The 72,089-nt window shown below is 38.5% G+C and overlaps 1 protein-coding gene across 2 annotated transcripts; it reads left to right on the top strand.

Moving 5' to 3' along the window:
* Window positions 1–12,297: 12,297 nt before the first annotated feature.
* AGPS (alkylglycerone phosphate synthase) lies at window positions 12,298–65,206 on the top strand. 2 transcript variants are annotated; one of them, XM_050340240.1, is made up of 20 exons: window positions 12,298–12,523; window positions 24,539–24,628; window positions 28,451–28,541; window positions 32,829–32,949; window positions 33,037–33,111; window positions 34,742–34,813; window positions 36,634–36,713; window positions 38,902–38,982; window positions 40,049–40,174; window positions 42,223–42,331; window positions 42,765–42,892; window positions 45,493–45,544; window positions 47,808–47,884; window positions 49,926–50,038; window positions 51,623–51,692; window positions 52,622–52,683; window positions 54,461–54,550; window positions 54,979–55,078; window positions 56,765–56,822; window positions 64,184–65,206. In XM_050340240.1, exons 1-20 carry the CDS (start codon window positions 12,330–12,332, stop codon window positions 64,300–64,302), a joined length of 1,908 nt encoding a protein of 635 aa, XP_050196197.1. In that variant the 5' UTR covers window positions 12,298–12,329; the 3' UTR covers window positions 64,303–65,206. The 2 variants fall into 2 exon arrangements, with proteins under 2 accessions (XP_050196197.1, XP_050196196.1); XM_050340239.1 differs by having other exon boundaries at window positions 12,299–12,523; window positions 64,181–65,206.
* Window positions 65,207–72,089: the final 6,883 nt, after the last annotated feature.

Raw genomic sequence — 72,089 nt, 5'->3', positions numbered from 1 at the left:
GAGTCTTGCTCCATTACTTAGTACATTTTGAAGAGTCCTGGGAGCACGTACAGGGTAAGATGGGGTGAGATATGAAGGGTTGACAGGGCAAAGAAATAGAAAATTGGAAATCTTTTCTTTTAAATCCAGTCAAAACATAACTGACTGTCGTGGTTTTGCTCACCAGCCCATCCCTGGGGCTGAGGATGGTTTTGTCCAGGTGATTTCCGGACAAAAAAACCAATCAAAAAGTTCAGTGACGCCTTTGCTAATTACATCTTTAAGAAAACGGAAGAGAAGGTGGTTGCGCAGTTGAAATTAGGAACAGCAGCCATGTAGAAGAGTAGCGGGCCCGAGGAGGGCCAAGGCCCCCTCCTCCCCGGCTTGGGCCGGGGGGGGGCAGGTGCAGTACTGAAGCCTCCCTTCTCTCTTGTGAGAGAGTGAAGGGAAAAAAAAAGTTTAAAAGATGAACTGCTTAGACGAGAAACCGCTGCAGAAGAATTCCAGCCATGAGATAACAGAACTTCCAAGGTCAAAGCTGCAGTCGCAGGAGAGAGAGGAAAAGTTCGAAGGGGGGAGAGCTACTTTTTCTCCTTTTCGCTCTCCCTCCCTTCAGCAGGGTAAAGACTGAAAAATAAAACCCTGCCACTTGTGAAAATTTGTTGGGGTGAAGAGACCCCCCATGCGGCTCACAGAGGAGCTTGTGGATGCACCAGAGATTTGTGACTTTAACAGAGAAAGCCTTATGCTGGAGTAAAAGCGGCTCGGATGAGGCAGAGTCCTGTTAAAGACTTTGTGACCCTCGAAAGGATCGATACTTATGTTGGAGCGAGACGGCTCAGATAAGCTTGGGATCTCAGTGAGAGATCCATGCTGCTGCTGTTGAAGATTTATGACCCTGACGGGTATTAGAACCTACGCTGGAACAGAAAACGGTTCAGGTAGGGATGTTGGGATCCATGTGTGGGATCCGTGCTGCTGGTGCTAGAGAGAACCTACGCTGGAGCAGAAAATGGCTCAGGTGGGATATTGGGATCCGAGTAAGGGATCCAGACTAGACCCATGCCGAGAAGTCAATCAAGGACTGTTCTCCCATGGGGAGGGACCTCCATAGGGAAACAGGGGTGAACTCTTAAACCATTATCCCCTGTAACCCTGTGGAAGAAGATCCATAGTAAGCAAGTGTCCCCTTGCAAGCCTATGGAAGGAAACCCTTCAGGACCTGGGTAACCCTCAGCCTTCGGTTTTAACCCAGGAAGGGGGTAGGCCCAGCCCTGGAGGCCAACACAGAATAAGAGAGAGATAAAGAAGTTCCAACTGCGACGAAAGTGCTGCAGAGTTACTAAAGAGAGAGAGAGAGAGCTGGAATTCCAAGAACAGAAAAAGACTGCTTCTCCTCCTTGAACTGATATAAAGGGAGGTGGGGGGAGAAGTATCTTCTGTAAATACATAGTACCTTTTACTTAAGTAAAGTTATTGTAGATATAATTCTTTAGTTTTAGCTTGTTAATAATAAATACTCATACTTTTTTTAATTCAGTCTCTTTTTGTCTGCATAAACCTTCTCTCAACTAATAGTAATTGTATGTGGGAGTATAAAAATAAATTGAGCCAGGGCAAAACCACGACACTGACTGAAATCTCAAGTAAGATTGACAAGGCATAAGGATTAAGTGTGACTGTTTTAACACAGCCAACAGTGCCATACAAGTCAAGTAAGAGCTATGGAAGGCAGGAACACTTGGCAATTCTGGGATATATGGTATCACCAGGAAAATGAATATGAGGCAAATAATTTTCCCTTTTTAATTTTTAATGTTTTTTAGAAAGTGGTTAGAAGCTGCAATGAAGTATATTTAGACACTATAACAAAAATGTTTAGAAAATACTATGCTGATATATAAATATACACTTTAGTTGACTACAAAATAATTGCTAAAAAGCTTTCTGTAAAAGCCACTAAAGATCCAAACCCAGTGCTTTCTGCTCTGCGAGTTGGAGAATTTGAATGATGTATTGAGCAGTAAATGAGGAATTTAAACAACTTACTGGAGGAATAAGAGAAATGATCTCTAGCCATTTAAGGAAAAATTCAAACACAGGAGAAAAACTCAAATTATGGAATCAAGAACAGGAATTTTAGCTCTGTCTTTCTTACTTTCCTATGTACCAGGAGTCTCACCCTCTCCATTCCAACTGAAAGTTGGTATTTTAATGGGAGTAAGGCAATTTTAATGCCCTTGGCCTGAGCTGCCTTGTACCAAAATGTCCAAGGTAAGTGCCACCCTTGTCACAGCAAGACAATTGTCCTGACAATCCCTCTGCTGAATTTATTATCATGGTTTTATTCTTCCTTCAGTCACAAGGTTGTACTGTTTTCCTTAACTGCCCTCTTAAAACTAATGCATACACTGGCCAGGAGGGAGTGCTCTAGCAGGGGAGCCAACACTATTATCCCACAGTCCTGATGTTCCAGCAAGCTTGGGAATGATTGCCCTGAGGTTTCTCACCAAGCTGCTTTCAGCTCACAAGAGCATGAGGAATCACTCAGTACTTCTTTTTATGCCTAGTCATTAGGTATATTTACAGTAGTACTTTCTCCAACAAAGTCTGGCACTGCTGTCTTTGCCCCCACTTTCTGTTTTACAACTGTTCCTTTGCCTCTAAACTTCCAGTGCTGCAGTGCTGAGGAGCCATGAACACAAGGACAGCTTGTTTTTTCACTTCTCAACACACAAAGAATGTTGTGTTAAAGAGAAAATAAATTCTGGTTTTCTCTCATTTGAAACTGCCTACCTTCCTCAGCGACATCATTGCATGTAATGGAGCAGTAAGCTGGTCCCCTATCAAACAAAGCAAGCAGCAGAGATTAATTATCTCACAAATATTTTGGAGAATCAAGCAGTTCACCCATTTGTGCTGCTCCATTTCCCGTGTTTTCAGCTGAAAGAGCAGGCTGCTGTCTAAATTGATGGCATCCTTTTCAGCTGAGACCAGCTTAATCTATTTTGTGTTCTTCAAAAAAAGAGCTGCCTTTGTTGTCCCTTTTATGTGCCACATTTCTCTATTGAAACAAAGCACTGGTGAACGGCACTGGCCTGACAGTGCCCGAGACTGGAGTCCTCAGGTCTGGCAAGGCAGCAGCAGTAGGAGCATTTAAGGTGTCCTGCTGGTGCAAATTCCACAAGATAAACTGACACCAGTCTTTAGTTGTATATACTTAATTAAACCTGTACAAGAAGAAAATCAAATACGCAGATGAATTCAAATCACATCATCATCAGGAAGGAAACAACATTTTTGAAAGTCAAATTCAACAAATAACCAGTATTTCTGAAAATGAAAGGGAGAGAGACTGCCAGGCTGCCTGGTAGTGACTCCCACCATTCAGTCTGCTCTAGCAGTGCATACTTACTTAAAGGCAAGGTTGCTTTTTAGTGGTTCCTACCCATTACTGTCCACTTTACCCTTCTCTGGGAGGGTCTTTCTCTCCTCACAAAGACAGTTTAGCTGCCTGTGGAGCAGCTGCTGAACTGCTCCAGTTTACAGCCTTGCATATTCAGATAAATTGCCACTCATTTCTCTTAATATACTGTGCTGTAATTTGAAAATTGCTGAAAATTAACCCTTTTTACCAGCATTTCTGGTGCTAAAACTGTGTTTTAAAAACTGCAACACATTTGCATCTGAGCAGAAATATCTCTTTTACTCATACAAATATTCTGTTCAGTTGTCTCTGACTGCCCTAGCCTAAATTAGAGTTGAATCAACATTTGTTTTGTTTCACATAATGACAGAATTAGCTACATTTGTTCAAACTTCCTTGATTTACTACCTGATCTCATTATTCAGACTTCAATATGTCTCCTCCTTCTGTATTTTCTTTCTCAGAAGGGGCAAAACTGAAGAACTTAGATCCAGTTCCAAGGAAAATGAGAACGAGTTATGCCAGCTTCGTGCTTCTGCCCCAAACAAAATGCAAATGGTATAGTACTGGCATAATGATAATTTAGCTGCATGTAAACCGTCAAATCACTCCCTTTCTGCTGTGGCTGGCTACCAGTGCAACACCACACAGTGGATGGTGCTCATCAGCTTGTGGTTAAGTTCCCTGTTCACAGCTCTGAGACTCTGGTTCCTCTTCTGCTAACTGTGATTCCTCCTTCCTGTTTCTCCGTTCCTTGAGGAACAGCAGAGGTACAATAGAAACATGGTACAAGGACACAGAACATCTTATGTTCATGGCATTGGCAGTCTCCTGCTGAAGCTTTCTGTGGCACAAGCTCAAAAAAAACACTGCTGAATGTTCAGTTTGCCTCCACTGTCTTGCCATGTAATTGGGTGCTCAATCCCCCCTTAGCACAGCACAGGAAGAAACCATTAAATGCCTGATATCACTGTGTTTTCTTTGTTTACAGTCTGCCTGATTCTCGTCTAATCTTTTCTAATCATCTTTGAATGTATTCTTGAATGTCTTCATTCTGAAAAATTGTGTAAGTCCACTCTATCTCCTTAGCACATACAAGGATATGTCAGAAAGCACTTCTGATTTGTCAGAGGGAAGGGACACCTTTTGTCAGAGGGAAGGTGGGCCATACTACAAGGAATAATATGGCATTGCAGGAAACTTTGGGAGAACAGACTAAGAAGGGACTGAATATCACTGAGGGCTGAAAAAAGATACAGGGAATTGGGAGAAAGTGGCTGTTTGTGTAAGACTGTATGTAGCTTAGTGCATAAACTGCAAATCTGCTGCAGGATATCAGGACTGATCTTAACCCATTTCCCCATCAGACCTTAAATGATAGTGATAGTCTTCACATTAAGCTGTGTATTGAAAGACTGTGAAACTGAATTATAAAAGGATATGGCTGCCTGCATATATCAGAACAAATTCAGATGTCTCAGAGTAGTTGTAAACTGCCTTCCATTTTCACAAAGCACTGGAAATTCAGATGTTTAATAATGCAATGCATAGTTAAGGTGTGTTTTGTTCATTTTAAAGAGTCACATAGTTATTTGTCCATTCGGGAACAGTTTTTGCATGGTCTATTCAAACACTCTGCCTCCCCCAAACATGGTGTTTACACACTTATATTGTTTAATTTTGTGTCTGATGTTGCATACCTTGGTATTCCCCAGAGCATACTTTGGGGATTGTCTTAAAATGTAATAAACACTAGAAGAAATTGTTCCTTCTCATTAAACTCTGAGGAAGGATTTGCAATAGCTTATTTGTTTGTTAAGCTGCCTTGGCTGCCTCGCTATCTGATCCAGGAAAGGGTTCTTGTGAGTTAGCCACAACACTGAAGTGTTACAATTTTAACTGAAATATGTCAAATGTTTCTGCCAAGTTATCTGATGTCCTTTTCTAGCAGTAAAGAACTCTCTAATGAGATTCAGTCAAGAACTGCACAAATACACTAGGATTTTCATCAACACACTTTTCATATTTTATTTAAGCAAGTAAAAATCCAACTGACTAAAACTGCATTCAAGCACTCTTCACACCCTTGTGTTTCTCCTCCTCTTGAGATGCTATTCTCACCCAGAAGTTGTAGAGCTCTTGTCATACCTATAATCTTCTCAAAAGAATGTACAAGGATTGAGTTTCTAAGTAAAACACATGCAGCATTCTCTTCCACAACACAGTTTATATGTTATATACCCTTAGGAGTAACAATGGTTATTAGAACCAGTATGTCTAGGGACATAAACAAGGAAAATGCAGAATTAAGCAAATGCCATTATTAGGTAATTTCTTCTTCCTCCTCTAAATTCAGAGAAATTGCAGCAGATTGGGAGAATTGTAGTGTAAAAATTTTAGTGCATCAAACTACATGATTAGACTGGATTATTTAACAAAATGCCGTAATATATTCTATTTTCCATTATGGAGAGAGACTTCTTTCAAGGGATTGTAGTGACAGGACAAGGGGTAATGGCTTTGAAATGAAAGAGTTTAGATTAAATACTAGGAAGAAATTCTTTACTGTCGGGTTGGTGAGATACTCGAACAAGCTACCCAGAGAAGCTGCCCCACCCTGGAAGTGTTCAAGGCCAGGCTGGGTGGGGCTTTGAGCAGCCTGGCCTAATGAAAGGTGTCCCTGACCACAGCAGGAGTTTTGGAACTAGATGACCTTTAAGGTCCCTTTCAACCCAACTGTTCTGTGATTCCAAGATCTCCCCAGGGGATTGGATGTACATAGAAATCCCAGCAGGATCCTGAATTGATTTCACATTCCATACACATTAGAGCACAGGGGACAGGAGATTGACAGGATACAGGACTATCAGCACAAATTGTTGAACTTGATTAGTGTTTACTACATCCAGCTTCTTCTACCTCAATTCCCCACTGAACTTTTCTCTACTGTCTGCTGGGTATTAAAGCAATGTATTTTTGGAAAGTATAGAAGGGAATCTTTTCAACCATATGTAACTATCCAAATGAGGAGAGTGTCATAATTATATGAATTAAATATCTCAAAAGGAAACTACCAACTCTATTCATAAATTCATAAAGTCAGCTAAGAAAGGCAATGCTCCTTCTCAAATGGGGATGGATTTTCAGTGTTGCAACACTTCCTGCCAGACTGTTCCACAGGAGGGCATAAAGCTGGAATGAAAACATGGGGTTTCTGAAAGTAAAAAAAGAGAACTGAGAATAGTCACGAGATGAAGTCACTAAGACAAAATGCAGGTATACAGGAGCTGCAACAGCCAGAAAAGTGTAGAGGCAAATAGTTTCTACAGAAGCTCCCTTGTCATGCTGGGCAGATACATATCACTTTAACTGACAGCTCTCTTAAAGAAAGGGAAGGAAATGAAAGACTTGGGGCAGTGTAAAAGAGTGTGCAATCCACACTGGAGCTCCTGTGGGATATGCACCTTGAAACTGTCTGTAAATGTCACATTATGCTTAATTGCACTAACCATGTTGCGAGAAGCCATATGTGGTAACTATGTTTGGTTTCACAGAGTTGCCTCAATAAATAAACATTAAAGTTTTTCTCTTGACAGGCTTTTGACATTAGTTGCAGAAGAGTGGAAACTGGGCAGGGATATACATTTCTATGCAGAGTTTTCTAAGAAGCTTGCTTGTCTTCCCTTCTGTTATCTGGATGCAGCAGGACTGTCATTACAGTAGAATAAAGAAGGTGAAATGAATTCATTGGGAACCTGCAAATATGTACATTGATAAATATATCTTCCACTTCCTACCAGTGACAGGGCATAACTGGTTTTACTATAAGAAGTAATCAGAAGAAACTAACAGAGATGCATCTCATTCTGTTTGCAAAGGCCAACCTTGAACTGACAGATGCACAAACTTATCCATGCATACAGATAACAATTTAATAGGTAGTTTTCTTTCATGCAAAATGTGGTATACAGAAAAGTTGGGTCTGGAGTTACTAGTACATAGATAATAGTAATATATTACTAATAACTCTGCCTTGGGCCACCAGGGGAAGGCTTAGTGAAGTCACAACAGTTTCACAGAGGAGTCTATATACAGTTTAAAATATATTATGGACAAGGATTTAATACTTGATTCTCAGTGATCAGCTCTTGTTTACAGACTCACTTTAAGCTCTAGCTTTTCTAAGCTCTTCAGTTTACCTTATTGACTGAAAGGTGAAATAGTTGATCATCTTTTATGCTTTCTCTCTTTAACAGGAGAGAGCTGACCACCATGTTCAAAAACATCTGCAGTTTATTTACATTTAAAGAGAGAACATGCTGCCCTCTACCTTTTCCATATAAAAAAGGTCAGCTTCTAATTGGGGATCCCTAGAAAGGAGGTTTCAGTCATGATCCATGCTCTGAAGGCTTTTATCATCTTTTTTCCTAGTTTCACTCCTATCCTTGTGTAGTCTTTCAGATCCAGGCTGATCCTTGCCAATGGCTTGAGGTCCTGCAAGCTTCTCCCCAGCTCTAAGCTCTGAGACCTGGGCCTTTCTTCTTCTGTGACATGGCACTGAGGCTGCCTACAAGCTGAGCTCATAGGCTGGTAGTGAATGGATGGATTGATGGATGGATGCAGTGCCTTTGCCCCATGGTCTGATGCTATAAAAATGGCACAATGCCTAAGTAGGCCTTAGAGAAATTGGCTACTTCAGAAAAACATTTTGGCCCACTCAAATACCAACAAAACTCCTCCCAAAGCACGAATTACTTGGCGTTGAATGACATGTTCGTGAATGTGTGTAGGTTCTCTTTTTTTTTTTTTTCCCTCTGGTGAAAAAAATGACTAATCCAAAGGTTATTGAAAGGGCTTATGCCTTTTCCCCCTTTTGTTGCCTGAACAGCTTGTTCTGAGTTCATGATTCAGCTGTGGATGTCCCACACCCATCCTTTACCTAGGGTAGCCAAAACTCCACCTCTTCTGTAGGTGGTGGCTCTTTGTACAGGGGCACAGAGCAAAAAGGCGTGCTAATACATTAGTGTCAATCACATCTGAATAGTAGCTGAACTGGAGAAAGCAAGAACATCTGAAACACCCCTTATTCAAGCTGGTGTTTTCTTCTGTTTAAACCTTGCAACTCAATGAAGAGTTTTGAAAAAAATAGTTTCTACTTTTCCGTTTTTCAAGGAAGCAAAGGATTCTTTATGTTCATTTTCTCAATTGCTAGTAGTATGATAATGTTCTTCTGTTGCCCTCAGAAGCAGTGAGGTGAAGCAAGAATTATAACTCAAAGCTGTGCTACTTTAAAGTGAAAAATAAAAAAGAAAACTCCCTCAACTTTTTTTCTGCTACTTAGTAAAGTAAAAGCACAGGTATTTACCACAGCACTGCAATTCCTGCCAGCTTCCACTGGAACTGGGAACTTCCTCATGTTTCAATAAAATTTCTTTGAAATTTTTCAAAATTCTTTTTACAGTTTAAGCTGAACACAGTACTCTACCTTGTCTTCTTGTTGCATGTACGGTTGCTATTTCAGCAACCTGTAAGTTGCTGTATCCCATCAATTAATTTTACACATCTGATTCCTACATCTCAAGGGCTCTCATGCTACATTAGGTAATTCTCAAAATCTGTTGCAGAACTTCATTCAAGGCAAGATTTATCAGAAGAGTCTTTTCTTTCCACAGCCTGTGTATGGGTTGCCCAAGAGTGTAGTGTTTGTCTTGAGCAGCAAGTTACCTCTGTGGTCTCCCATGGGGGCACTGCATAACAGAGCTCTGAAACACCTTGTTTGAAGACCTCTCAGAAAGTTTAAAGTACTTTGGCCACTTTATTTTGTATTACACTGTAAACTATGTTTCTTAAATATGCCAGTGTTAAGAATTCTGGAAATGCGAGTCTTTGACGACATGAGGAGTGTCACATTGATCCGGCATCTCACTCATGCTTGCAGATGCATTCGGGTATGTGGGAAGGACAGCTCAGGGAATGACGAATGCTGCTGTTTTGGCTCAACAATGCTTAGAATACTTCCAACTACCACACTGTAGATCTGCTGGTATTTTTACTGACATCATTTAATTCTCTTTGGTGTCACAACCGTATTACTTTCAAAATTGTGTTTCCTAAGTTTTCTTCTCAGTACACTTACTTATCAGATAGGCTTTATATGATTACATTAGACACATTTTTTTAAAATATGCCAGTGGTTCACTTCATGAGAGTGAGAAACAGCGACTTCACAATCCAAGAGCTGCTTTTTATGAAGACTGCCATCCTTCCAAGGGACCAGAGCAGAGCACTGGTAGGAACTCAGCGTTCTTACTGTAAGAAAAGACCCCTCTTGCACAAAAATGCCAAACCATACCACCATGTCTCTATCATTCCCAGTTAAATCTCCACCCACATACATACCTAAAAATTAACTGGGAACTTCTTTGAAATTAAGTTGTGAGGTGGTGACAAATATTGCTTATCAGATATTACTTGAATTCAATTTTTCACTGGGAACCTCCATGACTAGGATGAAATAAATGAGCAATGGTCTCGTTATTGTTCCTTACAAGTGACTGTCATACAAAGAAATACTCTAGGAAAATCTGAAGCCCACTGCAGTGGATGTAATACTTCTGTGCCAGCATTCAGCAATGTGGAAAGTTTTAGATAGCTGTGATTTAAAGTCCCCCCAGCTATATGCAAAACTTCAGTAAACAGTGTGAATGGAAACTCAGCCGAGACCTGTGTTTGTTCCCTACGGACTGCCTCCACAGCATCAGACAGCTAAATGTGGATATGCATGAGTTAATCCAGAAAGTTGTATACAAATTATTCACAGGAGGGAAATTTAACTCCATAACCAAACTATCAAAGTGCCAGAACAGCTGTTTATGTTGTAGTAATACCAGAAACCTAACCTAAGGCTGAGTTCCCATTGCAACTAGTGCAATCACTGGCCCCGGAAAATTGCAGGCTATTTTCTAGTCAAAGTACACAGAGGGCATAAAATCAATTAACAACGGTGAGAATAAAAGCAAAACAAATAGTAATAACACCTGGGTGGCTTTTATGTACTGCTTTTTATCAGTAGGCCTTACAGGGGTTGGTCCTACATTGTCACACAGTCCTTAGTGTATTTTCAGACCAGTCTCTCCAGGGAGATACTGTTATCCTTGGTTTATATATGGGGAACTATGACTGCAAGAAGCACCAATATTGCATGCAAGGTAGGGAACCGAACCAGTCTCACTGCTTGTGCACTTCATACTGCTCCCTGGAGAACTTCCTGCTAGTTGCTGAGCAAATGGAAAGGTATCATGTTGAAGTATCATGGGAGAAATAGGTCCCTAAACGAGGTTTGAAAGAGGGTAAGAGAGCTTTATGAATTTTCATGTGATTTTATTTCATATACATAACAAATGCATGAGGAAGGAATGAACAAATAAACAGCAATTACAGACAAAATGTTATTATGAAAGTATCAGTCATCACATAGATACTAGCATTCCATTCAAGACTTCCAAAAAGCTGGTTGGTGCCTGTCAGCTGCAAAAGCTGATCATGAAGGTAGGTCCTGTGTGACAACTGAATAGACTTCACCAGTGGGACCTACTTCATGTCACCGAGAGAAAGGTCGAATTGATCCGAGGTAATCTAGCCTACCTCCTTGCCCTGAGCTGAACTGCTTATAATGATATAGTTTCTGATAGATGCATGTTGTCTGTTCTTAAGGCTGTCTAACTTGCCCTCTACTTAGGCAGACTACAAGTTTTTTATTTTCACTGCCATTAGAAAGCAGTCTAATGCTAATACTGAAGTTACATCTTGCAGTTTGAGCTCATTACTTCTCATCGACCTAGATGGGACACGAAGGGTAGCTTGACTGCTTCCTTTCACTTCATAGCAGTCTTTTGCATATTTGAAGACTGATAACCTATCTTCCTTAGTCTTTTTTAAGGGACTCGGTTTATTCAGCCTTTTTTCATTTCCTGATGGGGAAAAAAAAAAAAACACCCTCTTATAATCTGTTCTCCTTTAAATTTTTCCAGTTCCCACATCTTTTCCTGAGCGGAAATCCAAAGCACTCTGGTGCATGAAGGCAAATTCCTAGTAGCAGACAGCACCAGAGGTTGGCACGAAATCTGCATCTCCCCTGAAATCCCAATTCTTTTCTCTCCTCAAAGTGATGCTACAAGGTGAATCCCAGACGTTCCCACTGGGCCCAAATACGGTCAGGATTGAGTTTTTGTCAGGATTGACCCAATGATGGCTATCCCAGATGCAGAAGGGGTATATTCCCAGCAGTCAGCATTCATTTCGTGGTGTGGGATTATTGGGGGAAGCAGATCACCAGGAGCCTGGAGCCTCTCTTCTAGGACTTCATGGCGTGGGAGGAGCAGGCAGGTTACACAGGCAAAGACACTTGGCTGAGCAGCCCTGCACTCACCAGGGCCTTGTGTCCCTGTCAACAGCTACGATAAAATCTGTAACTCCTGTAGGATTATCTGCCACCTCACCGACCTATATCTTAAGTAACCCACCTATGTTATTGCCATTAATTAGCATTTCATCATTAATTTATGCAATCCCCGTCTCTAAAGGACACCTTCGTGTTCTCTCCAGCGTGCTCAGCGATGTAGCGGGGCTATAATTACACCACGAGACGAGAAAAATCTCTAACAAACGCCTTTTTTTCCTCTCCCTCTCTCTCTCTGGTTTCCTCACGCAAGCCCTGCCCCGCTGAGGCAGGGAGGCTGGCGGCAGGGAGTTAGGGAGGACAGGCGGAGGGAAGGAGTGCGGCGGGCAGCTCGGAGCAGGGCCGGAGCGGGGCCGGCCCGGTGTGGCGGGCGGTGCCCGCGGGCCCCTCGCGGGGAGCGCCGGGCGGCGCCTTCCGCCCGCGCGCCCTCTCACCCGGCGGCGGTCGCGGCTCAACACGGAAGCGATGGCGGCCCCGGCCGGGGAGGCAGCGGGAGGCGGCGGCGGCTCCCCGTCCTCCGCCCGGCGGCGGCTGCGCATCATCTCCGGGCACCTGCGGGGCGCCCCGCGGGCCCCGGGCCGGGGAGCGCTCTCCCCGAGCCCCTGCAAGGCGCAGGGCGGCTCCGCCGGGCCGGCCTCCGGCTCCATCCCGAAGAAGCGGTGGGTGCGGGCGGGGTCCCCGCGCCGCGCCGGGCGGGCTCCCGGAGCCCTCGGCGGTGGGTGCGGGTCGGGGCCGGGGCGGCCCGTGCTGCGGGCGGGGGTCTCGCTCCCTCCCGGGGCCGGGTGCGGGCTGCGGGGCCCGGAGAGGCCCCGCGTGGGCCGTGCGGGGGGAGCGGGGCTCGGACGGGTCGGGGCGGCGGCGGCGGCGGCGGGGATGGACGAGGCTGATCTCAGTCGCGGTGAAGAGTTAACGCTGTTTGCCGCTGTAGGGTGAACTGTGCAGGAACGAAACCGGAGGAAGGTGGTCTTCAGCACCTTACCCCCTTCTGTAGCGAGTGGGTTTGTGTTACAGTGGGAAGTCGTCATGATCACCTTAGTAACTGGAGATGTGATGGAGAAGTTTTGTTTTTATGAAATACTTTAGGGGCTGCTCTAATGAGGAACGCAGCACGTGTGAAGGGCAAGGTCTGTGTATGGGCTCTCAGTCCCTCCCTGTTCTCAGACATGTGAAACCTTCAGCTGATGTGAGTGCTGTCAAAGCATGCTCGTACATTGGGCTCTAGCTAAAGTTTCTTAGATAATGAATAATTTTAAACATATGAACTTCTTTTTCAGAGTTTTGCTATATCGAGTAGTAAGGCATCTCAGGTCATGTGAGACCCAGAAAAGATACATAGCCAAATTCCTTAGTTTGTTCTAGGTCTAATTCTAATCCTCTGCTTCACTGGCTCTTGGATGTATTTACTACTAGAGTTTTTTTAAATGATACAATTATAATACCATGATATAGTTTCATGTAACTTATTATGAGCCCCCTTTTCTGCTGGGATGGATGTGTATTAATTTTGTGACTTTTTTTTTTTTTCCCCCTGTTTCTCAGGTGGGGATTTTCTACATAGGCATTGGCTTGCTATCTTATAAGAGCATTTTCAGGTTTAGGTTGTACACAACCTATTGCTCTCCATTGAGCTGTGGACAGGGGGTTAGTGCATGGGGGTTGTCGAGAGGAAGATTGGGCAAGCAGTTGATTAAGAGAGTTATTCCTCCTTTGAGAAAAACCCATGCTTTGCTCTCAGCCTTGTCAAGAAAAGAGCAAGGAACAGCCCATCTGTGGCCCAGGGCTACAAGCAGAACCTGCCTTCTTTGGGAGGACTGGGATGTCCTGCACATGTAGTCAAATCTGAACAGTTTTGAAAGCTTTTAGTTCTCACTGAGGGGAATTTGATGCTCTTGCAGGAGGTGTGTCAAACAGTGCTGTTCACTGGGACAAATAGGTCATTCCAAAGATGTTGCTTTCCATATTGAGTTTTTCTTTGGTTTGAATTTAGAAAGAAATTACTGTTTCTGAAAAAATATCAGTTTAGCTAGTTTTCAGGGATTTATTTTAAATGGATTATTGTGTAATTTCTATGGCCAGTTATTGCATCCATGAAGAGCAGGAGAAGCAAGCTTTTGTTAATATGTGTGTAACCTGAAGGAAGGGTTCTTTCTTCATGGAAACACAAACTTAGGGAATTTAACACTTGTACATCTACAAGATGTATACCTATTGCTCTAAAACCCCTATAGGATTTTCTATAGGTTCATAATGGATTACTGTTTTTACTCTACTCAGAATAAAAATTATGTTGCTTCAAGGAACTTAGGATCAAAATGGTGCTTTGGATACTGGATACTTTGCTGTGGGGCTGTAAGGGAGATGCTGGAAAGCTTGGTCTGCACAATAGGTACAACTGTCTTGTTGTATTTAGAGCCCAGCCATTTTTAATGTATAGAAACAAGAAAAACTAAAAGGGAGTTTTACCTCTGTCTTAAGGTTCCATCTGAACATCTGAGATGTGGTTGAAATATGCTTAAGATGTTGCATGTGAAAATTCTGATCATTGAATATAGGTGGCATGTGAGGATCTTGGCTGAGTTTGTGTTTGAGGATAGTATTGAGGTTTTGGAGTGATGGGGGATAAAGACAATTCTGTTGCCTACAGTGATTTGGCAAGTGGTGAACACTTGAGTCTTGTTCTAGTGCTTACTAGCTAATTTGGAGTTGGTTTTTGTTTGTGAGACCTAGAAGGCTGATTGAAAAATCTAGTAAAAATAACTGATGTAGAGGTAGTGCATGGCTTTTATCAGCCATGGTAGGACCATCCAAACCCAGAAGCTGTTTTCTTACAATCTTCTGCATGCTGAGTCAGCTTTTCTGATTCTTTTAAACTTTTACTTTGTTTCCCTAGCAAAGCTACAGCCAAAAGTACCTTGAGCAAAATTTTTTTTCATTACACCTGTTGCATCTTTCCTGTAGTGTTTGAAGTAGTGGCAGAGGTACAGACACTACTTTAGCAGATTTAGCTGCACTCTCCTCATGTTGCATTTCTTCTGCAAAGTAGATGGCTTTCTTTGATAAAAGAACCCCTTTGTAGTACTTTAGGTCTGTGATCACACACATTTTTTTCTGTCTGCTTTTCTAATAGTCACTTGACAGTGACCTCTAGTAGCATGGCTTTCTTGTTGATAGTGCAGAGACCAAACTGCTAAGGATCTTATCCAGACTTTATTTGTCACCAGTGATGGGAAGAAGGAAAATATGTGGAATTGACTGAAAGTCTGTGGGTCTCATCAAACTGTTCCTGCTTCCAAATAAAAATGCCTCTGAACTATGCATTTGCAAATTGATGTGTTTAAACATAGAAAGTGTATTATAATCTTTAAAATTATGATTATTGAGATGGGAAAATTCCTCAAAAGACGAGCAAATATCTACTTGTCTGAGTATCCTCTTGAGAGAAACCTTAGATACTATAAGAGTAAAGAGATGTTACTTTTTAGTGGCATTCCTGGCTTGAATTTAATATTTTATTGAGTGATGCAGTGAAACATGGAAATCATAGTTACACGATATGTGTTGAAGCCTTAACAGGATAAGCATGCTGAAACACTTATTAAAAAAATTGAGCTGGAAAATAATTCTTCCTTGAAATTACTTTTTCTGAACTTTCATGTTAGGCTGTTGACTTTTGTTGACTGGTTATTAGTAAGTTCACTTTGCTGGTGTTAAGACTTGGGTTAAAAACTTACTTAATCTTCAAACCGTATGTACATGAAGTGTTCAACTGGTACTGTTTTGGAAACAGGTGCTACAACTCCCTAGAACACAGTTGTATCAGAGTAATTGTTAGATATGCTAGAACGTAACAGTGCCCCAGAAATGGAGTATTCACTGATGTTGATCTTGTCAAAATAACTTCTGTTATAACTTATTCAAGTCAAACTTTAAATGATTTGATTTAGTTGAAATGTTGACTCAGTAGCCTCTAGGCTTAAAATTTTTTTCTGCCCTGGAGCAAAAGAAAGCAGGACAGAATCTCCTGATTATCCTATCTGTTTGTGTAGAAGCTGCTTTCCTGTGGGCTGAAGAGAGGCTTGTGACTATCTTTTAATTAATATGGGCATACTGTTATCCAGGGTAAACTAAGGTGTAGCCAGCTGACTGCTGTATGTCGAGTTCACAGCCAAGTTGTTCAGCATAATGTGTTAACGTTGCCATACCTTCATATAAACTCTTGCAATTCTTACTGTAGTTGCTGCTAATGGTTATGACATTATTAAGCAGTAACATTAATTAACTCCTAAAGAATTGGTATTACTTGGATTTAACAAGTGTCATAAAAGTGCATTCATATCTTACTCCTAAAATTCACACCCATCTTTATAATAAAGACGTAACTCTTTAGACAGCAGTGTTTAAGCAACACTTGATGCTGAACTGTATCCTGATATAGCTGACTTCTGAGCTTAAGGTGGTGAAAGCTTGGGGCAAGGAAGGAAAGGGCTGGTGCCACTACAGAGTCTTAAGAAATCAGAAGAGTAAGAAATCAAGAGCTTGTTGCATTGGGGAAGGTGTGGCAGTTCACAGGAGGTTCTGTGATTGAATCAGAGCATTTAATTGTTAGTTGAGGTTAATGCTTAAAGTAGAGGAACAGATAAAGAAGATTTTCATATGGAGACATTATTCTGATGAAAAAGTGTCATAATCTGATGGCAAATGTGACTTCATATGCAACAGCAATTCCTGTCTGACATCTGGATCCAAGTAGTTGCATGCCAGGCAGATGTAATGTAAGAACTCTGTAAAAATTTAAGTAATGCAATATCTAGGTAAGGTCATTTGATACCAACTAAGGCAAAATGCATATATGCGTAGTTAAATTTGATTAGAAAAAAACCTAGATAAAAGTGTAAAGCATGTTTAATATCTAATGTTCAATATGGATTATTATATGAAAGCAAGTACCAGTTTATGGTGAAACCTGAAAGAATTTTGTAGATCAGCTTCTTGATACCTACTGAAAGCTGAACCGTTATGTACAAGAAATTGAATGTGTATATATAGCTGTTTACTTTAACTTGATGTGTTTATTTAAACTGAATAGAATTAGAATAATCTGTTAATGCAATAGACTAGAGTAATTACTTGGACTAGAAGCTACTTTGAGCTGAAGTAAAGTAAGGAGATCAGTAGTGTAAGAAGTTGCAGCCAGCTAGACTTTCCTGAATTGTTAGTGTACTTCTTTGGGGAAAACAAATAATGTTGAGTATTAAAAATGAATTGTAGGCAGAATGTGATGGACAAGCATAGTGCCTCTGCTTCTCTAGTGTTGTTATATCCAAAACTGGGCTGTTGTGTGCAAGTCTTCAGGATTGAGAGTGAAGACCAAAAAGGTTTTTTTGGCAATTACATATTTGCTACAGAGCATGCTAAAAAGTCCTCTATGGAATAGGTAAAACAATGTTGCCCAGGAACTGAACTTACTTTGCTTTCACAGATTAATGACAGACAATTGATTCCTTCACTAAGTTGTTTCTTTTAAGGTAGCAAAGCAGATATCCTAGTTTTGCAAGCTGTCAGGAAATCCTTCTCAAAAGACTGATCTCTGGTGTTTGAAAAATCTTTAAGTGCTTATTCATTTACTGCCTGGAAGTAGCCATGTGTACACATTTTTGTAGTAGAGCAGTTTCTTCAAAGATAAAAATGAAGCTAGTGTCAACTGAAGTAGTAGGTGGAATGGATAGAACTTGTAGTAAAGTATTCTGTTGCATAAGAATCATCATTTGGCTAAGTGTATGTGGAGAAGCGTGGTTATAATGTCTTGGTTTTCCTCTATCTTTAATTTGCCCTAATTGACTTAAGCTTTTTATGAAAGAACACTAGAGAAACACCAATTTCCTTATTCCTTGGGGCTTTGTTTATTACCATGTGGTGAAATGAAGAGTAATGAAATAGTCAAGGCTAGGAACAAATGTAAGGAAAGTGAATACTTGTTTTGTCAGAGTAATTTAAAGAAAGCACACTGCTTTTGAGTACCTAAGGCCTGAAGTCTTATGCCTAAAATCTTGTTGTCTGCTGCTTACCGTAGATTTAAACTGTAAATATCAATGCGGGTTTGTGTTGTCAAATCAGATGTTCAGCAAACAGAATAGCAACTTAATCAGTGGATGTGCAGCTGCAGTCTTATTTGAAAGTGTGGGCTACAGAACCTGAATGTGTCTAAGGTTATAAAACAGATGTTATTTGACTTCAGACTTGAAAATGATTATATTAAATTTGCTTCAGGGAAGATCCTCCAAGAGGGAAAAAGTATAAGAATGACAAACAGAGTAGATGCCCTCTGCCTGCAGCATGGCATTCTTCTCCAGAGAAATGATGCTTTCACAGAGCAGTTCTTCAAGGAATTCCTGGGGTTGCATTCTCTTTCTTTATTTCAGGCAGCTGATACTAATTTATTATTGGCTTCAGAAACACTCTGTAGTGTTGGTTACTTGGTTGAGAAGTGTGACTGTATAATCCAGAGAGACTGCTCCAGTGGAGAGGGATCTGGTATCACCTATGGAAAGAGTTCTGAATTTCCAGCTCGTGGGCTGAGTTGGTGACCCAAAGTCCAGCTGAGGTGGGCTTTGAGGAGTTGCTCTTAGGGTAATGTCTTGTAACACCTTATCACCATAATATTGCCTCGGTATTACTGCATCCCTGCACTGAGTTTGGTAAGAACTCTAGAACCTGCAGCACTTTGTTACAGCAGGCAAATACTGGTGCTTAAGCCCACGTGGTAGCCCTTAAAACTGCCACTTTAAACTAATGTCCTAGAATCTGCTGGTTCTTATATCATTCAACAGAAGTGCCTGTGAGTATTTTATGTATGTATGATTTTAATGCTGAGCATGCGCTGGTGTTTGAATTGAAAATGTTGGTGGTTATCCTGAGGAGACTGATGTGAGCATCTTGACTTTGCTCTGCCTCAGTTGTATTTATCCAGCTGGGTTGAACTGGGTTGATCTTGCTTCTCTGAAGAAGCATTGGATACCTGTGGGGAGCCCCTGTGCTTGTCCTTCAGTTTCCTGGGGAGAGACAAGAACTTTTTCATCTGGTCACCGTGCCGGTCACTACAATGTGAGATTTGAACAGTGCTGGCAGGTACAGTTTTGTTGAAATAGTGAAGGTCCGAAGGCTTCTTCCTGCCTAGCTGCATGACTGGATGCTTCAGGAGCACTAGCTCAGCTGGTGGGCCAGGGGCAGCCTCCTGCCTCCCTGACTGTAAAAATCCTTATTACACTGAGTCAAACTAATAGTTCAGTGTTGGGCATTGTAATGAAAGTGGAATATTTAAATTCACTTAAACTAGTTATGCTGTGGTAATCTCCTATCATTACTGTTTCCATGGTAACTTTTTTCTTTCAGGTTTTCTTCATCAGGCAATATAATTTCATGTGTGTATAAATAAAAATATATTCACATTAAAAAAGTTAAGGTTTGATTTATATTACTTCATACATTTCAGTAGTGAATTTCTGTCTTTTACAGTAGAAGGCAAGAAATAACTGCTCATTTTTTACTATCTCTGAGTAAAATATTCCATGTTTCTATTAAAAAATGAGAGAGTTAGTGAGCTTGATATTTTGTGGAAGCCATTGTATTGAATAGGAAAGGTGTTGTCTTTAAATAAGACAGTTTGGGTACAATACTGAGTAACATTTAGTTTAAAATAGGAATAATAGAAAATGTTGGTGAGAGTCTTTGCTATATATATTGTTGGAAAGGAATTTGGGAAGAAAAACAGGAGGAAGTGTAAATTATGTCTTGCTGTATACGCAACATGTGTAGCATGAACATGGCACTTGACTGTGCCAAACTGAGCATCATTCTTTTTCCAGGCTGGAACATGAAACTTTCTGACATGTTTTGATGTATTCAGATATTGTTCAGAGTATTCAGAAATTATACAGTGTGTTCAGGGTAGGATTTTTTCATTGATAGTTTAACATTTAGCAGTCAAATTCTTGAATTTTTGAAGAATGAGGATAGAAACTATTACAGCAAGATGTTTCAGATGGTACAAAATATTCATGTGTTAAAGGACACATAATTTGTAAGAGTTTAAGTATAATATAATGGTGGCACATATCAGTTGCAGATCAGCGTGTGTTGAAGTCTCAGAGACAGCACTGGAGACATCGAGTACTTGGTCATGGGGGAAGCTTTTAATGTGTGCTTAAGTCTGCAGATGCTCAGCAATTCTTTCTGCCCTTTATATTTGTCTGGAATATGAATTTAACGATGAGATACTGAGAATGAAAAATTTGGGAAATGTAGAAGGGTACATGGGTTGCTCAGGTGCAGCTTGGGTCATTCTTTAGAGCCGAGGTAAACATGATGCACGATGCTAATCTGGCAGGCAGCTCTGATTGCTGCACTAGGGCATTAGAGGGCAGTGGGAGTGCTGCACTGGAGCTGGGGGTGTGAAAAGTATTTTCTAAAGAATGGCAACTGTATAAATAATGCTGAATAAGGGCAGTATGAAAATGCCAAGGGAGGAATGCTGTTACAATATTTAAAAGACTTTGTTTTCTTGCATGCCTTCTGTTTCTTATTTTGTTGTCAAATTACAGTTTTGATTTCCAAATGTGAGTTAGAAAGACAAGGAAGTGTAGAGCAGGTGAGTGTTACATATTTTCCTTACTTGAAGAAGCTGTTGTAGTGAGACAGACCTAGGGAAGAGCAGCCTACACCCCTGGCTTCATCTTGCAGAGCTGCTTGCACCTCTTCTGAATAATACATCAGCTAATATGTAACACTCTTCCAAAAAGGTCAGTCTTTGAATTAGATGAGTATGACACTGATAGTGCCTCAGTAGTCATGGAGGCTTGCAGATCTTCTCTGTATGTCTTGTGCTTTTCTTTCTGCTGAAGGTAATTCTGTTGAGTCTTGAAGTTCACCAGCTCTTGCCTGTGAAGAGCATACCTTTCAAATAGCATGCAAGAAGATCTGAACAGCTTGGTCTTCCTGCAGTGTGTCAGTTACAAATCAAAGCTGACCGATCAGCCGTTCTTTTAAAATCTGACATTTTTAGGCTTCTTTATTTTACGGAGCCACAGGCGGTATTTCCTCTTCGTGTGTATGCACGAAGTGCTAGAAACTGCAATAAGTAAATCAAACCACAGTTCTTAAACTGACAGTACTCTGGTGTGGTGGAACAGAAGAATAAATGTAAGATGACTCATTCCAGAAATGGCCCTTCCTGTCTCCAGAAAGAAACCTCACACTTGCCCAGTATAGTTTTGAATATAAAAATTAAATGCTTCAGTTTTTTGTTCTGGTGTTTACCTGTCACAAGATATAACACTGCTCATTGTGTGTGGTGGTGTGGAATCGCCTGACTTTGCGTTATGAGGTAGCCAAGACCTTTTAGAGTCAGCTATTCTTGTACAGACATGCAAACTGTTATTTTAGATTTTAATTTAGTTATTCTCATCACACCAATAACAGCTGTGTTATCTGGCAGAGTAAAGCTTTGTGTCATTACTCTCTGTCTAGAATATAACTGCTAAATTTCTCCTGGATTCTGTAAATATTTAGATGTTACCCATTTGTGTATTAGTATTTATGTATAGATGTAAAAACAATTTTATTCAGAAATAGTTCGACCTGAAAATTAACTCTTTGGAGTTAAAACTCAAACTCTGTTCTGTATTTTAATAATAATGGCCAGTCTTCGCGAGCGAAGATCCGGGGAAGGTCTTTACACCTTCCAGCCTGCGCATTGGATTTTTTTTAGGTGAGACACAGTGTGCGCGGAACTGAGCCCACCCTTTAATCCTAAGGTTCATCTGCCGGGGCCAAGCGAGCTTGGACGGTGGCAGCGAGGTCCTTAGGACGTAGGTGGGTTGCCTTTAAGAGCTAACGAGCCCCACCTGCCCGGGAGTGGCCCTGACCGGGAATCGAACCCAGGCCTCTGCGGTGATAGCGCGGCGCCTTTACCACTAGACCAGCAGGGGCTCCAATTCTGTATTTTAAAGCCTAATGAAAGTGCCAGGTCGTTCAACACCAACCTAGGAAATTAGGCCTTTAGAAAAGGCAGACAACCAGGATTGCAGTCAGTTTAGCAGAAAGACCTTGTATCTGGGTCTGTCTTTGGTCCCTTAATTAATAGTACCTCCCCATGAGTTTGTGGGAAGTATCTGTCTCTACTGACATCAGGACTAATGATAGTTTCAAACCTGTGTATTACCAGTTTATCTCACGTTACCAGTTTCTTTAGGGCCTGGCCTTTTTTGTTTCCAGCTTTGCAGCTAGTTTCTCTAGCCTGTTTCAGGCATCATACTTGACATAAATATTTTGTCACTGCTTTGCAAGAGGACTTCCCTTTCTAAATTAGGGGGAAAGCTGTTTGGGCCTTCCTCAAATTCTGCTTATTAATATCAAGTCTGTTCTGACTTTACAGAATTCAACCAACTACAGAGATCAGATATATAGAATTACTACATTTAGTCAGCAGAGGGAGAAATCTTACCTTGAGGAGAATTACAGTGATGGGGATTTGAGTGGAATGTTTAGTTTAAAAAAATAAAATAAATGCCACTTGAGTTGACCAGTTCTGGGTCAGCTTGTTCTCAGCTGGGAACAGCTCCACTGTGTGTGACAGTATCTTTGTAGAACTCAGTATAAATATATGCAATATTTATAAATGTACCTATATAGAAATAAGTATAAAAATAGATAAGTCTGTGTAACATGCTTTAAGAACCCTGTCTGATAATCTGTCATGTCAGCATGACAGCACAAGGCATTCCCAGGCAATGGAACACGAGTGGCTCCTTGCCTTTTCTGGAGTGAACTCTACATGTGTAAAGATCAAGTCTTTTGAGAGATGAGGCAGCCAGAAGGGCTTCTGTATCTGGACAGCTGTCTGCTCAAACAGTTTTGACTTAAATTTTAGAATCAATTCCTCAGTATGGAAGAATAAGACTGGCTATTTCACAAAACCGTGTAAAACTTCAGTACTCAGTAACTGATAAAGTTTGCTTTAAGTGCTAGATTTGTCAAAGGCTTGTTGAAATGTCTGATTCAAACAACTGTAATATGTGACTATGGCTTTTTTTCCATTTGATTAATTAAAACCTTGCATGAAGGCAGTTTGAAGAAAATGGATTTTGTTTAAACCAAGGCTATTTAATTAATACACTGACAGTATGTCAGCAGGGTGTGTTAATATTACCTTTATAATGAAGGCCTTTGATAATCAGTCATCACAGTTATCTTGTGTGTAATGCTGGAGCTGGGAATGACTTGAGGCAGTGCTTTCTCTGAATCACAAGGTCTTTCTGAAATGGTCACCCTGATCATCTTACTCTTATATTATACAAAGAGCAAAAGCTGCATTCGCTGTATACAGGGGAGGGAGGTAAATGATCTGTTGTCAGATTTCTTGAACTGAAGACTTTCTGTTAACTAAAATTCAGTTTTTAGGTTAGTAACTTCATTTGTAATGTAAATAAATAGCAAGCTTTTAAAGCAAAGTTAGATTAATATGTAATTATTCTTAATGTATTTCGTAAGTCTTAAATATGTTTACCTATTTGTGTATTAGTATTCATGTATAGACTTAAGAACGAGCATCTTTAAAACGTTACTGTTGCAAGTTGGAGAACATCACCATATCACCAGTGGTTTATTCCTCTCTCTCTACTAAGAAGAAAAATAAACAAACAAGAATTCAGTCACAACAACCCCATGCAGCACTACAGGCTGGGGCAAAGTGGCTGGAAAGCTGCCCAATGGAGAAGGACCTGGGGGTGCTGGTCAACAGCCAGCTGAACGTGAGCCAGCAGTGTGCCCAAGTGGGCAGGAAGGCCAATGGCATCCTGGCCTATATCAGCAATAGAGTGGCCAGCAGGACCAGGGAAGTGATTGTCCCCCTGTACTCAGCACTAGTGAAGTCACACATCAAGTTCCATGTCCAGTTCTGGGCCCCTCGCTGTGAGAAAGACAGCGAGTGCTGGAGTGTGTCCAGAGAAGGGCAATGGAACTGGTGAAGGGTCTGGAGAGAAAGTCGTATGAGAAGCTGCTGAGGGAACTGGCGGTGTTTAACCTGGAGAAAAGAAGGCTCAGGGGGACCATATCACTTTCTACAGCTACCTGAAAGGAGGTTGTAGCCAGGCAGGGCTCGGCCTCTTATCCCAGACAACTAGTGACAGGACAAGAGGAACGGGCCTCAAGATGTGTAAGAGGAAGTTCAGGTTGGACATCAGGCAGAATTTCTTCACTGAAAGCACAGTCAGACATTGGAACAGGCTGCCCAGGGAGATGGTGGAGTCACCATCCCTGGAAGTGTTCAAGAAATGACTGGATGTGGTATTTAGTGCTGTGGTTTAGTTGACTTGGTGGTGTTTGGTTAGAGGTTGGACTCGATGACCTTAGAGGTCTTTTCCAACCTTTATGATTCTACACAGTGTGCATTCACTTAAGATGGTGGTTGTTTTTATAGATCATCTGGTCTTTCAAGTCACAGGATGCAATCTGAAGAAGTAATGGTTGTGGCTTCAGAATTTTTTCTAGCTCTAAGCTATGCACTTTTGATATGTATGTGATTTTCTGAATTGCTGTCTGATAAGACTTTTTTCGAAAACCATTTTGGATCTACAGTATGCAAATATGCTAATATTCTCACATATTTTTCTCCCTTTAAGGCAAGAACTTTTGAAGTGGAATGGATGGGGATATAATGACTCCAAATTCATCTTCAATAAGAAGGGTCAAGCAGAATTCACAGGAAAAAGGTAAGTTGAAAATTTATGTAACTGAAGTATCTTACTTAGTAGTTTTACTGAAAAGAGTGTAAAAGCTGCACAGTACAGTTAATCCAAAGAAGGCAAAAAAATTTCTTCATCTCATAGAATAGGTTATTAGTTCTGCATTTAACAGGTTTATTGAAGTCTATACAAAGTAGTCTAATGTAGTAAAATAGAACGTGTGGCTTATTGAAAGGTTTATTAAAAGTGTTATAAAGACAAATCAAGTTACAGTATCTGTAACTTGATATACTTGTGCATTAAACTTTTCTTAGAGAATGAAATCAGACTGAGAATCTTAACCATGTTCTGAAGCTTTCTTAGTTTGGGGTTTCTTAACCATTGTGTATGGAGCTACTTCATCCTCTGAACTTAAAAACTGCTCTTCGGTTCAGTGTCCTGTAGTGGTTTCACTTCATTAATTACCCACTGACCCTTTGTACAGCAAGCTTGTTTTCTGGGAAATATGTGTTTTTTTAAAATGATATTAAAATTTAGTCTACTTGGGGATATCTAAATTTTGTTCCAGTGGAATTTAAACCTGTCACTTGATATTTTACTATTTTTTGGTGTTTTTTTCTGCCTTAGTGGAAAGTAATCTTTCAGTCTCTTTCCTGGTTTAAAAAATACATTTTTCATAGGAGTAAAAAAAAAAAAAGAAGGGGGAAGAGAAATAAATTTGAAATAAGTACTCTCCTTCATAAAAATTCCTATCTGGTCTTTGCGTTTGTGTGAATTAGCATGAACTAGCTTGCATCTAAGCTGCAGATAACTAAGTGGGATGTTGAGCACTTCAGTTGTTAATTTCTTGATTTTCAGACCCAAATTAAAATGCAAAGCCTTCTATTAGGCAGTTCACTGTATAATATTTAGGGAGATGCTGCACAGAAAATCAAAGCGCACTACAGAGAATAAACAGAGATAAAGGAGAAAGCATTGAGGCTGCTCGACAGCTGTGTGACTGATGAGTACCAGTCGCTGTTACAGAATGGGAGGAGAATGGTGGAGTTTTTTCCCCTCATCTACATTCTCTCTCTCTCTCTGAGATATAGTACTAGAAATACCTTGTTGGGCCACACCAGTATAGCTTCTATAGAATAGTTTGTGGCAAAAGGAGAGTGTTTGAAGTGAAAATAAGAGAATAGGCATCTGCAAAGGTGTTGTAGATGCTTCCTCCTTTCAGTACCCACTTACAGATCTGTTGTCCATAAATTTGTCGAATAACCTCAAGTCTGCTCGTCCTGTCTTCCTGTACAGCATCTCGTGGCAGCAAGTTCCAGGCTGCAGTTGTAAAGTATTTGTGTTTTGAACCAAGTGTCCTGTATTGTGTTGTGGGAATAGGCGAATGATAGTTCTTCAGCCTATCTACTGGGTTATTGATTATGTAAGACTCAATCATGTCCTCTCTTGCACTTTCTCTCCATGATTAAGGAGTCTCAGGCCCTTTAGTCTCTGCTTGTAAGGCCCCTTGATCTTTACAGTTGCTGTTCTCTGCACCCTCTCTAGATCCATTAGATCTTTTTAGATCTTTCTGGAGATGGGAACAAAAACTGACTGCTGCACTCAAGGATACACCAGTGTTCTACAGAGCAGCAAAAAAAAGATGAACTGTATTCTTTCTTATACCTGCCCAGCTGATGCATAGAACTGTTGACTGCTGTTGTATGTTGTCAATGAAGATGCCATTTTTTCTATACTGACTACCAGTAAGCAAATAATGCCTTTTTTTGTTTGTTTGTTTGTTTTTTGGCTTTTGCAATTACCTTACCTTTCATCTCCTTTTGTCTGCTTAGGTTTTTTAAGGTCCCAAGTTCCTATCAGTGTAGTATCTGTCTCCCCAAAAGAGCTTAACATTATTCACCTAGTTAGAGAGTCCACTGATGAATCCAGATTGCTGATGAAGGCATTAAGTAGAGCTGGTCCCACTACCAGTGTGTGGCAAACTGCACTCCTGAGTCTGTCTTGGCCAGTGATCAATAACCCATGCCCTTTCCTTCTTAGCTTAACCTTATCTTATCCTTCACCTTGGAGAAGAACCTTTTCTTCAGCACTGTAGCAGTGTATTTTCTTAAATAGCTTTTGTGGTGACCACCTGTGGAAGTATAAAGGAATGTGCAATTTCATGTTCATTGTATCCACTTTTTTCACTTTGTTTTTACACCCTGATAGAACTCCAAGCATTAGTGAAATAAGGTTTCCCTTTATGAAAGCCACATTGACTTTCCCTACAGACTGATTTATCATGTGTCAAATGATCCTTTTATTACAGACTCTGCCATCTCACTGGGCATAGAGGATTCTTGCTAATCTGAGCAAGCAAACCTGTTTTGAAGTGTGTCTGTGGCGGGAGGAAGGTCTTTTATGGGGGCTTCTTGCACCATCAACATACCCATACAGAGCTTGCTTCCTGAGCAATCGTGCACTGCACTCTGTTCAGTAAACTCACTAATTCCTTCTGTGCTGTGACTTCTGTCTCTGTCTTGACTTAAAAGTTTCGGGGTTTCTGATAGCTTTAGTTTGTCCTTTGAATAAATGACTAAGGTTACCATTACAAAATAGCTGTAGTGATAGCCTGGCAACTCCAAAAAGTAGGTCTGGAGAAGAAAACACACCAAGCTGACCTGGGTCTCTGCTTTCATTGCAAATTCTTGATGCAAATGTATTAAACTTCCATTGCTTATTGCAGTTCCTTTTCATAGAATTCATGTAACTTTCATGTGGGTATGATGAAACAGTAACAGCTGTCACAGGAGGAATGATTGAACCCTGTCTTCCATGCTGAAAAGTCTAGCTTGAGTTAAGGTTGTGGCCTTTTGTATCTAGGAATAGAGTAGGGGGTTATGTCAGTAGAAGAGCTGGAGGGGTAGTTGAGATGAGGAAACAAAAGGAATTGATCTTTCTGTGTAATAGGTGACTCAGCTGTAGAGTTGGTTGCACCAGCCATGAAGGACAGGGTCATGATTAGATTAACAGTGACTGAATAATCTTAGACGGAAGACCCATTAGGCCTAATGCAGTGACCCAGGTGAAAACTATGGTAAAGATTCTCAGCTGCTGAAAGCTTTTAATCCCAAAGAAAGATCTTTTTTTTTTTTCTCTGAGAATACTGGTGCATACATAAATGTGCACAAAGTGTGTATATGCATAAAATTAATAGCAGTAGTTTCTAGCTGTTTTAATTGTGTACACTTATGTGTTTTCACATGTGGTGCCTATGGCCAACAAGCAGTTCCTCTGTCCCTTGTCTGTACGTCTGCATTTGTCACATGGCTAAGCTCTTGCCAAAGAGTTTGTGCTGGAAATAATTTCACATTGCTTGATGGATTCTGATGCATTTTGGTGATAAAGGAGGACTCTCTAATACTAGTTCTTTTTTTTTTCTTGAAAACATAAGGTGTACAGAAATGGGTTTGTGTGTCTGAGACTGGTGTTGACATTGCAGTGTGTCTGTGCACATGTCCTCTCTCTGTAAATGACATGTAAAATGTGCCACTTCTTTCTACAATACTGAAAGGGAGAGACCTCTCTGAAGAGTGGTGGGGTGGGATATCTGTAAAGCCTTATGCCACAGTTCTGAAAGAAAAGTGATACCTGAGATGCTGACAACCAATTTGATTCTATGTGAAGTACAGAACAGTTAAATACAATAAAATGTGCAGTTGCTTGAAAAGTAAATGTGAAGAAGATTTGCTGGCTTGTAGGTAAAGAATTTGATTTAAAACTTGTTTGTGCATACATAGAATTGAAAGAAGTGTATCTGACATACATTCTTTTAATTTAAAATGACCCTATGTAATATTGACTTTTCAGGTACAGATTAGGTGGTATGGTATTACCAACTTTTAAGGAATGGATAGAAAAAGCCTTTGGAGCAAGTCTGGAGCACAAAACTACCTCTAGAGTAAGTAAATAGCTGAACCAGTTCCTTTGAACATTAGTCTTGGTGATAATCAAGACCACACCGTTAAAGATGATTCAGCTGTTGCACATAATTGATTTAAATATAGTGTATTAATACCTCCAGGTTTTTAAAAGAAATACATGATGTGGAATTACTATGTGGAACCTTTCATGCCTTAGCATGACTTGTGGTTTCAGGATAACTGGTAGTACATTTATTGGAATGAAAGTTTCCAACACGGGAAGTTTTTGTCCTTGTTTGTAACTTGCATTTCCAGACTGTAGAAACTGTTAGCCTAGATGGAGTTGTTTATGCAACATCAATTTTGTTCATGATAACAAAGACAGAAGATACAAAGAGGTTAAATTATGATGTGTTTTCGGTATGTGGGAGGTGTCAAAGTTCTTATTTGACAGTAATTCTTTTTTACATGTCTGGGTGCTGAAAACTGGCTATCAGAACACTCAAGATTGAAGTGAATATTTTCTGAAAAATAACACATTTTGAATGTTCTGGGTTTTGTAAATTATACATATTTTGCTTTTTAGAAAGAGTATCTTACGTTAGTGTCAGGAGACCTGACTCCCTTCGTATTAGAATTCCTTTGAAGCTTCAAGTTCCTAGAAGTTTCAGTTTCCTAGAAACTAGACAATTGCTTAAGCAGTATTGGAAGCAGGCTGTGATCGTTCTGTGACTGTAGCAACTCTGCTTTGGGTAACAGTTGTACCCATTCCTTGAGTGAGTTCGAGATTACCTGCTTCAAAGGAAATGCAGTCTCCTAGGGCCTGAAAATTTGGAATGTTTCTTCAGTCTTCTATTCATCAAGACATTCTTTCATCTTCTGTGACTTACAGGATCTCTGTCTGCCAATGTATTTTGAAAAAATTCACCTTGATGTGTTTTTGTTCACCAGGGTTGGTCTTAACTGGCAGCTACTTTAACTTGCTGGGAACAGAGGTCTTAAGAACTGTTCCCTTTCTATATGTAGAGAAAGTATAGAAAAAAGTAGAGTTGAAGGACAAGTACAGATTTCTGAATAATGCCCTGATTCCATAGTACATCTTGCAAACCAGCTTCATGGGATTTCTATCAGCAATGTTGAATGCATTTTTGTTTTGTTGTACCCCTCTGGTTCTGATGGTCTCGTGATCTGGAAGAGGTTGACTATCTTGACATAGAACAGGACTCTTTGGAGTCTCCAGTATCTATCTGCACTTCTCATAGTTATTCTCAACTACTTCTACAGGTCCCTCATTTTCGTGTCTGTCGTAGCTCCTAGTTTATATTTCAGTTTGTCATGCTGTGTAGGGTGTTTACCTTCTACTATCATCCAAGCATGAAGAAACTGATATAGGAACAGCAGTAGGAAGGGGTTCTTGGTTCATTTGTCTTTCTCTTTCTCTTCCTACCTGTATCCTATAAGATTGGAGGGTTCCCTGTTGCATGTGACTTTTCTGTTTAATTCACAACAGTAAGTGTACCTGCTTCTGTGATGCTCAGGGCTGTTGATGTTTTTTTCTTTTTTCAGACCAGACTTAACACTGACAGAAGTTTAGACCTAGTTTGCATAGGCTTCTTGTCTAGCCTTTCAGTGCACAAATCTTAAAATGTCTCATTCCCATGAAAATAAATAAAGGTATATTTTTGTTTGTCAGTGTGTGTAAGATTTTTGTAAATAAATATTAAAGTTTTAATCTTCAAGATAAAAACTAAAGGATTAAAAAACTTGTGGAAGAGTTAAAAATCAGGATAGTTAAAACTATCTGCGAGGAATTGTTACAGCTTTAAGTAAGTAGTTTATGTCCCACTTAGAGAGAACAAAGATCTTCAAGCAGTTAGTGTTCAGCTTGAAATGACGGGAAATAGTTCTGTCTAAGGAAATCTGTGAAGGAACAGAAGTGTAATATATAAAGTGTAAGCACAGCTAGCAGGGATTTTTCTTAAAAGAAGTGGTTTAAAGGTCTTAATTGGTACCTATTTGTTTGTTTCTCATGTTTCCCAAGTTTCTATTGAAGCTCTGTCCTTTGGGCTAGCAAATAGCATTATGTGAATGTGCATTAATAGCAGAACAGTAAGAGCAGCAATACAAGACCTGACTGTCTTTGTGCTTATTGTGACTGGTTCCTAAAATCATGATCTCTCAATAGCGGTGTGCCTCTCACCTAACAACACTTAATTTCAGCCTCTGTGTTTTTAGGTGACAGTGTGAATATATTGGAGGGAAAAGCCTTTTTCTCATCTGTCTGACAGCTTATTTCAAAAAGTACAACATTAAAACAAGTCAGGATGGCACATATCCTCTTCCAGGAGTCAAATCCTTCTTAGTTTCATTACATCGTGTGTCCCATAGGAAAATTCTAAACCAAACATTTGGCTATCCTTTTGAACCTGTAAATTATATTGGCTATCAGTAATGAACATCTCATGCAGCTGTTTCTTTCTGAATTATTGTTGTGAGTACTCTTAATTTCTACATAACCTTACATAGTTCCTTGTAGTGCACACTGGTAGGCAAGTTCCATCGCCATGGATCTTTTAAGTATCTGAAGACTTTTTCCTGTGGAAGTTTAAATCTTTCCTTCTTCAGCTCTCACAACTTTGAGACTCAACCCATTCAGAATAGACTGCTACTGTTGTGACATATGGGATATTATTAATCTCTGATTTCCTTGCTGTTAGCTTGTTAACTGGTACTATCTTCTAAGATTTTATCTTAAAACACGTACTGGCAAAAAGTATAAGCTTTCCTGGAGGTTATATAGAGCAAAGAGAGGCAAAACTCTGTTCCAGGAAAGAAAAAAATTCTTTGACTGTGGAACATTAGTGCAAAATAGTTTTTGGTGGTAGGGCTCTAAGCAAGCTCTTTGTGGCCTCCCTCAGCAGCGTGTAGTCTTTTCTGGTAACTCTATAACAAAAGTGCGAGCGCATTCCTCTCTTTGGGTTGATGTCAGTTAATTTGCCAGCAAGGTTCTCATGACAGAAATATGAAAGCAATACACTCTTTTAACTAATTTCTCTGCAACTCCTGATTTTTGAATCTGTATTTAAATTAAAAGAGATGTGGTAAAAAACCTTTCATTTCTACTCTTAGACTTGAGGGACTTTGCTGAGAGGAAGTAAGATTCTTGACCAACGTTTTCTTTTGAAATAGGACTTGAAGTGAAAAAGTTATATTTTAGTCATAAGACAAACTTTTTATCTAATTAAAGAACTCCTTAATTGGAGGCCGTTTGTAATAGAAGACATATTCCTTTAGGGAAATTACCCATATTTGCTCCATTTTTAAGGAGAAAAAAAAAATGGGATTTTTTTTTTTTTTGGAACCTTCAAAGCACATAGAAGTGTTACACTTAACATCCGCAAAGACTTTTTGACTTTTTTCTTTTAACCAGATCCTGTAAATTCTCATTCTTTAAGTGTGTTTAAAAAGTTGACACATGAGCTATATTTTTATGTGCCCAATAATCTAAAGTGGACTTGAGAAAAGAGAGTTAAGTGGCAAGATCTGCACTTTGAGAAACCATAAGAGTACTAGACAAGACATCTTTCAGAAGGACCTGGAAGAATGGGTCATTAGAAAACTTTAGGCAGAGGTTCTCCCCCTAGACTTACAGAACCTTGATTCGAGGCCTGTTGGTAAGTCAAAATGTCCCGTGTAGCTTCTTTGGAAGAAAAACTTTTTTCCAAGGTGTTATTGGGACTTCTGCCTGGGGGCTTTCTGGAAACGTCTTCATGTTTGTGACTCAACATGGATTTTATGAACTGTCTTATGGGTGAAGTCTATTTAAAGCATGCCAGTTATGTGATGTCAGTTGTGTCTGATATCAAACTTAGTTGTGCCTTGCACTGGATTTCTGATTAGGCTTTGGTCCAATTCGAATGGGAATTGGGGGAAACTAGGTTAGTGAAAACTGAAAACTCAAGTAAAAGAATTTGCAGAGTTGTAGTGGCTTTAGTATATACATACTATTGAGTATTTTGGGAAGTCTTAAAATAGGTATTTTGTTCAATATGCACTCATAAGCTAGCGTATTTTTCCAAATTTGTCAGGAGGAAGAAAGGTAAGAATGTGCTACTGAAATAAAACTTCTTGTGTGCATATAGTCAGCTGAGTAGTAGTTAGGATAAGTTGGATTGGTGGCTGAAGATCTGGAGGAGAACTGATTTCTTTCTGATCTGGAATAGTTGTGTTTGGGTATCAGTGTTAGCCTGTTTTTATTATTTCTGTTGTATAGAAATGCTGTAAGAGTGAACCTGTCTTTAATGAACTTATTTCTTGTATTATAGGCATCCTTAAACGTTAATGATGTACCTCCATCCATTGTAAATGAAGAATTTCTTCAGGATCTTATAGCCACTAAAATCTCATACTCCCAGGATGCAGAAGATAGGGTATTCAGAGCTCATGGTGAGAGAACTTTGTGTAACTTTGTGTAACTCTGCTGCTTTTGCTGCTTCCTTGTTTGAACTTGTTAACTTATTGTTTGTGTTTCAGGTCACTGCCTACATGAGATATTTGTACTCAGGGAAGGAATGTTTAAGCGAATTCCTGATATAGTTGTATGGCCTGGTAAGCTTTAATTGTCTTATTCTCTCTTCTGATCTGGGAGGCCAATGTTTGCTAAACTCCAGTGCTTTGTAGTCATGGGGAAGCTGTGTCTTGGTTTACTGACTTATCTTTACAGAAACTGAAGGAGTTCTCTCATGAATGGTTATTATGATTATTTAACATCTGAACTGCAGCTTGTCTGTGAAATCCCATCATTTTTGGGGGATGTCAAATTTACTATTAAATATAGCTGAGGCTTCTGTTAGCACATGAATTCATGACTTAAATAACCATAGTGTAATGTGAACCTGTATGTTCACCAAGTCGTTGTCTAAATGGCAATCCAGATTCTGATTTTTAAAGGCACACATGATGGTAGAAGGGTAGTGAAATCTTTGTATTAAAGAACTTTGTTTTATGACATGCTGTACTTCAGTAAAAACTCCTATCAGAACACTTTACAGAGGATCGCTGACTTGAAGAAAGAGCAGTGCAATCTGAGTATAGTCTAGGCCCACTTTAAATACAGTAATAACTAATGCTGTTACAGATAATCTATAGCAGAAAATGTGCTTCTTTCCGGTCTAGTAGAAGGATACAAAAACTTTCTTTGCTTCAGTCATGTGCCTCTGATCACTAAGAACTACTTCATGTGCTGTTCATCAGTAGTGAACCAAAAGGTTATTTGATCTGAGTACCTGTCAATTTCTGTTCAACTGTATCAATTCAGTTCTTTCCTGCCCTTTTATAACTTTGATAGCTGCACTGCATTACCCAAAAAATTTGTATAAGAACTTAATCCTAGGTCAGTTTCACCTCCTTTATTTAGAGGAAAAAATCACATATGGAAAACATTCAAAGAGGCGCTGTAAGATGCAATTCATTACTTGAGAACAGGTACTTATGTGACAGCACTGGTGACTATGAACAGTACTTGCCATAGCTTGTGTTTTGTGTAGCTCCAAAAGCAGCTGAAAAAAAATTATTAACTACTTTATTTTAAACTGCTCTGTATGGCAAGAGCAAAGTAGCTAGAGTTTGAAAACCATTTATTTAGTCCTGCTCATTCTCTGCTATTTGTACAAACTCATGTACAAACTGTATTTGATCTCTTTTTTCATCCTTTAATTAGTCTCTGCACAAGCATTTCTGCTTCCCTCTTTGTCCAGATACAGAATGCATTTTGAAGAACTAAATTTCACCAGTAATATCACTTCTGAAAATGAATGTTAACCAGGAAGAAAAGATGTGGTGTTCAGTTTTTAGAAGAGACTTATTTCTCACTTAAAATAAATTGGACAGCCTATTTTCAATAAAAGCTTTAATCTTGATTTGTTCTCCAAGATACTGAGATAAATTGTTAACTGTTTGGTAGCCCATCTGGCCCTGAGAATTTGTAGGAGGTCTAAATCCATGAGAAGAGCAAAAGACTTAAGACTGGTTAGTTTTTCAAATGTAGAGTTGTTTGAGGTCTAAACTTTACTCTGTAATGCCAGTAGTTCTGAACTCAGCTCTTATCTAACTTTGAAATGCCTTCCCTCCTGCTGTCAGAAAAGGAACTGCTGCTTATTCAGGCTGCGGTACTTTGTAATAAGCAAATAATAGTACTAAGCAGAACTCATGTTTTTGTTAACTGTTTGGACTTTTTTAGTTTGCCATGAAGACGTAGTTAAAATTGTGGAATTAGCCTGCAAACACAATCTCTGCATAATACCGTTTGGTGGTAAGTGTTATGAAATCTCGTATCTGTTTAAGGTCATTAGTGAAAATGCATTCTACTTTAATTTAAATATGTGTTCTTAGTCATATAGAATGCCAATAATTCAATAGTTAGATTTTTTTAGTAGTATTTTAAATGTGGTTTTAATTTTTTTTATGATCCCGAGGTATTAAAAGCAGCTATATTCAATTTAGTGGAAGTCATCAAAAGTATGTCAGTGCCTTGAATATTGAATGTACAAGAGGAATAACTATATGAAGCTGAAATCTACCTCTGTGCCTTGGAAATCTTCTAGGAAATAAGTCAGGAGGTTCAAATATTTGTATTAGATTTACCATGGTTTTGGATGCTTTACTTGTGCTCTATTCCCACAACATGTATAAATTAGTGGGGGGGTTGTTGTACTGTTGAAGTTTCAGGGAGGATTGCATTCAAATACTGTACTGCAAAATAATTCCAATTTCCCTTTAGACATTTTTCAGTTTGAAAGGTAGAGACTCCTGTGGCAAGGGGTTTTCAGGAAGTGTTCAACAGACAGAGTACGGGTAAAGACCTGTACAATCTATGTCTTTCTCAACCTAAAGAATTTCTTGAGGACTTCAGGTTTTTAATTGTGGATGCTTTTTCCTTTAAGCCACCTCAAGTAGAGGTGTGAGCTACCTTATTTTGACATAGAGCTCAGGGAACATGGGATGTCAGCTTTCATGAGCTCATTCTGTGGGAAGGTTTTTGTCAAAAACTCTTAAATCTGTGGTATAAATCTGCGTGTTTTATTTAGTACTTGCTTATGCTGTAGGAGTATAGCCTTTGTAGGAAGGATATTTACTGTTTGAGAAGATGAGCATATCACTTGATGGCAATATCAGATTTGTGGAGCTGGTTCCTCCTTAAAACAGTCTCACCCTTGCCAGATGCATCTGGAGACCTGCAAGACCATTAAAAGGTCTTTACCAGTACCACCTTGGTACTAGTAAACTGCTATAGCTGAAAGCAGTGATATTGACTATTTCTTGTTCAATGACCAGGACACAGAAAGATCTTCAGGTTGTTTTCCAAGTTTGTTTATAGTAAACTACAGTCAGCTCGTGGAGTTATTACAGTAGGGGCTGGTATTTAAGGAAAATGTCACTGAAAACAAAGGTAATGGGGTTTAGTGTTCTTGAGGAGTGTTTTATTAGCTGATACTGTCTCTGTACTTGCCATTGACTGCCCTTCTTGTAGCCTGCTGTAGATGTCTTTAGCATCCTATTTTCTCTTTTCCAATGGCTTTTGCAGTCTTAGAGAAATGAAAGGCTTCTTGGCATCCTGTAGAGACATATTAGAAAACTGGAGAAGTCTGACATTTGATTTCATCCATTTTTTTTATACTTATGCCCTTTCAGTCTATATTTTACTTTTAGATAAGTATTACATTCCTATATTAGGTAGACTTCTTAAGTCAGCTTTGTAGATTGAAGTGTAGTGGCTTCCATAGTGGTATCTAAACGTGATATAGAAACCATAGCTCTCCGTTTCTTCAAGGCTTTGTAAATTTGTATCCCTCTTTGTTTTAAAACTCTGGGCTGGCCTTAACAAAAGTAGCTGAGGTGGTCACAGAATGTTACGGTGTTTACAGAGTGCTGTTAAAGCATTGTCCAGCTCCACTGCTGCCAGTTTGTGAGAAGGGACAGCCCTAAAAGGCTAATCACTAGCCTCAAACAGTTCGTTCATTCAGTGATCTTACTTTATTAAGTTCCACATCAGAAAGGAGGGAGACAGACATGGTATTGGAAGAAAAGCTACCTGAGAATTTTATGATCACAATATCATTCCCATATTTGCAGGAGGGACAAGTGTCTCTAGTGCCCTTGAATGTCCTGAAGATGAAAAAAGAACAATTGTCTCACTGGATACATCGCAAATGGTATGTTCCTCTTAATGTTTTGTTTAAATTTTTTTAAATTATCCTCCAGTTACATCTTACAGTTACACCGGTGATCACAGGACATTTCTTTCTTTGCCAGAATAAAGTAGGGATGGAAATATTAATCTGTACCATGCATGATTAAATTGATACTCCTTCAGTTTAAGTGATATTTCTCTGATGTTAACCCTGTACTACTTCATATGACCTGTATGTATTTAATAAGAAAAAAGTCACTGCTAAGCCTTCTTATAGCAACTTTAAGTGAAAATCAGGGAAGCCACTCATCTTCTATACTGGAACTTGCATCTGATGTTAAATGAAAAGCTAAGAGGAAGTTGCTATTGCAAATTTCACTAGTTTTTGCAGACTTTAAATTACTTAAAGCAAAGATTAGGAAGGTGACCTAGTATCTATAAATCACCTTGAAGGATAAACTTTCAAGAAAAAAAGTCTATTTTTTCTGGTGTAGATAACATCTTGAGAATGTGAAGTTCATAGCTTTATGGCAGTCTAGAAATGAAGTTCTGTGAAATTTATTGCTAGTTTTCATCTTTCCATTATGAAGGAGCTTTATACTTTTAAAATGATAGCTTTATGGCTACATAGTAATGAGATGCTTCAGGAAGAGCTCTGTATCTTTGATGTAAGGCTCTACTGCCTCCAAATACCTGCTCAGCTTAATTCTTTTAGCCTTGAAGGCAAGATCTGGCGTTGGGCTCCATTTTCTCCACTCAGTCAGCGGTCCTTCAGTTAAACTTGTTTCTCTCTATTTTTAGCTACAAAGTGGTATTTTCTGCAGAGGTATTAGTTGCATATTGAAGGAAGCTCTTCAGGTGTCTGTGTGGAGTGAAATCCAAAGAGTATAGTAGTGACTCAGGCCTTCATTTGAACTCATTGATTTATAGGCCAAAGCTTTGACTTCTGTTGGGGAGTGGGAAGGAAATGTTGTTAATTCTTACTATCATGGTTCTTTGTCAGCTAGATATGTAAGTATGCAGTGAGTTAGAAAATAGACCACCTTCATGCATCTTGAATGACTGCCAGCCAATTCTTGTAAACATTAATGAAGAGGGAAAATAAGGAAACTAAGGTGAAAAGAAGCATTGTCAGAATGTTAAAACCTGTGTATGTCGGAGCAGTTAAGATGGTTACCTGAGCTTTGCTTTTTTAATATGTATATGTATTAACATATATATGTAGTGTCTGTATTAGATAAAAACTGATTAATGTAAGCATCTGAGATAATTTATACAGTTTATGTTGAAACTGAAGGTGTCTAGAAGGAGCTGAATTAATTGGCTTTGAATAATTAGACCATACTTTTTGAGGGGGAGACAATTTTTTTAAATTTAAGTTTGACTACAAGATGTCTACATTTCTTTAATTTGAAAAATCAAGGCAGAGAGAAGTTACAGCTGTTCTCCTTCCATATGATATTAATACACAGAGTTATCCAAGTACACCAGAAGTGTACTAAACAATAGAGGAGCAGCAGAAACTTCTAAAGTGTCCCTAGTATATTTGTTAAGTTCCTTAACCATATTTGTTAAGTTTCTCCTTCATGTGAACTGTCCTCACGGAGAATCGTGCTTAGTGCACCGTGTAACTTGCAGTGTTTACTACTTTTCCTGTTTAGTAGCATATGCTGATGGGACAGTGAGTGTCTCGTCAGACAATATGATGTAATCCTTCCAAGTATCTTAAACTTCTGAAGTATGTACCTACTGTGGCATTCTGGTGTACTGTGTCAAAATCCAAGAGCTGAACTGGAATAACTGAAAGCACTCTATTTAACCGATGCAGTTGAAGAGTACTTGGTGTATTCTTAATGTTCAGATAGTCAGATTCAGGTACCTTCAGTCATGTTAATTGTGGAAATCATCGTATTGCTTAACCCCTGTAAGAGTTTTGACTTAATTATTTCTGGCTTTTTTGCTTTGTTTCTGTGAACATTCCTAGTATAAATTGACTAATAAGTCTGTTACTCCCTTATAGTGGTGACTTTATAGATTGAAACCTTAGTGTATCTGTTTGAGGGAGTGAAGAGGCTCAGCTTCCACAGCTGTAATAACTGGCGTGGTATTAATAGTAAATTGTATGACCAAGCATGTTGATCCTAGCATTAGGAAGGGAAAAACCAAAAATTTTGAACACTGGTTCTTACTTTTGATTGACTTTTCAACAGAATCGGATTCTCTGGATAGATGAGAAAAACTTAACAGCTTGTGTAGAAGCTGGCATTGTTGGACAAGATCTGGAAAAACAGGTATTTTTATCTGGTTAAGTGGCTAGTATTTTTTCATATTTTTCTTAGGTGTTCCTCACGTCTTGTCCAAAGCATTGAAGTCTAGTTTAATCCCTGTGTGTTTCATGCAGCTGGTGTGGTAAGAATTACATGCATTGGCTGTGAACCAACCCTCCCTAGTATATGACCAGTAAACATACAAAGCCACAAGTTCCTCTAATATGAGAGAGAACCATGAGGTAGATGAATCACCATAACTTAAAGACTTTCAATCTTTAAGTTAGAACCACTTCCTGCAATAGAACATAGTTTGTGATCCACATTGTGTGGTGTACTTAAGTACCCCTGTCCAACGTTGTTATCAGTTGGTCAGTGCAGATTGATTATCTCAAAGGCATTAATGCAGTTACCACTTAATGTGAGACTACTTGGTCTTTAATTCTTGCTGTCAACAGCTTCAGTGTTGTAATTCTGGGGGCATCCAGTCAACCTCAGGTGCAGATGGTAAAGCCAACTTAATACAGAAAAATGAGAAACCAGTGACTACTTAATGTACAGGAATGTGTGATCTGCATCACAAATAGTTGACAGTGTTGCATACAGGAAGCCCAACCAGATGGCTGTGTATTAAAACACATCTCTCCTTGAGAGAATTAAGTACAGGCAATTTACTCACATTTTCTGTCAGACCTGCTGCATAGAAAATAGGATAGAAAGAACAAGAGATTAAATGCCTTATTTATTGGCAGCATTTGTGCAAAGTTGGCACTTACTTAGTTATAACTTTTTCCATATGTATTTAAATGTGCAGCTTCTTTTGAACAATAGAGGTCCTTTAAAATATGGGGCAGCAGTATTATAGGGTGATCCGTGGCAGTGTGTGCACAGTAGAACTAGAATCAATTTGCATTCCATGTACATATCAAAGATAAAACTTGTGCTTGAATAAATTGGTGTGTGATTGGGATACTTATTTTGGAAAAAAAAAAAAAACAAAACCAAAACAAACCAAACAAATACAGAGTATTGAATTTGAAGTACTAAGCCAATGCAGGCTCTGTAGGATGTGCTTTTTTCCTTTCTTTAGCTTGCTGAAAGTGGCTTCTGTACAGGCCATGAACCAGACTCCATGGAGTTCAGCTCACTAGGAGGATGGGTAGCAACACGAGCATCAGGCATGAAAAAAAACATCTATGGAAACATTGAAGATCTGGTAAATAGTTTTAATACTTTTTCTAATTATTCTGTTCCAAGATTTAACTTTAATAATGACTCACAATGAGAGAAAGGAAAAGTAAATTGTGATTCTTTGTGTGATACAGTTTTGGCATCAAATCTTGACTGAAGTGCTTGTTTGCTTACTTATGTTATTAATGGTAATAATCCTTACCACTGATCTAAAAGTAATTTTCATTTGGGTACTCACTGTGTAGCCTAAGGAATTGTTACCCTGTCCCGACTCTGGTGCTGTCTTCTACCACTTTGTGCTCTCTGTTAATCCAGTAACAATCCTGTCAAGCTTTTAGGGTGATTCCAGAATTCCCATGTTTTCTCCTATTTGTTATGTGTACCTGAAGATGTCTAGTTGGACTATCTAACTCTGACAGCAAGCTAGCTCTTCCCACCTTTCTGGATCCCCCTAGGCTAGTAGTTTTTTTCAGATCAGTAGGCTGATCTAACTGACCATGTGGATGCACAATGGTAAAATCTAATGCCACCACACAGTCTGTAGGAACCCAGAGGAAGGAAGCAATACACTGGGAATGGCAGTATTCTACTCTTGAATTTGTTTTAAGCATCAAAATGGTTCATCTTTATATTAACTCAGGTAATTTTTTTGGTTTTAAGCACACTTTTTGATTTTAAGGTCCACATTTTCTGTTATAATTAATATATTGAAGATATTGAAGCTAAATCATCACTGTTCAGACTTTGCCTGCATTTTTGCTTCAAACTTTCAGCTTTCTCTAGTAGTTTGTACAATAACCCTTCCACACGTGAATTTTTTCATCCTTTCCTGCAGTGCACTCTAGGTAGTGTATCCCTGTCACCTCAGGCCTTTTCTTCAGCACATAGTTCAGACCTGTTTGTTCTGTGCACAGATGTGACACTTCACAGTCAGTGACTGAGCTTGGCAGGAATTACACAGTTTTTATTCAGTAGACCTGGCTGAACTAAAACTAGTAGCACTTAAAGGGTGTCATCGTTCCCCTGCTGCCTGAAGTGTTTCTGAATTTGGATTGTGCTGGGAGTTGTGAAGCAAAGGGCCTTTTTCTTATGGAAGCATAACTTCAGGCTTGAACAGCTTCTGAAATTTTCATTAGGAGGAAATAGGATTGAAAATTGATTCAGAACAGTTCATGGGTTTCAAAATGGCACAGTGAGAATTTTTCAGGGAAGTGTTTACCTTCCAAGGAAACTTTTGTATCTTGAAACAATGTGTTATATAATCTGCCTAAAATACACTTGCTGCAGAATCAGTGGTTCATAAATTACATATAATAAAAATTACTTAGCTATCTGTGCTTGAAAGTTTTAAAGCCATTAATTGAAACTCAGTAATTTTGCTTCATTTAAAGGCATCACTAAAAAAAAACCTGAAACTCCACCCTTCCTTGGTATAAAATAATCAAGTAGAAGATAAAAAGCCCCCCCATCCCGGGCTCTATTGCATGTGCCTGAATATAGCTGGAAGCAAAAATATTGAAAAATATGTTTTAAAAAACAACCTTCTTACCCTACATATGTGTAAGTCTTATGACAGATTTTATATGGATAATCTATTTCACAAAGTCTACTTCTTTCTTTCCTCCTAATGGAAATATTTCTGTAGCAATCAATGGCTGAATTATATTAGCCTTATCGAGCAGCAGTTCTAAAGCAAAACTTAAGCAAAGTTTAAATCCTCACTTTTTTCTTGGAAGTACTGTATATATTCTGGATTAAAATCCTGGTATTTTTAAAGTTCTGTCTACACTGAGAAGCAAAACAGTTTTAACTGGTATTTCCTGCATGTAACCAACAGCTGATATAATGTGCCAAAGAACTGGAAACAGTCTGTTGTGTGGGGAACCATACTGTATTATAAACAATTGTTGGTAATAATCCTTGGGTTATCCAAAAGTTCTTGGGGTTAGAATGCCTAAAATCTACAAAACTGAACTGGATCAAGTTTAATATTGTTTGTAGAAAAGAAATATAATAAAAATTGTGCTTAATGCTAGTATTTCTAATCATTGCATATTGATATTGTTTAAACAGGTGATTCATATAAAAATGGTAACTCCTAGAGGAATAGTAGAAAAAAACTGTCAAGTACCTCGCATGTCAACAGGACCCGATATCCATCACTTCATTATGGGATCTGAAGGTATAAACACAGCATCTTCACTTACTGCATCTTAATTCAGCTTCTGTAGTGGATTGATTGTTTGAACATCTTTAATGCTGTGGTTTCCGGTGTGTTGATAGGTGGCATTGTGCAGACAAAATTTCTAGTGTTAGGATAATATATTGAGACCTTAATTAGGACTGTGAAGTTAAACAGCCTTTAACGGTGCTTTAAACAGACCTGTGGAGTTAGCCTACAAGTCTAGTTACAAACATCATCATTTAGAGGATTTTTTTTTTTAAGAATTCACCATGTAGCTAGTCAGATATAAATCCACTACTACTGCAAACTGAATTTTTGGGATTTCAGATTTATGTTAACTTACAGCATCCTGGTAAGCAGTTGTTAAGTTGGGTAACTTGCAAGAAGTTTATCCTGGAAAATTTTGCTCAGTTTTTCTTTTCTCCTGAAGGAACCCTTGGAGTGGTTACTGAAGTCACGATAAAGATTCGTCCAATCCCTGAATACCAGAAGTATGGCTCTGTGGTCTTCCCCAACTTTGAACGAGGGGTGGCCTGCTTAAGGGAAGTGGCAAAGCAGGTAAAGAAAAGCTGGATGTTGGCTTCGCTCAAGGACATGGATTCTAGCATAGGGATGTAGATGCTTTAGTATTTATGGCATTTGATAACTGAGAATCTGAGATAGGAATCTCGTAAACATATGTGGTCGATGAAACAGAGTATATGGTCCATGAGGCTTTTGGAAATTATGCAGTTGAGGATTGAGCATTTTATGAGTTTGCTTAGTATTCTGAGCCAAAATGTGGACAGGCCTGTAATGGCTTGTTTCAGTGCAAGTTATTTGTGTATTGCAGCACAAAAAATTTGGCTTTGCATCTCCTTCAACTGAGAACTTTACCCTCAGATTACTTGTGACTGTATAAAAGGGACCAATATTTAAAGGAATTAAGTTGCAGCGTACAGGTAAAAGACAGTTGAATTTATGGCTCTGAAGTGGCAAAGGAACAAAAGGAATGCAATGGAAGGATGTGGTTTGTGTTTAGAACTCAATTCCTGGAGCACAATGACATGTTCAGGTGAGGTGGGTATTTCAAGGTGCAGTTGTGCTTACACTGTAGTATTTAAATAGAAAATAGTGTAGTCAGATGGTTTCAGGTAGCAAAACTCATACATGGTACCCAAATTCTGTAACACTTTTTCTCCAGGCTATGCTTTCAAACATATCTTACACTGGCTGGCCTCTTTCTCCACTGACTCAATGTTCTTTGCTCAGTGCAAAACGTATCAAGTCGTACATATGAATGGTAGAATGTACCCTGAATTGGGGAAGTAATTTCATAAATGTTTTAATTAATGCAAAACTAAACACAGCTTTACATTTTTTCCAGTGATTGGTCTAAATTAATGGCTTAATGTTCCAAGCCAGATGTTCAAACTGGTATGTGAATGACATGTATATGCTAGTCAGCAGCACTTGCCAGTTTTTCTGTCGTGCTTCTACTGCTAGTGCTTGTCCTTCCTATTAAAGGTACCTAAGCAGACTTTTTGAGAATGCCTAATCATATGGCTGATGAACATTTAAAGTCAGTTAGGGAACTAGTGTCTTTTCCCTGTCTTAGTTAGAAAAGGCAGGGAAAAAGGCACGATTTGCCACTTAATGTTGCTCCATTTCTAAGCTTCTGTTGCTGCTGCTGCTGTTTCACTGCTTATTTGAGCCTGAACTACTTATTCTTCTCTTCTGTTGCCCCTTGCATCAATCTCAGTAACTATTACAATGATTGCTATCTGAAAAGCTGTTTCTTTTATGTAGCAATCCACTTAAATGTAAGAATAATCAACCTGCAGGTTGTGGGTGGGTTGATCTCATTTAAAACCGCTCATATAGCCTTCTTCTGTCAACCTGCCTGGTGAGCTATCTTAGTTTTTCACATTCCTTCTTCCTGTTGGGTGACCAAGGATATATTAACAATATTATGAAGGGTGAACTTGTGAAATTAGATGAACAGATAAGTGTTTCCATATCCATGTGATTAGATGATGACTAGCCTAAAATTCAGACTTTGTCGCATTCCTCTGGTCGTACATTTCAGTATGACTGGACATGACCATCAGAGATTATACAATGGAGGCATATGCATGAAGATGACCTAATTGAAGGCAGCTGTTCTTACTGTCTGTGATTTCTGCACAGTGCAGAATCTAGATTAGACACAGGTATGGATTTTAATTGCAGTCTGATGGCAGAGCATTAGTATATGGGGTCTAGCCAGGATGGAGTTAACTTTCTTCATAGCAGCCTGAGTGATGTTAGCTTTGGTGTTTGAGACCAAAACAGTGTTACCACTGCAGTGTTTTAGCTATTGCTGAACAGTGTGTACACAGTATCAAGGCTTTCTCTGTTTCTTACTCTTCCCACCAACAAGTATATTGGGAGCAGACAGGAGGCTAGAAGGGAAAACAGCTGAAACAAATGACCCAAATTGACCAAAAACAGATATCATAAAACATCATGACCATAAGTAGAACTGGAGGGGGGAGTTTCCCAGGGGTTACCATTGCTTGAAGACTGGCTAGATATTGGTCAGCTGGTGGTAATTGATTGCTTTTTACATCATAATTTTGTGGATTTTTCCCATTTTGCTTATCCAGCTGTCTTTATCTCAACCTGCATATTTTCTCACTTTTGCCCTTCTGATTTTTCTCCCCCATTCCACTGAGGAGAAGGTTGTGTACAACAGCTGTGTAGTGCTTAGCTGCATGCCAGAGTTAACCCTCAACAATTAGACTTTTCCAGTGGATTTGTATTTTAAGTGTATCTCTGATTACACAGCAACATAAGCTTAATGCACTAAACAAGTATTGTATCTTTAGTTCATATGCCAATTTAGAAAAACACTCAAAACTTGAAGGTCAAGGTTTTTTACTGTTCCTATGTTGGCTTGAGGTTAAACTGAAAATTCTCAATGCATTACGTCCAGCCATACTTAAGAGATGTTGCTATTCAAGCAAAAACAAGCTTATAGTCACACCTTTTCAATGATGATGATGGCCATAGGTCTCTGGTATCAAAGTGTGCTTTCTTGTATACTACTTTAAAGTGATATTTTGATTATAATAAATTTTAAAACCAACAATCATTTTATTCTTCCTCCCTCTTATTCCCCTAACTTTGCCTCCAAGAGATGTGCTCCTGCATCAATTCGCCTTGTCGACAATGCACAGTTTCAGTTTGGTAAGTATGTAGATCATCTTGGAGGAGTGTCTGTTTCCAAGGGGTTTTTAATAGCTTAAGTCTGTTTTGGGTCATAATTCTTTTGCTCAAAACTAGTTTAAGAAGGCAATGAACCCGAAGTTTGAACTCCAGATAGTGCCACAACATGTAGTTTCAGAAAACAGAAGCCTGTCTCTGTCTCTGGGGAAATAGTATCAACTAATTGAGTCAGTAAAGAGCTGTGATCTGCATATAAGTACATGAGATGGGGTTTTTTTGCTGCGTTTTCTTTCTTGGCATAGTCTACTGGTGAGTTTGAAATTCTGGAGTCACTTCCTCTATTTTGCTGTAAAGGAGCAGAGATTATAGTTTTGAAGTACAGTACCTGAAACATTTTCTTCCTAAGAGTATTAATGAGAAGTTGGATATGAAAAAAAATTAGAATGCCAGCACTTTACTTTGAAGATAAGTGGTTTGATGCCTTTAAATTTCATGAAAGCATCACAATTGGTACACAGATTCCTTAGAAGTAGCAGGTTTTTTGAAAATATTCTGATGTGGCAATGTTTGATTGAGAGAAGAGTAGTAGGAGAGAAGCAGTAACATACTTGTCCAAAGTAAGCTATCTGTTTTCAAAAGAAGCTCAGATGTAGTAAATGCTGTAATTGTGTGGAAATACAACTAAGCTGTGGGCTTTAAGTCAGTGAAGCTACTAGAAGATTACTCAAGACAAAGATTTTGTGAAATTTCATGTAGTTCAAATACCTAAATAGGACAATGTCAGACGTGCAGAACAATCATTTTTTAGCATTTCTTAGGGAAGCCTGTTACTTTAACTCTAGTAAATTTGACAAAAGATATGTTCTGGCTCAAGATGCTCTCGTGGCGACCTTAAATTCCAAAATTATTACCCAAATAATATTACCCAAAAGCTAATAGCTTGCAGAACTTGAAGGTCCTGCTGAGACCATGCTATTTGGATTGCACCCAGAAGATGAAAATGTGAAGTGTGACTGATCTTGAAAACCCCCATTTCAGTATCACTTCAACAAGTCAGAATTTCTGAAACTTCTTTTGGACAGAAGCCTCAGTGATGAATCTCAACTTCAAATGGCATTAATATGATGATGTTGAGAAAGCTGAATTTCGTTTTTCAAACCAAGGAAATGGGGATTTGTTAGACCCAAGAGCCCAGCAAGCCTTACTTTGCTCCCTCTTTTATGTTACACTCTTTCACTCACACATTTCCAACAGAAGGCAGATGGTTTTTTTTTACTTTTTCATTGGGAAGCACAATTTGACCAATTACAGGCTTGAAACATAGTTTGAGGTATGTCGATACAGGTTTTTCTTGATGCACTATTAAGTAATTTTTTAGCTTCAGATCCTTTTATGATGTGATGCTTTTTTGTGTGCTTAGTTAAGTGTGCTTGGAGGTGTATTCCATGGTTTGTGTCAGCAGAGAGAGTCCCTCCTTACTGATGAGGAAAGAAGAGTAGTCAGTTGCTGAAGTTCAAGGGTTATTCAGGAGGAAATACTTTGTAAAGTATTTTAGAAGAAAGTATCATGTAAATGGTGCATAACTTTTTATGAATTGGGCTCACAGCATGTAGGCCAGATGCCAGGCTGCTAGAGTGAAGCAGTAATGGGAATTCAGAAGTTGTTTGTGACGGAAAACAATGGAACAAACAGTAAAAGACTTTCATCTCAATTAAACCCAGTCCTGAGGCAGAGATGTTAATTTAACAGGCTCCAAGACACCATTTATATATCCTGGTAATTTTAGTTCCCCGTTTGTCATTAAGGAAGCAATTACTAGCTTTATGTAGAAAACTTCACACAAGTGACATAACTGTTAAGGAAAAACTTGCTTAACTTCTAACTTGCACCATTTTTGGCTGTTTGTTTCAGTGGTTTTGGCATAACTTTAAAAAAAAAGGTCACTGATTTTTGCTTAGCTTTGTAGTGTAAAAGCTAATTAAATACTCTCTTAAAAATTTTTCATGTACCATAGGCTTGTGAAATCTAACCTAGGGCAACCTTAATTAAAGCATCAAATATTTGTACACAGTTGAATATATGTCTTCAAAAAAGTAATGAAACCTTTTCCTAAATCATCTTCTAAATGATTAGAGGGAATTCTCTTTGATTTTGATAATTGAAGTGCTCCAAGTGATTCTGGCAATTTTGACTACCGAGCCATTTTTTATTTGCCCATTGAAGTAGGTAGGAATCTTAAGAGCATTGTTTGCCTTAATGCACCTTTTTCTGCTTCTTGCCAAAGGTCATGCTCTTAAACCACAAGTTGCTTCCATTTTTACATCATTTTTGGATGGACTGAAGAAATTCTACATCACAAAGGTAATTTGAGGGCTTACTACTGTTTCAAACTTCGCATGCTATTCATAAAATTCAAGATTTTTTGCCAAACTGCTTCTAATGCAGCTGAGTTTGTGTATTACTGATACTGCAATGTGAGATATGTTAAAGGTGGTTTAATTCAAACTGAGGTTATCTGTTTGAGGAGTTATTACATGAGAGCTGTTGTCACTGTTCATACCTGTAGCTGAGATTAGTGTGCCTTTGTCTGGCAGTAAGTCGGTGACAGGGGGAGACTGGAACCAGTTTATCCAGCAGTGATTATCAGTTAGTACTGATGGAGGGGGGCTAACACTATAGAATATTTTTTACTTCACATATTTTGTCAAGGCATGACCTACCTTGTTAATTCAATGAACTAGAATTTAGTGAGAATCTCAAGATACTTGTCTTGATTTGCCCATGTCAGTTGGCTTTTTGTCTTTCTGGAATTCATCCCTTTGTAACCTAGAATTTGGTGCTAAAATGACACCACTTAGGCTTTTGTATTAAATAATTTGTCTTAATATTGAATTTTCCTCCATAATAGCCAACTAGAGAGTTCCTGCAAATAAGGGTATTCAAATGTAGAAAATTGCATGATCATGGATTTGGATAACTGTTAGATAAGAGGAGGTAAACATTCCATTCATATAAATACGAACAGATACTCATATGAAGCGATATGATAATACCAAGTGCCTTCAAAGAGTGTGCTTACTTTTGAAATACAGTGGCTGGTATTGATTCTGCAGCTTTTTCTTGGACTACTGAAGTGGGAAATAACATGTGTCTGGGGTCTTCTGTTGTTAGGGAATACCTCTTAGGTTTTGAGATGGCCCAGAAATTTTGCCTTCCACCCTGACCTGCTGTAGTGCAGGAATATCTTAAGTAATAAAGGTTTTGGCAGGAAGATTGTTGTCAGGTTGAAACAATCCTAAGGCAGCAGTATCTACTCCTTCTGCAGTCAGCAACAGACATCACTGCTTCTTGGGATATTGTATCACAAAGGGATGTTGTATACCAATTACAATTCTTTCAGCTCTTCAGAGAAAAAAAAATGTGGAGCAACAAGAGAAATGCTATGCAATACTGATGCATAGATCCCAGGCTGGTGACCAATCCTTGGCTCTTATGTTAGGGCTCACTCCCCTGGTGCATATGAGCAACTGCTACTTCAGAGAAATTCCCAGCTGAGATGGGAGGTAGGAATAGACAAAAGGAATCGGTTTAATGATCCTGAGACTGCTATTGCAGGTGTTATTGGGACCAATATGCTCAAATCCATCTTATACCTTATTTCATCTGTGAATCTGGAAATGTTCACTGATAGAAGAATGCCAGGTATTGCTAGGAACTGTATTTCCTCAAGTGCCTCTTGAAGACAACTGTAAGGTGTTAACTGATCATTACAGCCAAAAGATGGCAGAATAGATAAAAGGATTCATACTAAATGAAATACAAGTGGTTCTAGGACAAGGAGGGACTGTAAATACCATCTTAAACTTCAAGGACAGAAATAAAGGTCTATTATCATTGTAGTAAAAATATTTCTTTCTGTTTATTAGCTATGCTGTTTCTGTAGGACTAGTGGGTAAGACAGATCCTTTGCCTGGTGGGGTATATTCAGCTTTGTAGTAGTTTTCATGATGTTTTATTGGGGTACTGGGATTTTCTGTGGCACACTGCTGATACAACTATTCTTAGAGCAGTGACATTTATGGTGGTCATAGTCATCTTCCTACTTTAAAACATCAATAATTGATAGAATATAAATGTCTCTATTGCTCAAAGCATTTAAGACATATTTTTTCTACAGCATGGGTAGACAGCTGTTATGTGTATCCTGCTTTTTAACAGGAGGAAAAAGATGACAGATAATTTCTGTAAATTCTTGAAAGATTTTTTTTTCCCTAAACTTTTCTCTTTGTTGCAGCAATGTTTATTGACCAGAGCACATGCCATGTATTTGAAAAATAAAAACTTGTTGCTTGTATTCTACCACATAGAATATGAATAATGCAAAGTTTGTCTCTCTTCGCAGTTTAAAGGGTTTGATCCCAACGTACTGTGTGTAGCTACCTTGCTCTTCGAGGGTGACAGAGAGAAGGTTCTTCAACATGAAAAGCAAGTCTATGATATTGCCACCAAGTTTGGGTATGCTTTTCAAAGAACTTTTTCAATTGGAAACTGGGCATTAACTATCCAGAAAAAAATAGGTCTGCTGTACTTTTGTAGTGATTACTGTATGGATATGTTCTGAGTTTACTAGTTGGAAGTGGCAGCAATCGATTAGCTATTGAATGTTCTCTTTGTTAAATAAGCCTTGCACTAACTCCTAGGCAACTTTACTGAAAACCTTCAGCTCTCTGTGTATTGCAATTCAATATTTTACTAAATAGAATTGATGTTTTTAGAATGGAAACCAGCCCTTTTAATTGCTTGTTGGCATGGAAGTGGCTTGTTTTGCAATACTAGATTTACATTTTGACTACAGAAGGGGGAGGTAAAATCATAAGGGTAATACTAAATTTTTGCAGAATTGATGGGAGCATATGAATAGAAGAAGCTTGTTTGGTTAAAGGAGTGCAGTGACTTTCTGTCCCACAGACTGTTTTATGTCCTTACAAAGGAACAGAAAGCACTCATTGAAGTGGCAGGCTGAGTAGTGATCAGGTAGTTTCTTCTGCTTTGATTAAGCATGACTGATGAAAACCATCATCAAAAACGTGATTTGTCAAGATGTACTCTTTTTATTTTTAAGAAAGTTTTTGCTAATGTTGGTCTCAGCTATTCAAACGTACATATAAGTATTGTTTTATCCATTTCAAGGCTCTCCTTTCTGAAATTTGTGTTTTCATTGTGCTTTCTTTCTATTACTTTTACTATGAACCCTTTTGTATTTTGGTATTTCAAGATGATGGTGTATTGATAAGGGACATTGGAACTGTTAGAAGATGGTGCTGTTTGTGCTGCTTAGTTAAGGCTATTAGTTAAGTGTTTAATGGTTTAACCTGGTTTAAAATGCTAAACCGTTTAATGCTTTTATAGTCTAATGTGTCTATCCTTCTTCAGGATTTTCTGTCCTTCAGGATGTCTGATTTCACACACACATGCCTTTCTGGGATTTATGGGAACTTCTAGAAAGATTGATTAAGATACATAGCACTTTCTTGTTATTAGAAACCAACAGTTAAAAATAAATGATTGCATAATGATCCTTGATAGACTAGTTAAAGCAGGGCTTCCTTTTTCTTTAGCACTATGGCTTTTGTGTTTTGGTGTTATTTTAGTTCATTCACATCTCTTACACTTTTGGGATCTTAAGTCAGGAATCTTGCTCTCATGACCTGTGAGCATACAAGTGCACAAATTCAGCGTGCTTAGAAACATAGTTACACGTGTTCCTGTAAATTAATATCCAGGATATACTATGTCAACTTGTGTTTCTCTGCTCTCTTGTGAGTTTTGAAGACTGTTATTTTAAGATCACATCAAGTGTTTTGTTATGTTCATCTCTCTTCGGGTTATTGAATGAAAAGACAAATGCAAAGAGTTAAAGGTCTGGTCTGAAGTAAGTTCTGTTTTTTAGTGAAGAGACCCTACTGTTTTCAACTATTTTAACGCAGCTTAGGCAGCTAAACTTGCACATATGTTTAATAGTCAAAGTTATTTTACAAATATTTTTATAAACTGGTGACTGCTTTGCTGGAAAGTGAATTAAGGTCTTGTAAATTACAGTGGCTTGGCAGCAGGAGAAGATAATGGACAGAGAGGATACATGCTGACATTTGTCATCGCATACCTTCGGGTAGGTCAGCTTTTGTTTGTCTGCTGAAACTTCTGTTAATTAATATAACAAAACATAGAGATGTCTTTTTGAAGATGCCCTCTCTGAAATCAAAGTGCAGGTTGCCTTGGATGATATCTCAGATGTCTCCCAGAGGTTGTATCTCTTCCATTTCTGACTAGTGGAACTTCACCTGCAAAACACCATAAAGACATTACTTTATATTCTTGTTAAAAAAATAGTTTCTCATAAAGGATAGAGAAAATTGGATTGAAGAATCCACAGGTTGAATGAAATCAGAGTCTTGGAGAGTACTTGAAATACCCATGTGCTTTTTACTCTCAGAAGATCTGCTTTTGACTGTGGTTTGAATCAGAATTCCAAGATAATGGACCTTTTGTCTAAACTGCTGCAGCTGTTCTTATGAATTATTGTCTTACTGTTTGAGATTATTTATTTTTCAGAATAATAGGCATATCCCAACTGTTTGATTTTATTTGTCTTTTATAGTCAGGGACAAATCACTGAATTTCCCTCTATTGCAGCAGGCTATATGTAAAATGGGAAGGTATTTGTCTTTATTCTACCTAGATAGTAACTACATTCTAAATAAATATTTCTACTAGGTGTTACGATGGTTAGCACAGTAAAGCTCTTGGCTTGATACTATGGTTATACAAGTGTTTGATTAGTGTAGACATACTGACTGTCTGACAAGTTCTCACTGTAGCCTTGACATCAAAATGTTTGTCATCTTTGTCTTTATTAAGAGCTTCCCTATTATTTCCATACTAATAAACTTACATCACTGGGACAGATGGGTGGTTTTGCTAAATTAGAATTTCTGGTTTTCTCACAGAAAATAAAAAGTTGTTCAATTGTTAGCTGTGTAGCATACACTGGATGTTGATGCTGAATGTTACTGATAATTTCCTCACTCTATTTACTAGGACCTGGGCCTGGATTACTATGTAATAGGAGAATCATTTGAGACATCTGTTCCTTGGGATAGGTAAATTGTGATTACTCTTTAGAATGTCTTAAAACTTGGTTTCATTCAAATTATTCCTAACTCATGTTTGCTCATGGGGATATTTAGTTTAGGCCTTGTGTTTTTAGTGCTCCCTGACATACCTCAAGTCTTGCACCTATGTGTTCTTGCTAGTAAATTACTTATCAGGATTTTGTAAATGCAATGTATCAAGCATTCAGTAATATTTCTGCATAGGTTAGCTTATTGTAACAAATTTAGAACTTGGAATTGCCCATTGAACTTGCCAATTGAAACTGCACATTGGTGACAATAACTGCAATGGGTGATGAGCAGCCATGTGTGTGGGATCAGCTGCATATTTCAGAGAAGTCTGTGGTGAAGATAAAAAAACCTTTTAAGTGTATTTAAATAAGTGGGCTTTTTTCTCCAGTAATATAGGGAAATGAAAACGAAAAAGGTAACTTTTGCCCAAGATTAAGATCTTTTTCCTAAGCTTATTTTTTCTGTTAGATATGGTTGAGAAATATTTGACTGCAACAGAGTTTAATATACAAAATCAGTTTGGATGCTTCTGTCCATTTGGTAAGCCGGAAGTCTCTTAAGCAGGATCTAAGGTGATTTGAATCAAAGCTTTACAGCATTCAATGCAAAGTCTGGGGACTCAAGCTGGCAAGCCTGTATCCTTGCTGTTGAATTTAGTGACAGTGATAAATTCCAGCCCGTTTGAAAATTGGCAAAGTTATATTGAGTGGAAGAAGTGTGAGAGCAGTTTTAAAGCAAAAGTGCTCTTCATTTTACTTTAGTGTTAGATTTTGAAGCATGCTAACTGCTTAGTCAACAATTTGTTTTGCCTCTCCCTTGTTTCAGAATGAATTTTTATCTAAAACTTAAGAAAATATTAAAAATTATCCTTACCAAAGGAAAAGCTTTGAAAACCTTTTTCTACTTTGACTCTTAAGAACCATGTAACTTTCCATAAACTGATTAACTTGTTCCTTACAGGTAGCAGCTATTTGAATAAAATATTTAGCTGACTTGCTTATTCATTAAATGGTTAAGTTTCCCTTCTATTCTGTTAATCTTTAAAGTAGTTTTAAATCTGTGTAAAATGTCTTAATCTGAATTGTACAGAATAGCACTACAGACCTTTGTGGGAGACCATATTACTGAAGTAATAGTTATTTGAAAAACAGGGGTTTCTTTTAGTTGTTCTAGCACTGTGGTTGCACCTTGATCTGTCCTAGAAGATTTAAAAAAAAAAACCCAAGTATTTTTTTTTTTTTAAAAAGAACAAGTATGGCTTATGACAAGGTTTAATAGGTCATTACCATACAAGAATTGTAACATTTCAAGCTGGCAGAATAGTGCACAGCTGAAGAATCTCCAGGTTTGGCCTTGCAGCATTACACGACCTCCAAGTTCTCAAGCTTTCTGCTGTATTTGTCAAGTACTATGTCAAAAACTTGAGGCTATTTTGCTAAGAAAGTAAGTAAAAACATACAGAAGTAGGTAACCTACTTTTTTTCTAAACACTTTTGACATCTCTTCCTTATGAAAAAGGCCTTTTAGGTACTCTGTTTCAAAATAAACTTGCTCTTCAGAAGTGCAGAAAAAGCAGTACCAGTGGTCTTGATGAGGACTATTTTTAGAACAGAGGTAGTTAACTCTGATTTTAGAAGGTAGTCTTATGTTGCATTAGATTATGATTTTTTAGATTACTAATATTGGGGTTTTTTTAGAAGTTGTATAAAATCACATACTAAAATTTTATATTTTAATGTGTTTCCTGTTACAGGGTTTTGGACCTTTGTAGAAATGTAAAGGAAAGGATAGTAAGAGAATGCAAAGAAAAGGGTGTTCAGTTTCCTCCTCTTTCCACCTGTAGGTAAGCCAACATTCTCAGCAATTTTTCTTGAATCTTTGATTAGTAAGAGAAGATTACTAAGGAAGAGGTCATTAAACTTGCTAGCTAACAGGCAAAGTAGGTCTAATGATATTACAAATACTAGTAATCTTGACCTTCCTCTTGAAACTGCAAGTGGATTACATGTAAGAGTGGGAAATTCAAGGCATTAGTAGCGCTTGATTAAACTTTTGCTTATATGTACAAGAGTCAAGTGTAATGACTTAAGAGTATCAACTTTCAAAGTCATAGCATTGAGTTGCTCAGGAATTATGAGGACAAAGGATAAAAATGTTAAAAAAGATGCTACCCTTTTGAATAAGATAAGTAACCTGATGAATTGTGTAATGTCACATAGTGGTTGGCTTAATATCGTAAAGTTTTGTTTGTAATGCAGTTCTCTTCAACAGGGTAACACAGACCTACGATGCAGGTGCATGTGTCTACTTCTACTTTGCCTTTAACTACAGAGGAATTAGTGATCCTATTCATGTCTATGAACAAATTGAGGTAATGTATTAAAGAACAATAGTTACAGGAGAGAAGCTGATGTAATGTATGATGAACCCATTGGCCAAGCTAATGGAATTTTCCAGGAAGGATCTCAAAAGTCTGTTCATACAGCTTTGATCATTAGCAGCTAGGAAAAGAGGTATATGCTAATAATGCATCAAGTAGAGAGAAGACTACCAAGTAACTATTTTAGGCATCACTATTTAGGAAAGCTTGACCTGGAGTTTCTTGGATGACAGAAAACTTTAAACCTTAAAACCCAAATCCATGGGAAACTAGTCTTCCTTAGTTCCATTATTTATGAAGCTATTTCTTTTTCATAATATTCAGTCTGTAAAATGCACGGTAAAACTTATCAAGATCATACTTTATTAATAGTGCTGCATGTAGAGCATAATGAAATGGGAGTGTCTGATGCTATTTTTGTTAGGCCCAGATAAGTGCTGGTCTAAGTCTGGTACATTAGAGCAGTTGTAATCTGCTTCAACATTTACCAAAGAGCTCTGGAATAGTTCTGCTTTACATTTTGGCTGATGAAATGTTATACTTACCTAGTTAGGGGAAGCCAGTATCCTTGTTAACTTGAAGATGTAAATTCTTAGAAGGACTATGGCCAAACTGCTTTTTGTCATATTTTCTGTTTTATATGCTCAAACTTCAGCACCAGAAAATTGCTAATAGGACTGTGGAGAAATAGTCAATATTTATAACTAGGATATGATTTTTCTCATGCTTATTCTTTAGAAATTTCTCTTGAATCTGGCAAGCAAAGTTTTTATCTACAAGTTCTGAGGCTCCCATGCTATTATGTGTAAGGCACTGAAGAATGTAATACTTGAGTGCTTATTTAGTGAAACTTTGCTAATACCTAGATACTGCTTTTTATTGGAATTAGTTAGCAGTGTGATTACCTGGATGCATATCTTCCGTTGTAGTAACTAAATTTAACCTAACAAAGTGAGTTAGTTGACTGAGTATATGTGTTCTATGGCAGACTGAAAAAATCTCTTAACTGCAGAGGTGCAGTTATATATGTTATTCATAAAAAAGTACACTTACTTGAAAAAAACATGTAGTGCTTGCGCTTAGGAAAGCTTTCATTGTTACACCTTCTGATCTCTCTAACTATTCATAATCAGAGGTGAATGGCAAAGGAGATTCTAGAACTTTAAAGTGTTTGTATAATTCTTACCATAAAAAACTAAATTTTGTTTTCTGCCACAAACTGCACCCATGAAAGGGTTGTCAGTTGTAAAGTACCTTACTGCCTTAACCAGAATCTTTGAGATCTGGATTTAAACTCTGATCTGAATAAGGGTCTTGAATCACTTTTGTGAGCCTGTTTACAGGCTTCTTTACTGAGACTTAATTGTCTTTCAAATGAGCATCCCAGCCACTGGACTACTTTAGTTTTAGCGAGGGGAAAGCAATCCAGAACATTTTATTTGGGAGTAATGTTTGTTGTAAGTGATGCCACTTGAGATATTGTACCTTTGATAATGTTTATTTAGAAAATTCTTACTTACATTTATCTGCAGACTTGATGTTTATTTATATTGTGTGCCTTAATTAGTTCTGAAACTTTCCATACACCATGGGTATGACTGCAGTAGCAAGCATTTCGCGTAATCAAAAAATCTTGTGCATTTGCTGTTAAATAAATACCGTATCTTTCAAATTTAGAGAGCTGCTAGAGAAGAAATACTTGCCAATGGAGGAAGTCTTTCACATCACCATGGAGGTAATGTTCTCTAATATTAGTTTCTTTGATATTGCTAAATATTCACGAGTACATGAAATAGTTTGTAGTAGAACTTTGAAAAATAATTCATAGGCATTAAGTGAAATTACTGGAGGAATGTCAAGAGGGAACATCTCTTGGGATTCTTTCCAGAGACTTCTCACTCCTTTGCCAGTTTGATCAGTTTGTCTTAAGCAACTTCTATTGATCTTTCTGCAGATATGTGTTCAGTTACAAAGACTTCAAAGGGGAGTTCCACAGTTTTAAGACAGTTTAGTGTCCCTTGTGGCTCAGTGAATGCTGTTAGCCCAAATTCCAGAGCACTTAGGCAAAGTATCTACATAAAAGAGCTTGTGACTTTTAACTGGGCTATGTTGCAATCTAACATTTGTTGTGTAATTGATGTTATGTAAGTGTTGATATTACTGGCTTGCTGTCTGATAAGTTCTAGTTATTCAGTTTCCTCTTGTGGAGTTTGGGGTTACTTGTCCTGTGTTGCTAGTATCTTCACAAGGTATTTTGTGCTTTAATATTAAGTTTAAGAATCAAAGTCATATATCAGTGATACTTCATGTACTTGATGCTTTACATATGCTTTTCCCACAAACTTTGATAGCCTAATTTGACTGCATGTGTCCTTTGTAATGCTGTAAGCTTGGATGTCAGGAAGACTTGTTGTGAAGTCAGTTTGATTTGTGCCACTAGCTACTTGAAACTGGTTAACTTGCTGCGTTTCTTCTCTCTGTTCTCTTGGGGCATTGCCTGGCCACAGATATAAGAGCAAAGAGGAAGTGTATGGTTTAAAACTAGACAAAACCTTTGTAATTCTCAAAGCTCTCTGTGGGGAAAAATATGAAGGGCAGAAGCTGTGCTTGAAAACATGTTGGTGATTCCTAGACTTGAAACTTTTAGGTGTGGCTGTTTTCAGGCGGCGTTTTTTGCTTTGTGATGGAAACACACAAAGGACTCTGCTTTAGCAGTATCGGATGTGTGGGTGTTTTCACATGAGTGAAAAGGGTTTCAGTATTTTTTGTTTGATATGCTCTTATTGTCCTCTGATTAAATCTTTAATATAGTGGTGTAGTGGACCTGTCAATTCTCACACGTATGATGTAGAATTACCCACTTGATGTGCTATTGTGCTCTGCCTGCTGTGGCAGCTGTATTGTACTGTGAGTAGCGTTTCATCCATTAACTCCCAAGCAGCTGGAGCTTGTCACACATTTGGATGTATTTGCACTCACCATGTAAAACCTTGCTTACAGCATATGTTGATTAAGAAAAAAAAATACTATGTAGCATTTTCAAGTCCTTGCATGCTTGAACTTTGTAACTTCACAACTATGGAAAACTGGGTTTCTGTTCTACTTCTTATGCTCCTGTTGTATTCATGACTGCCTCTGATACTATTAAGTATTTTCTGCCTTGAGTGTTTTCGTCTGGCAGTTCATTGTGTACAATATTCAAGATTAATTTTTTCCAGTGCTTAGTAGATGTGCTGCTGAGAATTAGCCTAATAGTATCAGTTTTATTTACTGACCTTATCACTCTTAGCACTAAGACTGGTCTATTGTGTGGGGTACAAGAAAATACTGGTGCAATTTCTTTTGGTATTTGTCTTGTAATTGTGATTAATAACAGTTGTTTTCACTATCTGGAAACAGACAGGCTGGTTTGTCTGCCTACAATCATACTGTGATAAATGGAGCTATTTTAGCTCTGGGTTTGTGTATCAAAGAAAACAGATGTAGTCTGGGACTTGAGGCTATAGGAAATACAAAGCTTGCTTAAGTCAATCTTCATATACTCCTTGAGTGAAGAAGTGGCCATATATGACAGTCTGGGTTGTGTAAAGCTCCACATGACTTTACATCTGGGGAAGGATGAACTACAGGTGAGACATGTGGCTATAATCCACAGTTGAGAACTGAAATCATAATACTCCTAACTTTACAAAGAGTAGCTTCAGAAGGACTTAACTTTGAAAATATCTTCCTTCCCCTCCATTTTGGTTTTCACCTTGACTTGAGTCTGTCCTACACTTAGAAAGGGATAGTGGACATTTTCAAGCACAGCTTTGATCCTTCTGCTTTTCTGAACACTGCTCATCTTTAGATTTGAGAGTCATGTAAGAGAGCCACAGTTAGTGTTCAGAAACTTGTCATTCCTAATAGTGCTTTTTAAATGCTAATTTCTTGTAGATAGAAGTTTAAGTATAGATAAATAATTAGTCCAATCATTTATGGCAAGCCCTAAAAACACCTGTATGATATCACACCTTTCATGCTTGAATTCCTGTTTCATAAAACATGCCTAGTTTTGTATACGTGAAATAACATGTGCTGAGTAGGTATGGCTGGTATATAAACACAACTACAATCTCTTTGGGTTACAGCACCAGAAGGGAGATGGTTGCATTTGGACCAGATCCCTTTCGTATTACCAAGCTAAGGACCTGTGTAAAACTAAAGAACAGGGTAAAAATTAATGATACATTGTTTCTGTTTCAGGAACTGTTTTAACTAAAACTGGTTACTTAAGAAAACAATTATCAGATTGTGGAGTGGAGGAAAATAGCCCCATTTAACGTAATAGAACTAATTTTCTTTTCCTTTCCAGACAGATTGACTAGAGTAAAGGTTAACCATGTAGCCCACACTGCACAGGTTTAGCTATAGTATCAATGGCAGTTTATATAGGGGAAAAAAAAAAAAAGAAAAAACCCCACAACACTAAAAAACCCGCAACCAAATCCAAACAAACCCAAAAAACCCTGAAAAGAAAACAAAGGAAAAACCAAACAACCCTACACCTCATTTGCATTCAAGTTCATTTGGCATTGCAGTGCTTTGGCATCAGTAAGAAGCTGTGGCTTAAGTTGTACGCTGCAGTAACTAACCCACACAAACTAAAAAATCTGAAATGATAAAATTCTTTTTTGGGGGGGAGTTGAACACATTCTTTTCTGAACAGGAAAAGTATTTCTACCCTTAGTTTAAGCACTGCAGTCTGATCATGATAGAGTTTGTTCTACTTATTAGAATGAGTTGAAACTGTGACATTTGTCAGACATGGAGTAACTGTATGTGAAATAATATAGTAACACAGTTATATTTTCCTCCTTGGTCTGTTGAAAGTCTTAATAGAATAGTCATCTTCAGTGCCTTTTCAAAAAAACAAAAAAGCAATGGACTTTCTGACTCATCAACAGAGAACTTGAAAGTATTTAAGCTGTTGAGATCACATTTGATCAGGCGTTGGAATGGCCTGCCCAGAGAGGTGGTGGATTCACCATCCCTGGAGGTTTTTAAGATGAGGCTGGATGTGGCACTGAGTGCCATGATCTAGGAATCACAGTGGAGTTGGATCAAGGGTTGGACCTGATGATCTCGGAGGTCTCTTCCAACCCAGTTAATTCTATGATTCTAAGATACCAAGCAAAAATGTGCAACATGATGTGGTGATGGTAAGTGTTACTGATATAGTAGACTTGACGTACACTGGTCCAATATACTCCAGTGCTACCATGTATTAGAGTAGTGCACCAACCTTTCTCGGTATTGCAGAGTTCTCCCTGGAAGAATAATAATGTGTTAATTTCTAAGAGCAGAGAGCTGTTTCCTGTAGAGACTACTAGCTTCAGGAAGAGCATGCAACAGCTGGAAGAGCTCCATCCTTCTTAGGACCTGTCACTGCTGCTCCTTTTGCAAAGTTATTGTTATGCAGTAACTACCTCTTCAAGATTGAAAGGGCTGAAGCAGAGGAAGTCTAGAGCCAGGTGCAGTGCCACTAGAGCCCATTTCCACTGGGACCACAATGCTATAAATTTATACTCTGCGTGGGTGTAGACTAATTCCTGGGCTCAGTCAGCTATATGAAAACTTTCCCTACAAGACTGTTCATGTGTACCCTAGTACTTCCTATTCCAAAAATGAGGAAAAAAAATTGCTGCCTGTTGTTTGCTAGCTCCATTTTTAGCAACCAGACTTTTGTAGCCATCCAGATGCATTTTTCGAAAATGATCAAGTGAAAAGGGCAATGGAAGGCTGAACAACTTTTCCAGTGAAACCAGCTAAGGGCTGGACCAGCATGTGTCAGAGCTGGGAAAAAGTTACTTAGCCAGTTCACGTTTTTCTCTTTCATACATGGACTAGAATGATAGATAAAAACTTTAAAATAATATTGGTGTTGGACTGTCTAGAGTTGCTACTAAACAAGCTTCTTGGTTTTCTGATCTGAAGTGCCTTGTGTGAAGTAGGCTCTCTGCCATGCCAGGGTGTTTGTACAGTATGTAATAGGCTGGAGTTCAGATTGGAGATTTCTGGCTTCCTGGCAGTGAATGTTTTAAGGCATTATTAGACTGCTCAGCACACCTCAGGAACAGGCCACTTGCCACTTGTAAAACTTGAAAACTAATTCTGTTGTACTTCAGATTGGATAATTAAAATCACAGAATCACAGAATGGGTCAGGTTGGAAGGGACCACAGTGGTCCAGTCTCCCTGCTCAAGCAGGGTCATCCTAGAGCACATTGCACAGGATTGCATCGAGGGAGTTCTTGAATATCTTCAGTGAGGGAGATTGTGCAACCTCTCTTGTCAGTCCGTTCCAGTGCATGGTCACCCACACAGTAAAGAAGTTCTTCCTCATGTTCAGGTGGAACTTCCTGTGCATCAGTATCTGCCCATTGCCTCTTGGCCTATTGCTTGGCACCGCTGAGAAGAGCCTGGCTCCATCCTCTTGACACCCTCCCCTCAGGTGCAAGATTAAGTGTCTTCAGAGGAGAAGATGCAAGAAGGGAGGGCTGTGTTTTTTTCCATTTGGGGCAGCAAGGACTGTGTGTGTAGCTGAGTTGGCAAGTAGTAACATACCACGCTACTAGAAATTGATTGTACAATGTTATGTTGATTTGAGAACCTTATTAATAATTTTATGATGTAGCATATAGAATCAAGCTATTTGGATCTCATTTTTTAATTGAGAAAAGCATATTTTGCTGAAAGCCTGTAAGTGGTAGATGCTTGTATCAGTTCTGGTTCTGTGCACTGTCTCATGTCAGTTCTAGACAAATGGCATCATGCAGGGCTAAAACTAAAAGTGTACTTTCTCTAGGCTAGAAGTGGGAAGTAAGTTTTCCCTAGTCTGTGGTAAGGTTTAACTGAGACCTTTTTGTTAGGCTTCCTTGGCTCAAAGCTGTTTGGCCAGTCTTAGAGTGGAGGTGAGCAACTTTGTCACTTGGAATTACTTTTATGTTCACAGTAACTTCTTTTACTATTATGGCATTTTCTTCCTCCTTTCCAGTTCTCATCCTTGAAGCTAATTGTGATTTGAAGCTGTGGGAGAGGAGGAACAGAATATTTATAGTGCAGAACTAACCTGAAGTGAAACAATATATAAATTACTTATTTAAGTGCTGCTGTCATCTGCATAGAACCTTTCCTTCACTTGGTCTCCTTTCCATTTTATCTGATGAACCAGCTTAGAATTCTGAGAGGTTGCTTCAATACTTTTTAACTCTAATATTAAAACTTGACTAATTGAAAAATCCATGTATATCTTATTGATGTGAACAGTAGGAGCAGGGGATCAACTTTGCTGTTATAAAGGGTTAAAATCTTTGCGCTGAGCATGTTTGTGAAGGACTGCTGGTAACTGTAGTACAGCTTTTTTTCTTTCCAGTTCACTAGTCAGATGTATGTTAGATTTATTATCTCAAAAGTATAAACCATAGAAAATTTGACAAGATAGATGTGTAAATTATCACTTTGACAGAACTAATGATGCACTCCAAGCACCTTCTGTTTTCCAGCACTTGGTGAGCGACTTCATTAAATATGCAACGACTGTTTGGTGCTGCTCAGACAGTAGTTCAGTTCCTTGTGGAATTACATTATTACTGGAGGTGTAAAAGAGGCAGGCATGCTAGCTGTTGGGCATCCTGCTGTGATTCTAATGTGCTCCATCTTGTTGGAGCAGTTGTTTGCAGTCTTTTCAGGACAATTACATCCATAACCACAGAACACATTCACTGAAACTGTATTACAGATAACAGTTGAGAATAGTAATGACTGTTCTTCAGCTGCTTGTGTAAGAGCCAGGGTGAGTAACTTAAGGTGATGGTCAAGCCACATCCATGCTTTGGGTTTTTTTGTAGAAGTAGTATTAAAGTTTTCTGAGGTAAAATTCAACCACAGCAGCTTACTCAGGCAGTCGCATTGTAGTGATAGTATATTTACAGATGGGGATTTTTTCCTGAGCTGGGTCCACAAGATATAGCACAGTTCCTACCACATAACAAATTCTTTTGTCCTTCAGTTGTGGTCTTTGCTCTTGACACATACGCTGCTAATAGTTGTTTTCTAGCAAACTGCAAATTTTGTTCTGTCTCACATTATTTGCTTTTTCTGTTGGCATTGTGAGTGGCTCGTATTCCTTAAGGTATAAACAAATATATTCTGTTCTCCAGAGGTGTCCCTGTAATTTATTATTCTGATGACAGTTTGATGGTTACCCTGAAAACAGGGCACAAAAGATGGCTTGAATTTAGCTTCAGATACTCTTAAAGCTTCTGTCTCTCAAACCTTTACTATATTGTATCATACTGATAAATGGGTTGCATTTCAGGCTGACAAGTTAAATGCTGGACTGTGTTTAATGAAAAAATGTCCCTAGTTTTGAATGATTTGTTAATCAGAGTTGACCATTTTGTTGATTAGTATGTGAACTCTCAGCTATTTAACAGGACTATTGTGAGAATTTAGTGAAATGAGTTTTTAAAAGACTGTTTCAGTTTTGTTTTGTATTTGTTATAGCTAGTGAGTATTTTTACATGGAAAACAAAGCTCTTGTGTAGTGATATTGAGCAATTACCAGCCAGCATAGGAGTTTTTGAATTAATTATTAAGCCTTCTTTATAGGAAACAATTTTTTGCTATTTAAACCAGTACTGGTTTAAGCTTGATTATTGAGTTATGTTTTCAGTTTAAAGAGATTAAGAAATGTAGGGTTCTGCGTTTTAGTAATCTCTGTTACAGTTGCCTAGTTAAAATTAGTTTGTGGCTTTTTAAAACTTATACTGATTCCCTGTCTTAATAGAACACGTGATTTCAGCCTAAGCTTCATCTAAATTTCATAGTTTCTAAAGAAAGTAGACAGTGTGGAACACAGTCTTCCTCTGGGAGTATGCTGAGCTTAATGAGCTTGATAGTCTGGTGGGCTCAATAAATCAAATAAAGCAAAACATTTCTCATTTTTGAATAAAAGCATTTATCACACAGTGTTTATTCATTCATGTTCGCAAGATTGATTGGCTCCTTGAATCCTGCCATATATTGAAACACTTTGTTTTTGTTTTTCCAGTAGGCAAATTGCGGAAGCGCTGGATGAAGGAGAGCATCTCTGATGTTGGCTTGGGAATGCTGAGATCTGTTAAAGAATATGTGGACCCCAATAATATCTTTGGAAACAAAAATCTTTTATAAAGCCCTGCACAAATGATGTACTAAAAATTAAAAATTACTGTTGAAATTCCTCCACTTTATTGTATTGATATCCCAGTAATCAAATATAACATAGATTAAACTTTAAAAACTAGTAACTTACATTGCTTTTTTGCTACTCCCTTCCCCCTCCCCCCAATAAAGTATAAACATCACTGTTAATGTTTATGGACTTTTACTTACAATGCTCTTAACCCACTGGGCACGAAGTACCCACCAGGAAATGCAGATTTGTTTTCCAAGTTCGGTGTAACACAGCTGACAGTATTTTCAGTGCTGGATACTGCCAGATGTTTCTTGCTTAAAGCATCAACTGCAAGGAGGACAAAGACTGACAACTGTGTTTTCTACAGAAGCAGCTGCTCAACCCAGCCTCTTGCTAAAGGAAAGCTGCTAAGAGACAGATGAGGGAACACCAAGGAGTACCTCACTGTACTGAAGGATTAAGTATGTAACAGACTTGTAACCAGCAAATACTTAAGAGTACAAATACAGGCTTTGATCAAAAGAGACAGTGTAAGCCAAATTACTAAAAACTCAGTAGTCTCTCACTGTAGTACTACTTGAAAATTATACACAATTGAACCGTTCTGAGTTGTATTTGCATTGCTGGGATAATCTTAAATTAATTGTAGGTCAGTCACTAAGTTTTGTACAATGGACATTTCTCACTGTATGTTGAAAACAGGTTTGTAACAAAATTTTGCGTTCATCTGTACTTCAGTCCTAGTGTGTATGGTTTTTGTTCCTGTTTTGTTTGTTTTGCACAGATGCAAAATATCTTTATCAGTTAAAAAAAAGTTTTGGCTATTCAAATGAAACTGCCCAGCACTGTCTTTTGAAGCAGTCTCAACAGTTTAATAAAATACTTAAGTGGACAACCTAATGTTATCCTGGAAGTGAGATTTCCCATTTAAGTTTTGTACAGTTTCCTATGACCTTTATGAATCATTTATTTACTTCACAAGTAGTAACAATTTTAATTGTCCATTGAACTTTATGAAAATTAAATATTTTCTTGATCAGTATCATGTGAGAGTAAGCATTTTTACATTGAAACTTGAATATTAATCAGTAAAATAAACTAAAAGTATTTGTCAGTACTCATGATCCATTTTTAAGGTGGGTTCTTTCTTAAAGCAAATTATCCAATTTTTTGATAATTAATGTAAATGCATAGGATAGAAGAAATACAGACTATCCTTTGAGGACACTGTCTCTCTAGCCAACTGCTTCACAGCTCTGTAGTGTCAGTTTGGACACCTTTTGTATTGGCAGTGCCCTTAATGAGGAGAAAAAGATAAATTGCATTTTTGTTTTTAAACTATTTTAGAATACTGTCTAATTAGCTCTCAGTTTTGGTAATATACCAAAAAGAGTATGAAGTGCTTGAAAATATACTGCATATCAGACAACTCTGAACTTGTTTAAAGACTAATTTCAATGCTGTACTTAAAACTACTGAAAAACATGAACACTCAAAACATCACTTTAAAAATGCATGCTGTCAAGGTATTTAAACTTTTTTATGATCTGCAGGTCATAAGGCAGAATGTTCATGTGATACTTATAATGCAGCTACATTTAATTTCGAATGGTCTTTGTCTCACAACATTTCAACATAAAAATATATAATTTTTTTCTCTCCCGCAGAGTTCATATTTCAGCAGTAACCAAAACAATAGGTGTAGTCTGTTTTAGGAAACTGAGCCTTCACACTGTGGTTAAGTGTTCCTTAAGTACACAGAGGTGTCTCAGCAAAGTGAATCTGCACATTTTTGTGCAGAGCAGTCCCTCATCTCACCTGCTGCACGGTGGTGACCACAGGGCCACAGCTGGTGTACTGCTGATGACTTGTATTGCTCTGCAGTGGGGACCTTTCTAGGAGCTGGTAAATATGAAGGGTGTTTATGTGCCTCAATGAAAGTTCATGTCTAACTATGAAGAATTAATTTTGAAGGAAAGTATGAGAAGCTTTTTTGCAGAATGACAGCACAAAGAGAACTAGAACAAGTACTCATAGCTTAGTTAATACTGGTCTCTTAAGATTTTGACTAAAGTACAACACAGCTCTACAACATCCCATTTTTTTAATTTTCTCACTGTGGTTTGCTCATCTCTTTTTTTGTATTGAAAGTACACAGGTAAAACCTCCTTATACTCTCTAACATTTAAATAGACACAACTTCTGAAGTGATTTAAAACGTAGTAAAGATTTTTACTGTATGTCAACTGTCATATGGGAAAGTGAAATAACAGGCTATAAGGATTTAAAGCACTGTCACTCGGTAGCTCTGAGGAAAAGATTAACTACAAATGTAATGGATTTTTTTTTTCTGCTGGCTGCCCTATTGCTGTCTTCCTAAGTATTTCTCTGTCTTATGAACCAGTCAGAGCTTAGTGAAACTACAGCTGAAACATATGTATTACTGTCTTTAACTTCACTTTTAAATTCCTAGTGAAAATAGAAAAAAATGTAATGCAAGTTCAGAAGACCTAGATACACACAGATCATTCAACATTTAAATGAAATCTTACTTTCTCTGATACTACAGTCTTCCACCACTCTTCCTTCTCTATCTCTACTTTCTACAACTTCACTTCCCGTAGCTGCAGCCTGTTCAGAGATGGAGTTTGATCCATGCAGATCAGAAGTGCCGATGCCTAACACATGACTTTTGCATTTGCTTGACTATTTTGGCCATATGTAAGTTCAAGCAGTTTTAATTAAGCTTGTAATTACTTCCAATTACATAGCTTCTGCTCCCTTTGAAGGAGGAAAGGTGCAGGGTGACTATGGCTTGACTGTAAAATATGTTTACATTGGAGAGACCTTTATAAAAGTTTTGAGGGGAAAGAAGCAAATCTGTTAGAAGTTGATCCAGGATCTAAATCTTGCAGACAAAAAAAACCATGTCTTGATTTGACTCATAGTATATTGGTTAAGTTAGAGATGTCATCTTTGCCTTACAGCTGTGAACAGAGGCCAGGCCAAATAGTTCTTCCGTAGCAATGTTAATTAACTGAAACAAATCTCAAAGGCAGGGATACATTAGCACTGAAATCCAGAAAACACAAATTGCTTCTCAATCTTGGAAATGTGTGTTTATCAAGGTTGTAATTTAATTTTCTGCAAATAAAGCCAAACAGTGTTTGTCATTTTAGTGTGAGATTAACTGTAAAACTTCAGTTGTAATGTTAAGAGACTACGGAACCTTATATTATTAATAAAAAGAAAATTGGCCTAAACAAGTATGTGGTTTTTGTGATGAAACTAAACAAATACATTCTACTAACTTGTCATATTGCTTCAGTTTAATTTGGTGATGAAGTCTTACCTAAGGAAAACTATTAGGAAAGCTTTGGCATTTGGACAGAGAGAGAAGAGATTGAATTTGTAAATGTGTGCTAATAGGAGCTCTGCTTTTGTGTCCCATCTGCAAAACAGGAAAGTGAGAGAATTTCACTGAAGGAAGGGGGAAACCACACCTGAACACCAAGGCTACTTGGTTCAGAAATTTCACCTCCTCAGTACTCCCTGTTTGGGCAGCGCAGTGATCATGTTCAACTGCTATTGGGAAATTCTCTTAATATAACACAGGAGCATACCTTTACTTACTCAGATTCCCCAAATTTCAAAGACCTGTTGTATTGCATTATTGCAACAGGCATCTCATTTCTTGCTGCTGTGCTCATGTCTTATGTAAAAGGTCCTGGAATCTGCTTGAAAGTTCGGTGTGCACTAATGCACCATTGTGAGCAGAAGTATTTCTCAGTTATCTGCATTATTGCTATGAAGTCTTTGTGCCTTTTAAGCCAAAATGGCTGAAATCACACACTGCCTGAAAGAGCTGTTGAATTGTCTTGTGTTAACACTGTAATTCAGTCTTAATACATATTGCACAAAAACTCCAAAAGTCATAGTATGCAGGGGGCAGCAGACCTAATGATGAGGTTCACCTTGTAGAACTATTACAGTTTCTCAATATGATCCAAATTTTTTTGTCTGCTTGCTCACAGGAGCGAGAAAACTACCTGACAACCAAGCATTTTATTTGTGTTTCCCTTCTATTAACAGCATTAAAATGCAGTATTTTTACTTGGATCCAGCAAGTCTCAATTTGAAGGAGATCTTAGATGATGATATACTTGTCTCAGGATGACAGCCAGACCCCACCAGTGTTCTCTTTGTTTGTAATACGTAAATTTTATAAAAAGTTGGATCTGAACTTGCAGCTGTGTAAATACTATAGGCTTCACTGTTTATGGTCTTATAGTCCCAGCACTAACTTTGAATTCATATTACCTTTACCATAAATCAATGTCTTTCTTTAGGCTCTCTATGGAGACCAGAATTGGCAGGTGGCTGCTTTTTTCATGTTCAGCTTTAAGGTCTGCTCTGCTCAAAGGGCAGAGGTGGTATTGCTCAAAGATGTTTGCCATGCTGCCTCTGAAAAATACTAGTGCTGTCAGTTTTTAAATAAATTTTAAAAGAAGAATATTCCTTTTTAAAAATATGGGGGCTATGATGTTTTAAATTGTACTGTTACTTGCAGTTTTTACCAATACAAGTTGCAATAATACATACCTTTACTGAAATGCTATGAAATGTTTCATATATGAATTTGGTTTTGCACTTTGGATAAACAAAACATTGATCTTTTAATGGGAAACTTTATGAATGTTTCATTTTGATTCAGAATAAAGCTAAATTTATTTCAATTGAATGTTCATAAATTCCAGTATAACATTCCTATTTGAGTAGCAGTCTGCCTCTTTCTACTTTCATGGTAGTATGCAGTAGTGTCCCACCCCGGTACAGGGACATAGCAGCTTTTACATTAATGTATTTGTTGTAGTGCTATAAAGTATTGTAGCGGCATTCTAAAGGATAAAGCAGCAATGGAGTTGTGTGTCTGCAGAAAGATGATGGACAAAACTTGATGGGACTGTAATCAAGTAAAGTTCAAGTCAATGCTTTTAGAACTTCAGATCAAAGTAGGAAATAGGTGGAAAATGCTTTTGTTTAAAAATAATATTTAAAAACTATTTTTAAATGATGAAGAATGTCAAATGATTGTCCCAGCTCTGCTGTTCAATATCATGTGACTTGTCTGAGTGGCTGACTTTCCACAGTGCTTCTACTTAGCAAAATATAAAATGGATGGTCTCAAGACAGGGCTGTGATAAAGCTGCTCCTTTTCAGGCTTGGCTCTGTTCCCGTGAGTGACACGGACACTGAGCATGTGGATATCTGGCATTGCCGTTGCATCAGTCAGTGCTGGCTCAGCAATACGGTATTCAAAGCAGTTCAAAGACAAGGAATATCACTGATGTGTACTCAAATTAAGTTTGGTAAATACTGAAAACATAAAAGGGCAGTTTGCTAAGTTCAGTTCTTGACTAGACGCAATCCTGAGGATGTGGGAGTAATGAGAAGGTACAAACCCAGCCGCTGACCTTTCTCCCTCCCAGCCCGTGGCAGCAGCCGGCAGTGTTTCCTGTCTCGCCCTGTTCCTGCTGCTGCAGAGCAGGAAATCCTGACTGCCCAGAGGCGAGGGTTAAAAGCCCTTCTGAAACATGAAGTGACACACATACTCACCTAGCAAATACAGAGCAGCTGGGTAAATACATGTAGAGATGAGGCCATAAAAGCTGGTCATTAAGGAAAGTAAATCTGGCTAATGTTAGAAAGCAAGATGTGGGTGAGCTGAACAGAATACTTTGGTAAGTGGGTAAGCCACAAGGCAAACTGACCTTCTTAGCACTATTGCTTCTGGAAGTACAGGGCAAGATTATTTTTCCAGACATTTTTTTAATTAAGATTTTTTTAATAAATGAGAGGTTTGTCTTTCTCTGTTCATGCTTGTAACTGAGTAATGTCTAAATTGGAAGCCGTGCTCACCTTTACAGGTTAGCATATTCTAGTGCAGGAACGGGAGGGATAGAAGCCACTGGCTTCTTTGAGATGGTATTGGTTTATACAAGCAGAAGTGCCTCAAATGGATTGCAACTGGTAGCCTTCTCCTTAAGAAGTGAAATCCCTTTAAAGCATAGCATTAAAAACAGCCTGCAGGGAACAAGCTGTGGGTTGGGGAGAGAGAAGGCCAGAGACAAAAGAGGTTGGAAAAAGATGTTGCACTAGCTTTACAAACATAGAGTCTGTCCATGTTGTTACCCGGGGTGTGGCTGGGGAAGCAGAGTTTACTGCTTTAGATGGAGGAGATGAGTGACAGCTGCCCAAGGGGCAGTGAAGAAAGGTTTTCAAGAAGGCTCCTACTCCAGTGCAGAGGTTAGCATTGCAACCTAGAACACAGGGGCTGTCCATCTGCAAAGCTTCAGCAGGCAGCACAGCCCATCAGCACACTTCATAAAAACTTCTTTGTACAACTTCACCTGTCTGCTGTATGACTTACTGCTAATGAAATCATGACCAGGAAGCAAAGAAAATTGCTAACGGGGAAAACAGAGCAAGGGCAGTGCGAGCCAGTGTCCTGTGTGTATGGCTAAATTACAATGAAATGAACATCTGGAAGAAACAGCCAGACAGAAGGGACCTGGTTGCTATAGAGAAATGATAACTTTCAGATGGTAACAAATCTACTGTCTTGGTTACAATTTAGTACTTTTTTAAGACCGATGAGAGGAAATCACTATCTCTTCATTTGTAGGGTTGTGGGCTGCTCTGCAGACACAAATAAAACATAATGTTATTTCCTGTTCTTTTCAGTAGCTCATGTAAGACTCCCCTACGTATCTGGGCTCGAGTAGGTGTTTACTGCTGAACCTTTGGGCTGCCTGCACAGCCCCGCTGCAGTGCTTTGGGTGCTTCTGCGTGACCTCTATCACTGTGTGATTTACATTACTAAAACCAAAATTATCCTTGCTGCTGTTTCAGAAAGAATAGGTTGATTCTCATCCGCTCCTTTGAAAAAAAGACAAAGCATGAAGAAAGAAGAGCAAAAGGGTTGCTTTTGTTTTCTTTTGTTTATTTTAAAACCATGTGCTGATATGCTACATCTGCAGACCAATCAGGACACAGTAAAGCTAAACCAGCTGTGAGTGGTTGGATAGGGAACCTTGTGGTGAATGACACGTTAGTGATGAGTTACACAAGTGCAGAGACAACTGTAGTAATGAGCACGACCATGACCATCAGCAGCCAGAGGATAAGTACTCGCCCCTGGAGTTAAATGCAGATTCCCTGAACTGGTAGCTGAGCAGGTTTATAAGCACAGGGACTAGTGTCCAGGAGCAGTTGTGTTTGCATCTGTTCCCCTCTGCATGCAGAGCCATGTTGACACTTGGCATCTCAAGTCGTATCTGTAATGTTTCGCTTCTGCCGTGAGTCTGGAGGGTGGGATTTGCTCATTGCTTACACATCAGACACTTCAGAAACACGATGTTTGTGTGTGCTGAGTTCTTGTGAAGCTGGCTGGGGAGCTACACACCAAGACAGCAGAGATTTGCTGATGTGCTGCCAGGCTGGGCTGTGTGGGTGTTTGACACATGGAGAGCTTAACTATCTCACAAGGGCTGTTTTCATTCTTTGCCTCTGCAAACTCCTGCCATTTTATTCCAGATATATATTTCCTGCTCTGGCTATGTGTATTCTGGTCCTGAGAGAGGCAGCTTTGTTTTTCACATGACTTCCAGCCCTACCTCAGCAAATTTCACCTGCCTCAGTCACATCACATGCAGGCACACACACACTCTATCTTGGCAGCCACTGAGGGAGGAGGGGATAATTAAACAAAGAAGAAAGAGGT

Source organism: Myiozetetes cayanensis, unplaced genomic scaffold (genome assembly GCF_022539395.1).
Source record: "Myiozetetes cayanensis isolate MyiCay16 unplaced genomic scaffold, myiCay2020 scf9, whole genome shotgun sequence".
NCBI classification, from domain to species: Eukaryota; Metazoa; Chordata; class Aves; order Passeriformes; family Tyrannidae; genus Myiozetetes; species Myiozetetes cayanensis.
Note: the sequence above shows the minus strand (reverse complement) of the source record. Positions and strands in the feature narration are given on the sequence as shown.

Coding starts and splice junctions, on each gene's coding strand:
- AGPS (XM_050340239.1), top strand. CDS start 12,330: ATGGCGGCCCCGGCCGGGGAGGCAGCGGGAGGCGGCGGCGGCTCCCCG. Junction 12,524..24,538: donor GGCTCCATCCCGAAGAAGCG/GTGGGTGCGGGC, acceptor TCTCCCTTTAAG/GCAAGAACTTTTGAAGTGGA. Junction 54,551..54,978: donor CCTCCTCTTTCCACCTGTAG/GTAAGCCAACAT, acceptor TCTCTTCAACAG/GGTAACACAGACCTACGATG.